We start from the raw sequence: 68,179 nt of genomic DNA, 5'->3' as shown, positions 1-68,179 counted from the left end.
AGGAGACGGCGAAGAAAGAGTGAGTCCCCCACGGCTCGGTGCCCCCCGCCCAGCTCCCCACCCCCATCCCTTCCGTCCCAGCCTGGCGCCCCCCTGCCCCGGTTTCTCACGCTCCCCCCGTCCGCAGGCCCCCGAGCCCGGTGCCGAAGGAGCTGGCCCGTGAGGGGCGCCCCCTGGAGGTGGCCAAGCGGAAACGCCGTTCCCGCAGCTCCAGCAGCTCCAGCAGCAGCTCGTCGTCGTCGTCCTCCTCGTCGTCTTCCTCGTCTTCCTCCTCCTCGTCCTCGTCCTCCTCGTCGTCCTCTTCTTCCTCCTCCTCCTCGTCCTCCTCCTCCCCCAAGCCGGGGCCCCAGCCGCAGCCCAAGGCGGCTCCCAAGAAGCCCTCGCCCGAGCAGAGGCGGTAAGTGTGGGGCCTTGGCCCGGACGCCTGGGTCCCCGTTCTCCTGGTGGGGGCGGGCTAGCGCAGACCTGTGTTGCGGGGGTGGGCAGGTGCTGCTGGTCCGGACGCCTGGGTCCCCGTTCTCCTGGTGGGGGCGGGCTAGTGCAGACCTGTGTTGCGGGGGTGGGCAGGTGCTGCTGGTCCGGACGCCTGGGTCCCCGTTCTCCTAGGGGTTGGGTATTGCGCGGATGGACACCTGGGTCCCTATTTTCCTGTGGCTTCCTCTGGGTCTGTCTAAGGGTGTCTCACCTGCTGTCCCCCCTTCCCCCCCACAGCTCCCGGAGCCCCCGGAAGCCGATCGACTCCCTGCGCGACTCGCGCTCTCTCAGCTATTCCCCGGCCGAGCGGCGCCGGCCCTCCCCCCCGGAGCCCCCCCTGGCCCAGCGGGACCGGCACAGGTAGGTGTCTGCCGGAGCCCCCCAGGGACCAGCTCGGGGGGGGGTGGGGGACTAGGAGGGAAGGGCGAGGGGTGGGGGGACTGAGGAGCAGGGGAGGGGGCAGGCTGGGAGGGTTGGGGGGGCCTGTGGGTCAGATCTGGGGGCCCCACTGACCCTCCCCTTACCCGGCGCCCCCCCCCCCCCAGTGACAAACCCTCCCAGAGGAGCCGAGGAACCAACAGCCGCTCCCCAGGTCGCAAGCGCAGGCGGGAAACGCCCAGCCCCCCCCACGCTGCCCGTCGCCGAGCGTCCCGGTACGAGGGGGCTGAGACGGGGCTGGGGGGGCCGGGAGAGGGCAGGATACCAGGGTAGATGGGCCTGTGGGGCTGCTGAGGGGGCAGGATCCCAGGGTAGATGGGCCCTATGGGGCTGATCTGGGGCAGCCAGGAGGGGGCAGGATCCTGGGGTAGATGGGCCCATGGGGCTGATCTGGGGCAGCCAGGAGGGGGCAGGATCCCAGGGTAGATGGGCCCATGGGGCTGATCTGGGGCAGCCAGGAGGAGGTAGGATCCCGGGGTAGATGGGCCCATGGGGCTGATCTGGAGCAGCCAGGAGGGGGCAGGATCCCGGGGTAGATGGGCCCATGGGGCTGATCTGGAGCAGCCAGGAGGGGGCAGGATCCCAGGGTAGATGGGCCCATGGGGCTGATCTGGGGCAGCCAGGAGGGGGCAGGATCCCAGGGTAGATGGGCCCATGGGGCTGATCTGGGGCAGCCAGGAGGAGGTAGGATCCCGGGGTAGATGGGCCCATGGGGCTGATCTGGAGCAGCCAGGAGGGGGCAGGATCCCGGGGTAGATGGGCCCATGGGGCTGATCTGGGGCAGCCAGGAGGGGGCAGGATCCTGGGGTAGATGGGCCCATGGGGCTGATCTGGAGCAGCCAGGAGGGGGCAGGATCCCGGGGTAGATGGGCCCATGGGGCTGATCTGGAGCAGCCAGGAGGGGGCAGGATCCCGGGGTAGCTGGGCCCATGGGGCTGATCTGGGGCAGCCAGGAGGGGGCAGGATCCTGGGGTAGATGGGCCCATGGGGCTGATCTGGAGCAGCCAGGAGGGGGCAGGATCCCGGGGTAGATGGGCCCATGGGGCTGATCTGGAGCAGCCAGGAGGGGGCAGGATCCCGGGGTAGATGGGCCCATGGGGCTGATCTGGGGCAGCCAGGAGGGGGCAGGATCCCGGGGTAGATGGGCCCATGGGGCTGATCTGGGGCAGCCAGGAGGAGGTAGGATCCCGGGGTAGATGGGCCCATGGGGCTGATCTGGAGCAGCCAGGAGGGGGCAGGATCCCGGGGTAGATGGGCCCATGGGGCTGATCTGGGGCAGCCAGGAGGGGGCAGGATCCCGGGGTAGATGGGCCCATGGGGCTGATCTGGAGCAGCCAGGAGGGGGCAGGATCCCGGGGTAGATGGGCCCATGGGGCTGATCTGGGGCAGCCAGGAGGGGGCAGGATCCCGGGGTAGATGGGCCCATGGGGCTGATCTGGGGCAGCCAGGAGGGGGCAGGATCCCGGGGTAGATGGGCCCATGGGGCTGATCTGGGGCAGCCAGGAGGGGGCAGGATCCCGGGGTAGATGGGCCCATGGGGCTGATCTGGGGCAGCCAGGAGGGGGCAGGATCCCGGGGTAGATGGGCCCATGGGGCTGATCTGGGGCAGCCAGGAGGGGGCAGGATCCCGAGGTAGTTGGGCCCATGGGGCTGATCTGGGGCAGCCAGGAGGGGGCAGGATCCCGGGGTAGATGGGCCCATGGGGCTGATCTGGGGCAGCCAGGAGAGGGCAGGATCCCGGGGTAGATGGGCCCATGGGGCTGATCTGGGGCAGCCAGGAGGGGGCAGGATCCCGAGGTAGTTGGGCCCATGGGGCTGATCTGGGGCAGCCAGGAGGGGGCAGGATCCCGGGGTAGATGGGCCCATGGGGCTGATCTGGGGCAGCCAGGAGGAGGTAGGATCCCGGGGTAGATGGGCCCATGGGGCTGATCTGGGGCAGCCAGGAGGGGGCAGGATCCTGGGGTAGATGGGCCCATGGGGCTGATCTGGAGCAGCCAGGAGGGGGCAGGATCCCGGGGTAGATGGGCCCATGGGGCTGATCTGGGAGTGGGTGGGGTACTGGCGTACGTGGGCCGAGGGGCGGGGGGTGCAGGACAGGGTGGGATACCGGGATACGTGGGCCTGTGGGGCTGATCTGGGGGGTGGATGGGGGTAAATGGGCTCATGAGGCTGATCTGGAGGGGCAGGGAGGAGGCGGGATACTGGCATAGATGGGCCCGTGGGGTTGAGCCATTGGGGTCTGCGTTCCCCCCTTTCTCCACCAGGGGGCAGACTTCTCCCTGTAGCCCCGTAACCCCTCCCCCTCTTCTCTTCTTCCCAGGTCGCCGTAGCCCGCGGGGCTCCGCCCAGCCTCCAGCAGCAGCGCCCCCTAGCAGGGGCTCCGGCAGCAGCCTCCTCCGTTTCCATTGGCTCCTCCCCCTCCCCCATTGGCCGGCGGCTACGTCCCGCCCCCTCGGCTGCCGGGGCCCCGCCCCCTTGTGACTCGACTCTCGTTTTTTCCCATGTGAGCGTTTCAGTTTTTTCTCTTCTGTGAGTTTTACCGATAAAAAAACCCGACAAAACTTCTGTGTTTTGAGACAAGTGGGGGGGTGGGGGGGAGTTGGGTTGATTTAGACAAAAAATGGTTCAAGAGGAAAACACAAAAAAAGGGGGTGGGGTGGGGGTGGGATTTTGGGGTGGGGTGCGGAAAAAGCCGGCTTGATTTAGTGTTTCTCAGTCGGGGGGCAGGGAGCTGGCGAGACCCGCGTGGCATTTCTGAGGTGCATCGCCCCTCTTTGGAGCACCCCCAATTTTCAGGGGGTGAATCCCCCCAAATCTCGGGTTTAGCTCACCCTCTCTGGCCGCCCCCCCCCAAATTTTAGGGGGTAGATTCCTCCCCTTTCACTGGCAGCAGCGCCAGGAGCTCTCATTGCTCACACCCCAAATGTCCAGGCCCATATCCCCCTGCCCAGCCCCCCCAATTACTCTGAGGGGGTGAGGAAGTGATTTGCGTTCTCCCTGCCATTAAAATGTGGGGGGGGGGGCGCCTCTTTGGGCTCACTGGGGGTTCCAGCTATCGATATTTGTTAGCAGCAGCACCCCGAGTTCAAGGGCATAATCTGCCCTCTCAGGAGCCACCCCCAAAATGAGACTCTGATTTAGGGGAGCGTATGTGCTTTCAGTTAAATTTGGGGCACCTCTTCTCATGCGTGGAGGGGGCGGAGTTGGGGTTCACTGGACCCCCCAATAAAGGGACTCTTGGGCGGGGCTGTTTGGGGGCACTGTCAGCAGAGCCCAGACCATGGCGGTTTTGGAGCGGGAGTGGCCGGGCCGCGGGCCCCACGGTTTGTGGGGGGCGAGCCGGCTGAGAAACCCTAAATCGAAGGGCAGATTTGGGGGTGGGGTGGGGGCGGGGCAGAGAATTTTCTTCACGTTTCTTAAAAGCGTTGGATTTTTTTTTTTAATCTGTACAGCAAGGAGACTTTTCTGTGAAATAAACGACGAAAAGCAGAGCCTGCGCCCCCTCCCTTTCCGCGGGTGCCTGCGTCGTTCGGGGGGGGGCGGCGGGGCCCCCCAAACCTCCCCCCACCCCCAGCGGCGGGCAGGGACGGGGGGAGGAACGAGCCGAGGAGGGATCCCTGCGTAACACGGGCCTGGGGGGGGCTTGGGGCCCGGGGGGGGTCACTCCAGTGAACCCCTTTATGGAGGGACAGGCAGGGTCCAGGGGGCTCCGGAACCTGCTGCTGCCGTATCGGCAACGGCCACAAGAGGGCAGCACTGCCCTTGGCAGCGGGACCGGGATGTACCAAGTCCAGCCCTGTCTCCCCACGTTTTGGTACAGCCTGGAAAGTCTCATTTCATTTACCCCCCCCCCCCCCAGCTCTGCTGGTGCCCCTCACTCCCGACCCGCAGCCCCTGCCAGCCCAGCCCTGCCCCCCCCCCAGCTCTGCTGGTGCCCCTCACTCCCGACCCGCAGCACCTGCCAGCCCAGCCCTGCCCCCCCCCCAGCTCTGCTGGTGCCCCTCACTCCCGACCCGCAGCCCCTGCCAGCCCCTCCCTGCCCCCCCCCAGCTCTGCTGGTGCCCCTCACTCCCGACCCGCAGCCCCTGCCAGCCCAGCCCTGCCCCCCCCCCAGCTCTGCCAGTGCCCCTCACTCCCGACCCGCAGCCCCTACCAACCCAGCCCTGCCTCCCCCAGCCCAGCCGGTGCCCCTCACTCCTGACCCGCAGCCCCTGCCGGCCGAGCCCTGCCCCCCCCAGCTCTGCCGGTGCCCCTCTCGCCCGACCCGCAGCCCCTGCCTGCCCAGCCCTGCCCCCCCCCCCAGCTCTGCCGGTGCCCCTCACTCCCGACCCGCAGCCCCTACCAACCCAGCCCTGCCCCCCCCAGCCCAGCCGGTGCCCCACACTCCCGACCCGCAGCCCCTGCCGGCCCAGCCCAGCCCCCCCCAGCTCTGCCGGTGCTCCTCACTCCCGACCCGCAGCCCCTGCCGGCCCAGCCCTGCCCCCCCCCCCAGCTCTGCCGGTGCCCCTCACTCCCGACCCGCAGCCCCAGCCAGCCCAGCCCTGGGCTCCCTTTCCTCACAGGGCTCTGCCGGTGCCCCTCGATGCTCTACTTCTCCTGTGTGGGGTAGGAGGGTGGTTGCAATGGTTTGTGCGCTGTGGGGCAAGGCTCAGCAGGGGGCGCTCTCCCCTGGCGGCCAGGGCTGGCCCCATGCCCCAGTGTGGCGCTGGGGGGTGCTGTGGGGCAGGGCTCGGTAGGGGGCGCTCTCCCCTGGCGGCCAGGGCTGGCCCCATGCCCCAGTGCGGCGCTGGGGGGTGCTGTGGGGCAGGGCTCGGTAGGGGGCGCTCTCCCCTGGCAGCCAGGGCTGGCCCCATGCCCCAGTGCGGCCCTGGGGGGCGCTGTGGGGCAGGGAGCCGAGTGAAGCTGAGCTGCAGCATTTCCTCCGAAGCTGTCCCTGAGCCCCGGAGTCTGGGTCCAGCCCCAAACCAGGGGCTTCTGTTCTGCCTCCCTCGCTCGCCCTCAGCCCCAGAGTGGATTTTACCTCCCACTTTGTGTTGCCAACTTCTCTGCGGCATCGCTGTGCAGCTGTTCCCCTGCTGCCCCACCCCAGAGCTGGCTGCATCCCAGCTGCAGGTGAGTCGTCCCTGTGCGGCGTTATAGGTGGCTGTTCCCTAGCCGCTCTGCCCCAGAGGCGGCTGCCTCTCAGTGCCAGGTGAGCCATCCTACTGCAGTGTTACATGCGGCTGTTTGCCAGCTGCCCCGCCCCAGAGGTGGCTGCATCTCCGTGCCAGACGAATGAATGAGGAGGCAGGTGATGAGTTTTTGGCTTTTAATGCAGCAGTTTATTTGAATACAGATGCCGGCTGAGGTACAGTCCCTAGATCCCTCCTCCCCGGCTTTGTGCGGATAACAACCTTCTATAGCTGGTTTGCCCCAGCAAAGATTTGAAACCCGCCCCCTGTCTCCCAGGCCGGGGTCCGAGCAGACCCTGGGTGCCCTCGAGTTGGGGGTCCTGATATCGTCATTTGTCCTGCTCCTGAATCTGCTGGAGTCTCAGGGGGCTTTGCATCCCCAAGTCCCGGACTCCTGGGTCCCTCCATTCTGACACCCCGGCGTCCCTTGGCTCCTTGCTCTTCTCCGATGCCTGGGTCCTGCCCCCAGCATCTTCTGTGACCCCAGGTGCCTGTGTCCTCTTCCCGCCACCAGCCCCGGACTCCTCCGTCCCCTTCCACCAACGCTCCCCACGTTTCTCCTCCCAGACCCCCGGGGTCTTGGATTACTGCTCCTACCCCGCTCCTCTCAGCTCCGGGCCGGACTCCTGGGTTCCCTGGGGCCCCGGCAGCGCGGCGGTCTCTCGTCCCGTTGCTCACAGTACACTCATCCATAAAGTAGGAAACACTACACAGGACACGGCGGTTTAGTAGTGCTTTCTACTTTATGGAGGAGTGCACTGTCCGTATCGGTGCCAGTCCTCGGGCGGCGTCCCTCGGCGGGCACTGCCTGTGCCAGGCTCCGGCTGCCCCGTCCCCTCCCCTGCCCTTCCCTCAGCTCCCGCTGCCTGCGGTCCCCGGCTGGGTAAACGAACAGGGAGCCACAAGCAGAGGGGGCCGGTTCAGGGGCCCTGTGTCGGATTGTCAGAACTCAGGCATCCGGGCACCCAGCTGCCCGCTCTGATCCGCTCCCCTCCCAGAGCTGGGAGAGAACCCAGGAGTCCTGGCTCCCAGCCCCCCGCCCTGCTCTAACCCACCAGACCTGATTCTCCTACCAGAGCCAGGAGAGAACCCAGGTGTTCGAGCTCCCAGCCCCCCCGCTTTAGCCACCAGACCCTCTTCCCCCTCCCCCGAGCTGGGGAGAGAACCCAGGAGTCCTGGCTCCCAGCCCCCCCTCCCCTGCTCTAAGCACTGGACCCCACTCCCCTCCCAGAGCTGTAGTTCGGTATAATTAGCAACAAAATGATGACTCGTGTGGTGATGGTTATGAGCTAACGATCACTTATGAATTGAGACTGATTTGACAGCAAACAGTTGCAGTGATCAGTGAATTAGTAATTCTCTAATGACGCGATTAAAATAAAGCTCGGGCTCTGCTTCCGCAGCCGCACCCCATTGCCAATTATCAAACGACTCCTCGTGATCTCTAAGGGGATCTGCTGCTCGTTAGCTGGCGCGGAAAGATTGACGTGCCCAGACCTCAGGGTCTTGATTGAATTACTCATTAGAAAATGGTGATTAATTACTACCTACTATGCTTATTAAGAGACTAATAATTACGCAGTTCTGACCAATTACTAATGTTAGTTTCTAGCTGCAAAAAGGATTTTCTGGACTGCAAACGAATCGTTGTGAAGGGGCTGATTAGTGGAAAGCCCTGACAGCAAACGAGAAGCGGCGCCGTAGCGTTTCCTAGGCCGTGGCCGATCCTGGCAAAGGGAATCGCTCAGTTCCTAAGTGGGCAGCCGGCTGCTTGCTCCTTCCAGGGCCACCGGCTGCGGGAGACGGACGGAGCCGAGAATGGAGCGTCACCGGGGCAGGAAACGGCATTTTAGCCCAGGAAACTAACTCAGGAGGATGGGCGCAGTGAGCAGCGGTTTGATAGTTGGCAAATAAGGCAAGAAATAATTAGTAACCACCAGCCCCCACTCCCCTCCCAGAGCTGGGAGAGAACCCAGGAGTCCGGGCTCCCAGCCCCCCCTGCTCTAACCACTAGACCTCACACCCCTCCCGGCCTGGGGGAGAGAACCCAGGAGTCCGGGCTCCCAGCCCCCCCCGCTCTAACCCACCAGCCCCCCCCGCTCTAACCCACCAGCCCCCAGTCCCCTCCCAGAGCCAGGAGAGAACCCAGGAGTCCGGGCTCCCAGCCCCCCCCGCTCTAACCCACCAGCCCCCAGTCCCCTCCCAGAGCCAGGAGAGAACCCAGGAGTCCGGGCTCCCAGCCTGGAGCAAAGGCCACCTTCTTACCTGTGCCCTGTATCCAGCTCACAGGTGTGGGGGCGAGCGAGGTGCTTCCTGATGTTAGAAGCTGGTGGGGGGAGACCCCCAGCTCCTTGTTTGCTTGGCTGGGAGGAGAGGGGCTCTGAGCCTGTACCCAGTTACTGCCCCCTGCAGCGAGTGGGGCGTGACCCCCAAGAGGAAGAGGCAGGTGGAGGGGGGAAGCAGCACGGGGGACCCGAGAGGCAGGTGCTCTGGCACTCGGCATCCCTGTGCCCCAGAATCGGGGCCCAGGAAGGATCTCGCCCTCCCCCGCGCCCCCCCGCCGGGGTGGAAGAGGGATCAGGCGCCATTTTGCTGTTGCATAAACCGCTGCGCGGGTTTGAAACTTCCCCTCCTGGGGGGGCACAGCAGGCACCAGACAGCACAGCGACCCCACCCCCCAGCTCCAGAACTGGGGACACTGAGGCACAGAGAGAGAGAACCCAGGAGTCCTGGCTCCCAGCCCCCCCTGCTCTAACCACTAGACCCCACTCCCCTCCCAGAGCCGGGGAGAGAACCCAGGAGTCCTGGCTCCCAGCCCCCCCCTGCTCTAACCACTAGACACCACTCCCCTCCCAGAGCTGGGGAGAGAACCCAGGAGTCCTGGCTCCCAGCCCCCCCTGCTCTAACCACTAGACCCCACTCCCCTCCCAGAGCCGGGGAGAGAACCCAGGAGTCCTGGCTCCCAGCCCCCCCTGCTCTAACCACTAGACCCCACTCCCCTCCCAGAGCCAGGGAGAGAACCCAGGAGTCCTGCGTTGCCGTAGTGTGAGAAACTCACCTGTGTCCGTGGCGGGGGTGTGGGGTGTGGGGGCTCCAGTCAGCAACCTGCAGAGGAGAGAGAGCGAGGAGCCGGCGCTGGGGCTTTTTATGGTTGACCTGAGGCCCTCCCACTATGCGCCCCTCCCCCGGCCCACACTAGTCATGTGATCAGCCGCCCTTCCCCCCCCCCCCCCCGAAACCACAGGAAGTGGGGGGCCCTGGCTCGAAGTGGGGCCTGACAGCGGAAATTCTAGCCCCCTCCCAGCTCCGTGCATAGCTTCAGCCCCTGGCCGCACGGGGTTAACGGTCCCAGGCCTGCATGGTGGCAGGAAGGGGATCTCGGCCCAGGAAGGGGAACAATCCCCCCCAGCCCCCGTCTCCTCCAGGCCCGTTAAAGGCCGGGGGTGAGAGTTGGCTTCGGTAGCTCTGCTGGTGCCCCTCACTCCCGACCCGCAGCCCCTGCTAACCCCGCCCTGCCCCCCCCCCCCAGCTCTGCCGGTGCCCCTCACTCCTGACCCGCAGCCCCTGCCAGTCCAGCCCTGCCCCCGCTCCCAGCTTTGCCGGTGCCCCTCACTCCCGACCTGCAGCCCCTGCCAGCCCTGCCCCCCCCAGCTCTGCCGGTGCCCCTCACTCCTGACCCGCAGCCCCTGCCAGTCCAGCCCTGCCCCCCAAGCTCTGCCGGTGCCCCTCACTCCCGACCCGCAGCCCCCTGCCAGCCCAGCCCTGCCCCCCCCAGCTCTGCCGGTGCCCCTCACTCCTGACCCGCAGCCCCAGCCAGCCCAGCCCTGCCCCCCCCAAGCTCTGCCGGTGCCCCTCACTCCTGACCCGCAGCCCCTGCCAGCCCAGCCCTGCCCCCCCCAGCTCTGCCGGTGCCCCTCACTCCCGACCTGCAGCCCCTGCCAGTCCAGCCAGGAGTGGGGTCTGGTGGGTGAGAGCAGGGGGAGCTGAGAGCCAGGACTCCTGGGTTCTCTCCCCAGGGGCAGAGGGGGTCAGGGGATTGAGGGCTGTCCTGGGACATGGGGGGAGGGGGTTTGCTGTGGCCAGTCTCCTTTGTGGCCCCCATCATGTGCTAAGAGCTGGGACTGTGGGGCGCTCGGCAAAGGGGGGCCACACAGTGACTCCCCCACCCCCCATAGGCAGCCAAGTACCCTGACGGCCCCCCCGCCCCCAACACCCGGCCTGGCCCAGCTCAGGCCTCTGGGTGAGCACAGTGGAGCTGGGGTGGGGGACAGTAGAAAAGGCACCTGCCCCCCCCCACTAGCTCCCAGTCCCCCCATCCCCCTCAACCCCTCCTGGCTCCCTGCCCCCCACCTGCCACCAGGCCCTGCCGTTCCCTCCCCCGCACACTCGGCTAACGCCGTGACCTTAATTTTAGTGGTTAGGGCGCATCTGGTGCAAGTGTGAATGGAAAATTCATAACGTTTTGTGGAAGGGCGGGGGCAGGGGCTGCGGGTCGGGAGTGAGGGGCACCGGCAGAGCTGGGGGGGGGCAGGGCTGGGCTGGCAGGGGCTGCAGGTCAGGAGTGAGGGGCACCGGCAGAGCTGGGGGGGGGCAGGGCTGAGCTGGCAGGGGCTGTGGGTCGGGAGTGAGGGGCACCAGCAGAGCTGGGGGGGGGCAGGGCTGGGCTAGCAGGGGCTGCGGGTCGGGAGTGAGGGGCACCAGCAGAGCTGTGGGGGGCAGGGCTGGGCTGGCAGGGGTTGCAGGTCAGGAGTGAGGGGCACCGGCAGAGCTGGGGGGGTGGGTGGAGCCCCACAGGTGTAGGTGGGTGGCTTCCCTTCCCCCACCAGCCTGACCCCCAGGCCCTGCTTCCTCCTTCTGTCTCTGGGGGTGGGAGGTGCCGGGTTGCTGGAGCTGGGGGAACTGAACCATGGCTGAGGGAGGGGGTTGGCATGGGGGGGTCCTCTGCCCCAGAGCTGGCTGCATCTCAGTGCTGGGGGGTAGCTTGTGTGAGCTCAGCCTAGAGAGTCAGGGTGGGGGCGGGGGGGTGGTTAACCCTGGGGTTGGGCCGTGTGATCTGAGGCGCACATGAGACAGGAAGTTGTGTCAGGGGCTTTGGGACAGGAAGTGGCTCCCACCCTGAAAGTCGGACGGCTTCCCGGAGATAAAGGGCTTTTCAGCCGGTGGAGGAGGGTGGGGCAGATTTGGGGGGCCCCCGGCAGTGGGATGAACCCAGGTGTCCTGGCTCCCAGCGACCCCTGCTCTGACCCACCAGCCCCCACTCCCTTCCCAGAGCTGGGGAGAGAACCCAGGTGTCCCGGCCCCCAGCCCCCCTGCTCTGACCCACCGGCCCCCACTCCCCTCCCTGAACTGGGGAGAGAACCCAGGAGTCCTGGCTCCCAGCCCCCCCCTGCTCTAACCACTACACCCCACTCCCCTCCCAGAGCTGGGCTAGAACCCAGGAGTCCTGAGCCCCAGGATGTGTCCTGCAGGGGTCCCTGAGCAGTGGGATGGGGCTTATGCCCTTATATGGGTACAAGTGGCCCCTGGGGGGAGGAGCCCCCCCCCCCTCCCCGAGAGGCGCCAGGATGTGGCTGAGCTGCGACTTCTGCTATTTTCAGGGCCCTGGTTTGCAGGCACCCGAGGGGGGGGGGCTGCAGGGGATGGGTGGGGGAGGGGATGGAGGGGCTCTGGGGGAGAGGATTGGGATGGTGGGGAGGGGGCCATGGTGTGGGGGTGTTTGTCCCCCAGTGTCTGGGTTTGGGCACATGGTGCCCTGGGATCCACCGGTTCAATGAGCCCCAACCCCCCCCCACCCCGAGACACTGGCTGGTGCATGAGCCACCCCCAGCCACCCCCCTGCCCCCCACAACAGGCAACATCCCGACCGTGCCCCCCCATCCCAATCACAGCCCCCCCAGAGGACACAACCCCTCCCCCGCCCCCCGCTCTGGACTTTTCCATGACGCCGCCTATTCGAGACCGCGCCCAATGGACCCGCCCCCCCGCCTGCCCCAAACCACAGAGCAGTGCCGAGAAGGCCGGAAACTCAGCCCTGCAAATATAGAAACAGCCCCAGCCCCCCCGACCTCTCCCGGTGCCCCTCACTCCCGACGCGCAGCCCCTGCTAGCCCAGCCCTGCCGGTGCCCCTCACTCCCGACCTGCAGCCTCTGCCCCCCCCAGCCCTGCCGGTGCCCCTCACTCCCGACCCGCAGCCCCTGCTAGCCCAGCTCTGCCGGTGCCCCTCACTCCCGACCTGCAGCCCCTGACAGCCCAGCCCTGCCCCCCCCAGCTCTGCCGGTGCCCCTCACTCCCGACCTGCAGCCCCTGCTAGCCCTGCCCCCCCAGCTCTGCTGGTGCCCCTCACTCCCGACCCGCAGCCCCTGCCAGCCCAGACCTGCCCCCCCCAGCTCTGCCGGTGCCCCTCACTCCCGACCTGCAGCCCCTGACAGCCCAGCCCTGCCGGTGCCCCTCACTCCCGACCCGCAGCCCCTGCTAGCCCAGACCTGCCCCCGCGAGCTCTGCCGGTGCCCCTCACTCCCGACCCGCAGCCCCTGCCAGCCCGGCCCTGCCCCCCCCCAGCTCTGTCGGTGCCCCTCACTCCCGACCCGCAGCCCCTGCCAGCCCAGCCCTGCCGGTGCCCCTCACTCCCGACCCGCAGCCCCTGCTAGCCCAGCTCTGCCGGTGCCCCTCACTCCCGACCTGCAGCCCCTGACAGCCCAGCCCTGCCCCCCCCAGCTCTGCCGGTGCCCCTCACTCCCGACCTGCAGCCCCTGCTAGCCCTGCCCCCCCAGCTCTGCTGGTGCCCCTCACTCCCGACCCGCAGCCCCTGCCAGCCCAGACCTGCCCCCCCAGCTCTGCCGGTGCCCCAGACTCCCGACCTGCAGCCCCTGACAGCCCAGCCCTGCCGGTGCCCCTCACTCCCGACCCGCAGCCCCTGCCAGCCCAGACCTGCCCCCCCCAGCTCTGCCGGTGCCCCTCACTCCCGACCTGCAGCCCCTGACAGCCCAGCTCTGCCGGTGCCCCTCACTCCCGACCCGCAGCCCCTGCTAGCCCAGACCTGCCCCCTGTAGCTCTGCCGGTGCCCCTCACTCCCGACCCGCAGCCCCTGCCAGCCCAGCCCTGCCGGTGCCCCTCACTCCCGACGCGCAGCCCCTGCCAGCCCAGCCCTGCCGGTGCCCCTCATTCCTGACGCGCAGCCCCCTGCTCTCTGTGGTGTTGGAGCCCAGGGTCCGAGACCTTCGCCGGGTTTCAGCCTCTGGGTCCCAACCCAAGCGGGAACGTCTCTCCCGGCGTTTTTAGCCCAGGGGTTTGATCCTGAGTGTGTAGGGCTGGACTCTGAGCCGCGCTGCCCCCGGGGGGCTTTGCCGTATGGACGTGCCGGAAAGGTTGGGCTGAACCTGACCCTGTCGCCATGCCTGGGCCGTCTCCCCCGTGCCAGCCTCTCGACGGGCAGGACCCAGTTCGGGACTGGTGTCCCCCCCGGAATTGAAATTAGCAGGGGTGTTCGAATGCACCAGGGGGTGACGGCCGAGGGGTGAGGGCGAAGGGAGGCTTACGGCACCATCGTAAAAAGTGAAAAAACGGCTCCCAACCATTTTATTCAATTTCACTCGTGTTTTAAAATCGTCACGGAAACGGGCTCTTCCGGCCTTCTCTGAAGCCAGGCAGGTCCATCCCTCTTGGGTTCTTCTTGTCATTTGGCACAGCTCTGTTCAGGGACTTCTCGACCGCGGGACGCTCCTCTTCGGTGGCGTCTCATGCGTCCGGTACATCCCGTCCTTCCGGATCTGCTCCCGGCCAGGCAGAAGGCGGCGCCGTTCAGAACACACAACTCTGTTCAGTGAGGAAAAAGGTGCTGACCTGTAGCTGTTGTGACTGGGAGTCGCAGGAGATGAATCTCGGCTTCTCTCCTCCCAGGAAACAGAGCCCAGAAATTGGCCAAACCACTCGTGATGATGAAGAAGAAGCTGAAGTCAAATCTTCATTCACTCATCGTATGACGTTCCACTGCGTGTTCAAATTCTCTGTCCTGTCCTGAGCACGTGGCAACACAGCGCTGGTAGCGCCTCAATCCACTCAACTGTCGGTGGTTTACAGGACAGGGATCTGTAAACCCTACGCAGAGGTTGATAGAATCCCAAAGTGGCTGTTGTAGATTTGTAAGAATCAACTCTGTGTTCCTGACTTTTCCACCCCTTCTTGTCCTCTTCACCTAAGGATTCAGTAAAAGTCTCTTCATTAGTCAACTTCCGGACTGAAGTCTGTGCTTCTCCCAGTACGTTTTCAGTGGATCTCTCTCTGATTGACCTGAGGGCAGCTTCCATTGCTGGACGAAGATCTCCTACTGTTGTAGCAGGTGCCTGGAGGGCCTTGTGTAATGACCCAAGTGGTTTCCACAGAAGATTTACAAGAGGGAGGATGGCAATAGTCTTCTCTGAACGTAGTAGCGAAAGTCATCCACCAGCCTCACTCCTTAGATCCATCCCATCTTGGCAGATACTTTCCAAAGCCAGTAATAACGGCTGGAGTAATTTTAAGACAACAGCCAAGGGATCGCTCATGAGAAAGCCCCGGGGTTTTCCCAGGTTGAACTAATTTGAACTTCAGTCCCAGTGTATTGTCTATATTTTCCAAGACGTTCAGTCTTTTTGGACTCTTGCTGAAAAAAAGAACATAATGGAGACATTAAATGTGTAGCTTTTTAAATGCCTTTTGAAGAGTCAGCAGCTCGTACCAGCGCTGGTTGGAGTAGATGGCCTCTGCAGTGTGTATAGGAGAGATTAGGGTTACACTTTTCTCTGAGTCCTGTGGCACCTTATAGACTAACAGACGTATTGGAGAATGAGCTTTCGTGGGTGAATCCCCACTTCGTCGGATGCATGTATAAGGTGCCACAGGACTCTTTGCTGCTTTTACAGATCCAGACTAACACGGCTCCCCCCCCCCTGATACTTTTCTCTGAGCAAAGCTTGTGTCCACCATGTCTACCAGAGAAGTTTGCAGCTCCATCAAATGCACCAGCAGCCGTCTGTTTGGGGCCCAATTGACAAGCATTTAACTCTTGTACGATGTGGGTTGTCACAGATGCAACCGATGCAGCTTCTATAACGTGAACATCTAGAAATGCATCTACTGACCCACCATGGACAGCAAGCTAACGTACACAAGGACTTAATGCTTGATGTGCATTTGCACTGGTGCAGTCATGGGCCATTCTGGACGTTTTCTGAATGTGGTGCAAGGGGTTTCTACTGCTGAGCCTTTCGCCAGCTTCTCACCACTCAGCTGAGTGTCGTGCAGAAAGCTAGTGAGCCTTTGCCAGGCTTGGTAAGAACCAGTGTCCAACAAGGGCCGATGCCCTTAACGTCGGCCTCCAGTTTGCAGTGGGGGGGGGGATCGCAGCCATGGTTGTCTGCACACACTGTGCTGGGGCTCCCGCAGTCTTAGCCTCATGAAGCACTTCTAAAATGGGCTTTGACAGTGACTGGCTCACGAGGCTTTCTGCAGCGCGCCGTGGTCCCGAGGTTTGGTGTTTTGCAGCCTTTTCAGGTAGATGGTCAGCACTGGCTTTGCTGCTCGGTCTGGCAAACCCAGCGCCTCCACTTTTACTATATTAATCCACGGTACGCCCACATGGTGAGCACTGCGTGCAGGGCTGGTCACCCCAGCTCAGAAAAGATCGATTGGAGTTGAAACAGGTTCAGAGAAGGGCACCAACAATGATTAGGGGCCTGGAACAGCTTCCATATGAGGAGAGATTAAAAAGACGGGGACTGTTCAGCTTGGAAAAGAGGCGACTAAGGGGGGATGTGATAGCGGTTTATAAAATCCTGACTGGAGTGGAGAAAGTGAAGCAGGAAGTGTTATTTACCCCGTCTCATAACACAAGAACTAGGGGTCACCCAATGAAATTAACAGGCAGCAGGTTTAAAACAAACCAAAGGAAGTGTTTCTTCACACAGCGCACTGTTAACCTGTGGAACTCCTTGCCGGGGGATGTTGTGAAGGCCAGGACTATAACAGGGTTCAAAAGGGAGCTGGATAAATTCATGGAGGGCAGGTCCATCAATGGCTATTAGCCAGGCTGGGCAGAGATGGTGTCTCTAGCCTCTGTTTGCCAGAAGCTGGGATTGGGTGACAGGGGATGGATCACTGGCTGATTCCCTGTTCTGTTCATTCCCTCTGGGGCACCTGGCATTGGCCACTGTCGGAAGACAGGATACTGGGCTAGATGGACCTTTGGTCTGATCCTCTATGGCTGTTTTTATGCTCTTATGTAAAAATGAATTACAATAATTAAACTGTTTAGTACAGAAACGTCCCCGGATGATGATCTCTCGCGATGGCGCCGAGGTGAGATAACGGCCTTGGCAAATGGTGCATTTGAAAAATCTTTGGCCTACGAGCGAACGTAAATGTATAAACGTTTCCCAGGCACAAATCTCGCCTCCTGGAGCAAAGTCCCTAAACCACAGTCCAACCAACAAATATTCCTTTAGCCCCGTGCCCCTCCCGCCTCCCTCCCTCGCCCCCCAGGCAGCGGCGAGCTCAGCAGCGACCCAGAGGTACATTCGCGTGAGTTCAGCTCCCCACCCTGGCGGGTGAGGGGGGACAGGGCACCTCGCTCTGGCCGCTGTTTGTCCTGCCTCCGTTCGCGCCGTCCCCGATGGCTGCGCCCTCACCTGCCACCTGCGAGTCGGGCTCCTGAGGTCCCAGCAGCTCCGGGATGTCAGCTCTCAGGGGGGGAACCTCGCTGCTGGGGCAGACTGGACCGTCTCGCCGCAGGGCCCATCCCTCTGTCTCGCCACTAGCCCCTGCTTAGCGAGCGCAGGTCGGGGGGGGTGACCAGGGCTCTGAATGGCCGAGTCTAGCGGCGCCGGGGGGCTCTGACCTCCCGGGCCCAGAGGCGCCGGGGCTCTGAACGGCCGAGTCTAGCGGCGCCGGGGGGCTCTGACCTCCCGGGCCCAGAGGCGCCGGGGCTCTGAACGGCCGAGTCTAGCGGCGCCGGGGGGCTCTGACCTCCCGGGCCCAGAGGCGCCGGGGCTCTTGTTGCCGGCACAAAGGCCTGAGGCGACAGCAACAGGGGTTCGTTGCCCGGTGTGCCTCGCTCCAATAGACACACCAAGGTGGAGAAGCAAACAAAGGTTTATTTGAGATCTCAAAGCAGGATGCTCGGAGACACACAAGTCTCAAATCAAGCACACTCCATACAAGCAGCTCTCTCTCTTTATACATGATTTCAGCTAAGCATCTCTATTACCCCCACTGCCCAGCCCCCCCTTCCCCCCCATCTTCTTCCCTCCCTTCTAGTTCCCATACAGCAGATACATTATAAAGTAGCAATTACACTAAACAGGTTAAATCATACATGGCAGAAAATACATAATCTCGTTAGTGCCTACTTTTGAACCTTTATCTTGTCTCACTGTTTGAATTATTACTCTACCTCCTAAACCAGGTGCAAGCAGGGGCCCCCCTTATCTCCCGGTGGTACCAGGGTTGAACTAGCTGTTATACATTCTGTTCTTCCCATCTGGCCCGTGGGGTTAATTACAGTTTAAACATGGCAGCGGTTTGGGCAAGCAAGCTTACTTTTGTTCACTCAGGCCTGATACAGGGATGCTTTGTTAGCACTGTTGTTTTCCATCCTTCTGTTAATGCCCGGTGTCACCAACACTCTGAATGGCCGAGTCTAGCGGCGCTGGGGGGCTCTGACCTCCCGGGCCCAGAGGCGCCGGGGCTCTGAATGGCCGAGTCTAGCGGCGCCGGGGGGCTCTGACCTCCCGGGCCCAGAGGCGCTGGGGCTCTGAATGGCCGAGTCTAGCGGTGCCGGGGGGGGGCTCTGACCTCCCGGGCCCAGAGGAGCCGGGGCTCTGAATGGCCGAGTCTAGTGGTGCCGGGGGGCTCTGACCTCCTGGACCCAGAGGCGCCGGGGCTCTGAATGGCCGAGTCCAGCGGTGCCGGGGGGCTCTGACCTCCTGGACCCAGAGGCGCCGGGGTGCTGAACTGGCACAGATTAAGCCCTGAGGGTGACACCCCCTCAATCAGGACAGGCCACGCACAGGTCTGCTGCCCTTTCCTCAGCCGATACAGCTAACAACACTGCAGTCCCCCTGCATTCAAAATTTTTATTAAAGCTCCTGTTAAAATGCGCCCAGCCCCAGAGCGTGTCTGTGCAGCCGGGTATAACGCTCAACTGATGCAAAATTACTCATTAAAAGGCATAAAATGCACATAGTGCGTCATCCGCTTTAGCCCACGCGTCGGCGAATAAACGGACCCGTGCGGTTCAGCTACTAGCGGCCAAGTATTCGGGTGCATCACTCACAAACTAGCAAGAGGGGCTGGTGGCCGGCAGGGCTTGTCGGTCGGTCACGGGGAACCGAGCTTAGGTTGTGCCTCAGCCAACACAATCCCCCAGAGCCGTAGTGCAGTGACTGTGTGACACCCGCCAACGCGGCTCAGTTGGGAACCCAGCGCGCTACCGAGGCCGTGCAGGGGCGTTGGTGCAAACGCAGCCGGGGCCTGACGCCTCTCCCGGCGCCTCGCTCGCTGTTGGGGCGAGCTCAGCCAGCCCCCCTTACACAGCGTCACCGCGCCGACGGGGTCATAAACCCCAGCGGCGGGTGGGCGGGAGCCAGGTTGTGGGTCGCACGTTTCAAACCTCGTGGCCCCTTTTCAGGTGCGAGTGTTTGAGCACGTGCTTGTTTCACTGGCCATTCGAACTGCCGACGACAAACCTGGCAACTAGACCACTGGGGAGGGGGTGATGGGGCGTTCGGGGGGGACCCCAGGGCCGGGAGGTGCAGGAGCCGGGAGGGGGCTAGCCGGAGACCGGAGCGGCCTTTTGCAGAGCACCTGGAGCCCCCAGCTGGGCTCAGTATGGCGGGGGCTTGGCTAGGCCGGCCCCCTGGGTTCACCTTCACGCCCCCCCGTCCATGCGAACCCAAGGCCGGCCAGCACCGGGTGGCTTCTCAGTCGTTCCCTGGTGAGACGAAATGGGCCGTTCCTGTCACGTTGTATGTGGCCGCTGCCTGCCTCAGTTTCCCTCTGGTCTTTGCGGTGCCCAGAGGGGGCCTGCTGCTCCTGCCTGGCACTGCAGTGCGTCCCATGGGGCTGCTGGGCCGTGACGGAGCTGGGTGTGAATCCCCCCCCACTCCCAGCTCGCCAGAGGGTCCAGAGTGACAAGGAGGGGGTGGGGGTGGGGGGGGGGTGGAGGGATTTTCCTGGCCTGGTTGCTGTCGGTGGACGCGATGCTCCCCTGGCCGAGGGACTCAGGCCGTGCCGGAGCAACATCCTCTGCGCTATTCAGCCCGGGCCCGGCTGGGGGCTCCTATCGCAGCCTCGTCAGCCCCCCGCCCCCCGGAGGGTCAGTGGGGTGTCAGGAGCCAGGAAATCGGTGTGTATTGAGTGCATGATTTGGGGGGGGGCTAGAAAGACAAGGACCCCCCCCAACTGCTCCAGAGACAGCGACAGGCTGGCAACCCCATAGGCAGAGCGGGTGGGGGTGGTGCTTTTGGGGGTCTGAGCTTTGTGCTGGGGGTGGGGGGCAGATTCTCTGCCTTACAGAGAGATGGGGGCTGCTGTTTGCCGTGTGGCTAAAATACCCCCCCCCCCCGCCGGGCCTGTTCCGGCTTGAGCCAGGGAGGGCTGAGACCCGGCCGGGATGTGGGGGGGTGTTGGAGTCTGAGCCGAGGAGGTTTTCCACACCATGGATTGGGGGGGGGGGGGCGGCTGGAGTGCTTGATTTCCCCATGTGACCCCCCCCTTGTAACCCACCCGTGACCACATGGCCCCACACTGACCCATTGGGCGCCTGCCCCCTCCCCACCCCATTGGCCCAGCTGTTCCCAAACTGACATTTGCCTCTGGTGACCTGCTGCCTTCCTGACCCCACGGTGACCCTGCTGTGACCTCTCGCGACCCCACGGTGACCCTGTTACCCCATGTGACCTCGCTCGACCCCCTCTGGACCATATTCTAGGCCCCGGGGGTCACTCCCTGGCTCAGAGCCAGGCAGGTCCCATCACTGCTCCCAGCCCTGGCTGCAGACAGGGGGGGGGGGGGGCTGCTATCACAGGGTTAAGAGCAGGGGTGGGTTATAGGGGAGCTGTGGGGCACCCCGGTCTGAGTGGTGGGAATGGGGGACCCTGTTATAGGGGAGCTATGGGGCACCCCTGTATGAGTGGTGGGAATGGGGCACCCGGTGCTATTGGGGAGCTGCAGGGCACCCCGGTCTGAGTGATGGGAATGGGGGACCCAGTGCTATAGGGGAGCTGGGGGGCACCCCTGTATGAGTGGTGGGAATGGGGGACCCTGTTATAGGGGAGCTGGGGGGCACCCCGGTCTGAGTGGCGGGAATGGGGCACCCGCTGCTATAGGGGAGCCCTGGGGCACCCCAGTATCACTGATGGGCTGGGGGGCACGTCACAGACACCATGACCGGCACTAGGCCCCCCAGCTTTGGAAGAATCCCATAGTGGAGCCCCTCTCTCCAACGTGCCAGACCCCCAGGGGTTCCCTCTTCCTCTGGGGTCGACTCCACGTGTCCTCCAGCAGCCCCCACTCCCCCCGCCCCCCAGGTCCTTTGGTCTCAGGGCTGGGCCCAGCTTCCCCGTCCTCGGCGACTTCCCACCGCGCTGGCTCGGGTCCCGTTCTGTCGCCCCGGGAGCCGGGTTTGAGCCTGGTTCCTTCGCAGTGTAGACGCAGCCCTGCCGGCCGGCTGCTGCGGGAGCCCAGGAAACGTAGCCCCCAAGGCCACGGGCTGACCTGCGGGGGTGCCGGCTAGCCGGGGCCAGAGCAGCCCTGCTTTGGGGGGCGGCTGAGTGGGCTCCGACCCCCGGCTGCAGTGTAGACATTGGAGAGGTTACTGCAAGTGCTGCTAGCCCCAGGGTTATGCTGCAGTGTGGACAGACCCTCCCAGCTGGCCTGTGGGCAAAAGTCATCCCCCCCGCTGGGGAAACCGAGGCACAGGCAGGCTTCATAAAGTGCGACAACACATTCCCCGGCCAGGGTTTGAACTGTGCGAGCCGGGGGGGCGTCAGGGGCCCCCCAGAGAAGGGGAAAGCAGCTGAGACGCCACTGCTGGTAACGGATACACCTGGGCAGCGCATGGTGCAGCCATGGTGGGTTCTCGTAACCGAGAGACACCGAATCGCAGCCCACCGGCGGGGCAGGGAGGGCTCTGTCCCGGGGGTTGGGTTCAGGGCCTTCCAATGTGGGGGAGCCCCCTGCATCCCTGAGCCACCAGCGCCGCAGAGACACGGCTGGGTGAGGACCAGGTGGGCATGGTGACCAACCTACCCCAACCCCCCAAATGCTCAAGGGGTGGCTCGGGGCAATGGGTGCCCCAAGCTGGCTGACCCTGGGGGGAGGTGGGTCCCCTGCCCCTTTTGCTCCCTGGCAGACGAGGGGAGGAGGTCGTGGCAGGGCCCCAAGTCACTGGCTAAGACACCTGGGGTTTCTCTGGCTGAGGGCAAACATAGGGAGCTTCCCCCACTGGGGAAACCGAGGCACGCAGGAGTCATAAAAATGACAAAATTCCTGTCGTCACAAGTCCCCTTTGGTACAAGGGTTTCCTGTGGCACCTCGATACCAGAGCTGGGAAGGGGGGCTCTATGTTACAGGGGAGCCCTGGGGCACCTTGATACCAGAGATGGGAACAGGGGGCTCTATGTTACAGGGGTGTCCTGGGGCACCCCGATACCAGCGATGGGAACGGGGGGCTCTATGTTACAGGGGAGCCCTGGGGCACCCCAATATCAGAGATGGGAACGGGGGCCCCTCTGTTATATGAGAGCCCTGGGGCACCCCAATGTTGGCAATGAGAAGGGGGGTGACCTGCTGGTAATAAAGAGGAACTGGGGGAGACAGCACGATCAGAGGGGGTGCTGTGGGGTACTGGGTGGAAGAGATGGGGGGCTGGTACGGTCAGAGAGGTGGGACACCTTTGCTGGTTTTTCAGGTTCAAGGGAGGCAGCCCCAGGACCTCCCAATATGACAAAGGTTTGGGGAGCCCCAGAGGATTATGGGGGATCCCCGGAGAACCCCCCTGCCTTGGTGTCAGACCCCAGACCCAGGTAACACAAAACCAGCCAAACCTTTATTGTCTCCAAACTGAAGAGAAGGTGGATTTCGGGGGGGCTGGTGGAGGGGGTTTGATCCCAGGCGGGGAGGCGAGGGCTGTGTGTTGGGGGGCCGAGGGAGACATCCTGTGGGGGTTGGGTGGGTCTCTGTGCCCTCCCCCCGATCTCACTGCACGGCCTGTTCGTTTGCGCTGCTGCTGGAGTCTTGGGGTTTCATGACGTCGGGGAGCTCCGGGGGGCTGGAGAAGGAGTCGATGCGGAGAGCCTCGAAGGAGTCATCTGGAGGAGGAGAGACGGTCAGAGAGGCAGGATCAGCCCCCCAGGATCCCCACGGCCTCTTCCCCCCAAGCACTCACCCCCGGCTCGGAAAGCCAGGCCCACTGTGGCCGGGGCCTGGGGCCGCGCCGTCTGGCTGGTGAAGCCGCAGTCTCCCAGGGTCTTGCTGTCGTCTAGCAGCTGGTCATCCTGGGACGGAGAGAAGGGAGAGCGGAGCGGCGCCGCATGAGCCGCAAAGATGCAGCTGCCTCTGGGGCGGAGCAGCTGGGGAACCGCCGCATATAACACGGCACAGGACTGACGGCCAAGGGGAGAGCGCCCCCTGCTGAGCCCCCTGCCTGTTCCCCGCAGCACATGACCCCTGCCCAGCCCCTGGCCCACAGCCTCCCCTGCCCAGCTTCCTGCCCAGCCCCAACCAGTCCCCTACCCAGCCCCCTGCCCCATGGTGCCCCCTGCCCAGCCCCCAGGCCCATACGCGCCCCGTGCCCAGCCCCCCACCAGCCCCCCCACCCCATGGTGCCCCCTGCCCAGCCCCCCACCCGTCGCCTGCCCCATGGTGCCCCCTGCCCAGCCCCCAGGCCCATGGTGCCCCCTGCCCAGCCCCCAGGCCCATGGTGCCCCCTGCCCACCCCCCAGGTCCATACGCGCCCCGTGCCCAGCCTCCACCAGCCCCCCCGCCCCATGGTGCCCCCTGCCCAGCCCCCCCGCCCCGCCCCGCACCTTGTAGAGCCGCTGCTCCTCGGGGGGCCGCTTGAGGATGCCCTCCACGATGCGCTTCAGCTCGTACACGGTGCTGGACTCCTTGGCGTCGGTGAAGATGGTTGTCTTGTGGCGCCGGATCATCAGGAACACGTCCTGGGGGGGGGGGGGGCAGGCGGACACGCGGCGCAGCGCCGGGCCCTGCCTGCCCCCCCCGGGGCGTGCCTCAGTTTCCCCCCCCGGCTGAGCGCCGGGCCCCGCGCGCCCCCCCCCGGGGCGAGCCTCAGTTTCCCCCCCGGCTCAGCGCCGGGCCCCACCTGCCCCCCCCCGGGGCGTGCCTCAGTTTCCCCCCGGCCCAGCGCCAGGCCCCGCCTGCCCCCCCCCGGGGCCTGCCTCAGTTTCCCCCCCGGCTCAGCGCCGGGCCCCACCTGCCCCCCCCCGGGGCGTGCCTCAGTTTCCCCCCGGCCCAGCGCCAGGCCCCGCCTGCCCCCCCCCGGGGCCTGCCTCAGTTTCCCCCCCCGGCTCAGCGCGGGGGCGGCTCCCGGGCGGGGCCCCGGCAGTGGGGGAGGGGCGGTCCCGGGGGGGGAGGGGGGGTCGGTCTCTCTCGCTCGCTCACCATCCCGGCCGCTCCCCGCTCGCCCAGACGCAGCCGCAGCCCCCGGCTCCGCCACCGTCCCAGCCTGCACCGCGCGACCCGCGACGCACGGCGCGCGACCCCGCGCTGGCCGCCATCTTGGGAGAGGCCGGGTCAGCGGAGCGGCAGGACCAATGGGGAGGGTGGAACGGCCCAGCGGGCCGCCATGCTTGGAAGGTCAATTCGTAAAAAGGCGGACGCGAGCGGCCATGTTGGGATGGTCAGTTCCGCGTCCGGCCGCCATAGCGGGGAGGGGCGACATGTTGAGAAGGTCGCGTGCCAATTCGCCATCTTGGAAAGGTCAACGTTCAGGGAAGGGAGGGGAAACACTTGCCCGCAGCCATTTTGAGAAGGTCCAATGACCTTTTGCGGACCCTGCCCTGCCGCCATGTTGGGAAGGTCAATTGAGTGGGGTGAGCCCGGACGCCTGGGTTCTATGCCCCAGCCCAGGTCGCTGCACGGACCCCCTCCCCAGACTGAGATCTGTGAGGCAGCCCCAAGCCCCTGCCCCAACGTTTAGCCAAGACACCCGAGCGGATCCCGGCCAACCTGCCGGGTGTGACTTTCCCGGTGGCGAACTTCCCTCTGAACAGTGCCGCTGCCTCCGACACCTTTCCTGCCACCCCTGTCCCCACTGGGCTTCCGCAGCCGACCGGCTGGCCTCGAACCTCCTCGCTGGCCTCGAATCTTCCGGCACCCACCAAGCCCTGGCCCGTCCCCCGCCTTCATATGGCAGCGAGAGCCCCCTGTGTCTGCATGTGGAGATCGGCCCATGTGGGCGCGGCGCCATGACAGACGTGTAGGCTGCAGCTGTTGGAGAGAAGACAAAACGGACCCGTTGGGATAATCCACGCAGTGCAACACAAGGGGGCGTTGTGATGCCGACAGACCCTGGGGGGTATCGAACCTGGGCCCTCGGGAGCTAAATGCATGAGCCTCTCCTGCAGGAGCTAAAAACCACATGGCTCTTAGCTAAGGCTGCAGAGCAAACTCCTCTCTTTCTCTCAGGGGTCTCGGTGCCACTAGATGGGCCAGCCCAGAACACCCCACCCGGGAGGTGTGTAGGTTACAGCTGCACGTCTGAATTCCCAGTCGGGACCCAGGAGGGAGTGGGACATGGGGGGCACGTAGGGGCAGATCCCAGAGCAGGCGGCGATGCTTCGATTGGCTAATCTGCCCTGCCCCTTGACAATAAACGGACCCCAGCGCACAGGCACGGGCTGACTTTTATTTTTCTCCGTGGGTGCTCCACCCACATTCCGCCCCAAAGCCCCGCCTCCGCTCCGCCCCTTCCCTGAGGCCCCGCCCTCACTCTGCCTCTTCCCACCCCTGCTCCGCCCCCTTCCCAAGGTCCCCCTCCCGCCAGCCCCTCGCCACCCCCCAGCACCTCCCACCAGCTGCGGCGAGTGGGTGCTGGGCACCCCCTATTTTTTTCCATGGGTGCTCGAGCCCTGAAGCACTCGTGGCGTCGGTGCCTAGGCTCCAGCTCCGAGTCCCTTCCAAGTGTCACCTGTGGTGTCCAGCCCCTGAGCCTCCGTTCCCAAAGCACCAGCAGACCCCAGTTGCCCAGTAAAAGGAAATTGATTCCAGAAAGAACAGAGCTTCAACTGGAAACAGGTGGGAGAGATGGGAACAACCGGTCACGTACAAAACAAACCAGAAACCACAAACTAGGACCTACCCCGATCAATAGTCACCTTTCCTAGCTAGCAAAGTAGCGCGTCACCCCCAAATTCACTCCTTTGCAGTGTTTGCCCTGCCCCATGGAACCAGGACACCCCCGGGTCCCCGCTCATCAAGATACGCACAGAGAGGCCTTCTCCACCTGTGGGCTGCTGGACCAGTCGCTTGTCTCCGTTCACAGACGGGGTCAGCCCCTCGCTGCCCTGTCGTTCCGTTTCACCTCCATGCGGTTCCGAAGGTTTGCCGTTGTCTTGGAGGGTTTCCATTGACTTCTTCTGGGCTGGGACAAGGGTAGAGAACTGAACCGTGAATCCCATCACCCCCGTTACTGGTGATCGCTGCTACCTGAATGGGCCACCACTGAGCCGTCTGATTCCCTGGTGACAATCTTGCACTCTAAGACCGCCAGGGCTCACATTTCACTGTTCGTTAAATATTCCTTAAATATGACCCGTCCACACATCTCGCAGTGATTCGGAGTTTCTATCATAGAATCTCAGGGCTGGAAGGGACCTCAGGAGGTATCTAGTCCCACCCCCTGCTCAAAGCAGGACCAATCCCCAACTAAATCATCCCAGCCAGGGCTTTGTCAAGCTGGACCTTAAAAACCTCTAAGGAAGGAGATTCCACCACCTCCCTACGTAACGCAGTAAGTCACAAGCTTTCGGTAGAGACCTCATGTGCAGCTCGGCTGCTGGTTTTCTAACTCTGAAAATACGTATTATAGATTCTTACTCTTTGTACCCGCTTTCCTTCCTAATACTGATACGTGTCTTTATTGCAAAGTCGTCTGGTTAGTGTGGAAAGAGCAACTTCACGCCGTGTTTCACCAGGGCAAGCTAACGCCCCACGTTTACTACGGTTGTGCTTCATACTGGTTTTTAACAGCCTGGTATTAAATAGGCTGTACGAGGGTTGTGCACTCGGGGAATAATACTAGTAACATTTGTGCTTGTTCTGAAACCAAAGGCCCACATCCACATGGGGGAAAACAGAATAACCACGTGCCAGCATCGCTGTACCCTGGAGCGCCGTGTAAATTGCTGACACTTGTTTCCAAATGTGCCTTTTTAAAATGGGTTTCTTAAAAAAGTGAGGTTGGATGCTTAAGTTGTTTGTGATTTAGGGGCATAAGCACTGAACTTTTTCTTTTCTCTGAGAAAATGTACGCGTGACCTCGGGCGGGTGGGGGAGGCGAAGGGCTGTGTGGTTTTTTTAAAAGTATTTTGTCGCAAACTGTTTCAGGTTTGGATGCTTACGTATACGGGGTGCCAGATGTGGGCCGTGTAGGTTTTGAAATGATTATAAAAGTTGCTTTTCCTGTTTAAAATATTTAGGAACACGCACGGGTGGGTTTTCTGCAGCGCTTTGTTGCAATTGCCAACTGCTTTTGAGGGCTTAAAATACTAGGAGATTTTTTTATCACTCTGTGCAAATGTATGTTTAAAAACGGGACAAAAAATTGGTTTTGATGCTTAAATTGCTTGTGATTTAAGGGCACAGGAAATGTGTCTTCCCCCTTCCCCACCCAGGAAAATGTACGTGTGATCTCAGGAAAGGAAGGGAGATAAAAGTGTGTTTTTAAAAGGTATTTTGATGCAAACTGTTTGGTTTTGGATGCTTAAAATACTGTTTTTTTTTTTACTCTGTGCAAAACTTGGGGGCGGGGGAATTGTTTGTGTAACGCAGTGACTTTTAAACAGCCCCAACGCAACAACTCCCACCCCCCAGATTAGCACTTGATTTTTCACTTTCACACAACCGTTTCCTGTGTCTTGTAATCATGTTGACTCCCCACAGTCCGGTCAAAACAAGAGAAATCCTTAGACCCGAGTGCAAAGAAGCCAAAAGAAAAACGAACGAGAGGAGCGAGACTCTCCAGGATCAACCGTCGACAGACGGTTGAAACCTAGTAAATATGTTTTGATGATTTGTTTGGTTGCTTAACTGGTTTTGTTGTTAAACGAATACCTAGGTGTGGGTAGGTTTCGGTGAGAGGCAGAGATTAGAGATTATAGAGTTAAGGGGTTTGTGAACATTGTTTATTTGATGCTAAATTGGGGCATCTTTTTGCTAATCAATCCTGTGTAACTCTCCCGACCTGCCGCAGTCAGAGCTAGGAGACGTGGCCAGCAGAACCACCAAACAACCAGGCATCTGCCCAGCCCGTTAACAACACAGCCAGCAGATGAGCGCAGACAAAGCATCAGGCCAACCCAAACCTTGGCTCCGGCCAGCCAAAACAAACGACTCCAAAATCAGCACGGCAGCCACACCTTCAGCTCCGCTGCGGTTCACACCACACCGAGCCCTGAGAAAGCTGTGAGCGAAAACACGAAAGCGGGTTGTGCTTTAGGGCGGCGAATAGAAAAACCCCAGGGCTGCAAACACAGACAGCGCCAGCGTGGCTACGGGCTGCAGAAACATGGTAGCAACAATTCCTCTCGTCAGGTCTGCTCTCGTTAATACCAGCAGTAAGGAGTCTGGAGACTGGAAGCAAACATTGACGATGGATGTTCGGTCCCTGAGTACCGACCCTTTGAGTGACTTGGAAAGCAGGGTGGATAAAAATCAGTGATTGGTTCTTTTATTTAAATTGGATTTTTTTTATAAAATGTTTTTCGAGGAAAACACCCATCTAAAGATAGTTTTAATTAAGATACATTATAGCTCAAAGATCTCGCCTCGTGGAATAGGGATTAAAAATTCTAATTCGATAGTAGGAGACAATATCTTCATGTCATGTTTAAGAAAAGTTTTGTAAATGAGTTCCACTAGTTCATAGACCCAATCTCATGGGGCTCCAGGGGCTGCTGTAGAGATTATTGAGGTTAATCTTTCTATCTACCCACCGGGACTCACTGCTCGGTCTAGAAGATACCCGGGGCAGCTCCAGGCACCAGCGCAGCAAGCTCCGGAGTGGCCGCCCCAAGCACCTGCTTGATAAGCTGGTGCCTGGAGCCGGCCCTGCTGAAAGACACTTGACTGCTGTGCTTGGGGCCGCCGCTGAAGATACCAGCCGAGATGCTTAGTTTTGCAGTTCTCAAACTGTGGATTTGTGTCTCCAGAGGTAACATGGTTGTTAACAGCAAAATGTTTTCAGTGCAAAAATGTTTTAAAATAAATAAATAATTTACAGAGGTGAGAAATAACAGACCACAACGCTATTGTCCCTCTGCAAATGTGTGTACACAGAGTCAATCCCTCACCTCTCTCGAAAAGTGCAAAGTTTCAAAAAGCTGAATGAATAGAAGATAGTTGGGAGCGGAATAGATCTGGACAAGGAGAAGAAGTCTGGAGGTAATCGTGAGAAGCGAGGGACATTTGCTTTTTTGTTAAAATATTATGTTTGCTGCTGAAGAAAAAAATCCAGAACACTTAACGTTGTTGTTTTAGTTAAATAAAACAATGTAAATGTCTGTCTGGTGATGTTCTCCTCATGCGGCAAGAAAATCCTCCAAATATTAATGATTGGAGATAGTTGAACTGGAGATAGTTCACCTCTCAGTGACTTCATAAATATCTGCTTCAATTACCTTTGGTAAATGAAATGATCAAACAATCATTAATTTTCTGATACAGCTGTAAAACTCATCTGAAAAGTTTTCCAAATAAATCACGGTTTAGAAATGTATCGTGTGTACCTTCTACACATGAAACCTGCATCTAGCTCCGAGTTGTGAAGAATATGTATTACGGTTCTAACAACCAACGAGAACACACTTTTATGTAGAAAACCATGATTAAATCGAGTCTTCCTGACTAGTGACGTAGGTCAATTTGATTGAAATCAAATCCACCCGTTGGAAAGACCAATAAATGTACAAAGTCGATGCTGGTGGCGGTCGAAGATTGGGGTTTTCTAACAGGAGACGGTAGCACTGCCCACACGGGCCTAGGCATGGGGCTCACAGCCGTGCGGATAACAGGGTTTGAAAACACGAGGGTCTGCGCAGGGTTGCAGAGGGGGTGCTCAGCAGCGACAGGTGGAATGAGCGTTTGGATCTGCAGGGTTTGGGGGACAAACAGCCGCCTGCCAAAACTATGGACTAGAATCACTGCAAAACCCCAAAACTGTAGAAAAGGCTGAAGGGGCGGGGAGGAGAAAACACAACGGTATGACTGAGAATGAGGGGTGGGATCACGGAGAGGCTGATTCCGAGCAGCCCACGTAGCGGGGTTCCCATCTGCTCGCGAGAGACCCCGGCCCTGATGCTCAAACAGCGGCTGATGCAGAAGAGCCCCCCTCAGCGATGGGGTTTCTCCCCAGAACTTTCCAATGCAGCTGGTTCTCATAGACTGTAAGGCCAGAAGGAACCATCCGGGTCATTGAGCCTGACCTCTCGCACGTTGGAGGCGGGGCTAGTGGAACGACAACGTTACAATCGATTGTTCGGTTTTCAGTTCAAACCAGAGCACCCCACGGCCTACGCAATGGAGGCCTTCGTGTTTTTTCCATTTCAACCTGTCACTTTGGTGCTTCATGATTTGGTTTTTCAATTGAAATGGACGTTGGAGAACCATAGCAAACACCCCCCCAAAAAACGCCCCCCGCTTTGAAATGCTGGAGAGGGGGGAGTTTGTTCTTCCAGCGTGGTTTATAAATACGGGAGAGGCGTGCGACCCCGGGCAACGTGTTGGTGTTAGAACGGTGCTGACTTTGGAAACAATGTGATTTTTCAACCGTTTAGCGACTTTGCGAGGCTAGAAAGCCTGACCCAGAGTGTGCCATGAACTCCCGAGGGGTTATTACACCTGATGATTTAATTGGTGTTGGTCCTGCTTCGAGCAGGGGGTTGGACTAGATACCTCCTGAGGTCCCTTCCAGCCCAGATATTCTATGATTCTATGACCCACAGGTGTATCAACTCCTGAGCTTCTGTTTGATTTACTACCAATCTGAGCTCCCCGCCCCCCTTTTGGGCGGTGAATGCCCCTTAGTCCTAATTACTGACAATGTTTCCAACCCCCGGCAGGGCCTAATATCTTCAACCCTGCTGGAAAGCGAAGGAAGAGTCACCCCTAACCCTGGTCTTATAGCGCCGCTGAAGGAGATAGAGGCGCCTTCGGCGGGTCGATGGGGCCGGGTCAGCGCTGCTGCGCTCAAGCGGGTGTGTCAACGTCCGGGCTTTACACAAAACGCGAGAGCTCCTTGCTTGTCCTTTAAACTCACCTCGCTGGTTTTATTCCCCCGGTTTCTCCTGCAGGCATTTCAGGCTGGGAATCCGTCTCTTTTCGTACATAGCCAGGATCAGGCAAGCTATTGTATTGCACCGACATACGGCCCTTGAAAACCAACCACCCTGCCCCATCAAACCCTTCCTCTTATCCAAGGCCCCCGGGATGGAAACACGGATGGTCCCAGAGATATTGTTAGTCGCAGGTGCCAAGTTTTCTTAGGTTTGTCCCGGCACCATCCTCTGACTTCATCCTTTCGAATTTCTTACCAATCCTCTTTTTCCTAAGCAGGGCTCGGTGAGGATCGGGCAGGCAGTGTGACGCCCTAAGCCGGGAACCTTCGATTCGCTAATTCTCTTTAAACCACCATCCGGGGCGCTAGCGCTTGGCACAGCATTTACCGAGGGGGCACCGGGGGCTACATTTTGGTGGGTTAAGCACAGAGATTGCGTTTGTGTGGGGAACCTACGGCTTCTTCCCAGGCCCAGCTCAGCACCCAGGCCGGCGCTGGCGGTTTCTGTCCTCTGAAGTCCACACAGTCACGATGCTGCTGGCCCGGCGCGTCTCTAACGCGGCCCTCACAATCTTCCGTAAGCTTCTGGGCCGAGGGCCGTCCTGCCGTCCGCACGGCTGTCGTCCTCGACCCGCTCCGCGTCCTCTTCAGCAATTTGTCTTGGCGTTGAGCAAAACCACGCTGGGCCTGATTCATCTTCGCTCGCTGAGGCACGGCTGGCAGTGGCCTCCGGGCAGGGCCGGCTTCAGGATGCATCTGTACCTTACGTCCGGACTCAATACACATGAGGCGGTAAAAACCCCTCAGCACCGGTGCACCTAATGCATTTCCCTGATGCATTAACCTTGTTGGGGGCGGCAAAACGAAGTCCCCAGCACCACATAAACTAACCTTATTGGGGGTGGCGAAACAGTTCCCCAGCACCGCTCTGCATCTGATCTTGCTGCACAGTCAATAAGTTCAATGGTGTGAGCCCAAGAGCCAAGCATGCAGAGACAGACATGCCCTAGATCTGCTCGAGATAGCTTGCTAAGAATAGTAGTGTTGATTTCATGACACAGACTAGCCACCCAAGTACCAGCCCGCTGTACCCCATAGTCAGGTGGCTAGCTCATAACACCACCCACGCCACATCATCCTCACTGCTATTGTTAGACCTAGTGTGTGTCTATCTGCCAGAGTTGGGAGGCACGCACCCAGCTGCAGTGTAAATATTCCCCATGTCAATTATTCCAAAGAAGATAAATTGCATGGAATTCAGTGTACTATGCAGATTTTTCAAACAGCCGAAAAGCTTAAGTCCTAACTGCCCTGTGTGGCTATCATAGAGTTTCACTGACTTTGCATCTTACTGATTATTGCACCATATTGCTTACTGATTTTTGCCTTACCACACCTGTTCTTGTTCAAATCAATGTAATGCACAGATTCACTGACTTTTAAACTGTACAGCTAAGAAGGCCATGTGCATGCCCCATGAAGCCTATTTTTCAAATAGTAAAGTGCTAATGTTGTTGAAATAGACTGTACGTGTGCAAAGTACAATTTTCAAATCTTCATAACTGTGATAAATTCAAACCAAATGTCATGACAATTTTGAAAGGCGCTTCTCCCAAAAGGCAATTTTCCTGCCAGCTTTTAGCTTCCTATTCCTGCCTACTTCAGTGCCAGACCTGATTTTTCTTAAAAATAAAATCACAGTCATTTTAATAATGGGAGAAATGTTATTTTCCCCTCTCATTCTTAAAAATGGCGGAACTGTTTTTGCTCAAAATTTCAAGGGAAAAAAAATCATCCCCAAGAAGAGGCCAATTTTGGTAAATTTCAGGCCAAAAAGTAACAGTTTTGTAAAGTTCTGAGCAGTTGAAAACAGAGCAATAGAATGTAAATGCTTAGACACCTTTACCCACATCTGCTAGCTAGAACTCCAGTTTCAGATAGATTAAATGGATTAGGCCAGGGGTAGGCAACCTATGGCATGTGTGCCAAAGGCGGCACGTGAGCTGATTTTCAGTGGCACTCTCACTGCCCGGGTCCTGGCCACCGGTCTGGGGAGCTCTGCATTTTAATTTAATTTTAAATGAAGTTTCTTAAACATTTTAATTTTTTTATTTACTTTACATACAACAATAGTTTAGGTTTCAGAGTAGCAGTCGTGTTAGTCTGTATCCGCAAAAAGAACAAAAAGTACTTGTGGCACCTTAGAGACTAACAAATTTATTTCAGCATAAACTTTCATGGGCTACAACTCACTTCTTCGGATGCATAGAATAGAACACACAGGAGAGCTTTATATATACAGAGAACATGAAAAGGTGGAAGTATGCATACCAACAGGAAGAGTCTAATCAATTGAGATGAGCTATCGTCAGCAGGAGAAAAAAAAACTTTTGAAGTGATAATTGAGATGACCCATAGGAGGTGTGAGGAGAACTTAACATAGGGAAATAGATTCAATTGGTGTAATGACCCAACCATTCCCAGTCTCTGTTTAAACCTAAGTTAATTGTATCTAATTTGCATATTAATTTGAGTTCAGCAGTCTCTCTTTGGAGTCTGTTTTTGAAGTTTTTTGTTGCAAAATTGCCACCTTCAAGTCTGTCACTGCCACCACCACCACGCAGCACAGAGACTGGGTCAGGCCGGGCTCTGCAGCTGCGCTGCCCCAGAAGCTCGCAGCCCAGATGCCCAGAGCTTTGCGCTAGCGGCAGAGCGAGTGAGTTGAGGCTGCGGGGAAGGGGCTGGCGTTAGCCTCCCAGGCCAGGAGCTCGGGGGCCGGGCAAGACAGTCCCACAGGCCATAGTTTGCCCACCCCTGAGTTAGCATATAAAGTGTAGACACTTTACTTTGACAGAATGGGCAAGAAAAATATGGGCCCAGCCAAAGCATAGAAGCAATTTGATGTAACCTCTCTTCAAGCAGGCCATTTTAACGCTTCCCTTTTACATACTATCTTCAGGGGCTTTATGTAAACTCCCCCTCAGTAATGATTAACCTGGGAAAAGCGTAGGATAGAAAAAGCAGATGTAGATCATTCAAATAGACTGTTGCCAAGTCTGTTGGCATCTATAGGAAACCAAGAAAGTCAGCAACTCCAGTGCCGGCAATGACTCTGATCATAAAAAAAAATCCCATTTTTAGACTCGCTCATGAGATTTTGGCTACCTAATAACTGGACCTGGGAGAAGCACACCTACTGATTTTTGGGTCTGTTTTCTATTCTTAAACGTGGAGCAAATTCATATCCCACCTGTCAAAAAACACAGAGAGCGAGATACATATTTTTCTGTGGTGGTTTCTTTTCATAATTTTTAGTGTCTTTTTTCTTCATGTTCATCCCTGTGTATTTATTCAAGGCACCCATTTTTGTTTTGGGGAGGATGTTTTCTCCATTCTACTAGACACTGTTATGTTTATTGTCCTGCCACCATCATGAAAACTGTTTCACAAAGCTAGAGGCTTTATAAAATGTCAAAAAACTGTTGGGCTGTCCAGTCCATAAATACCTTTTAGAAAATAACAGATCTTCCAACTAGGTCTAAATAATTATCTTCTCTATTTCCCCTACTCCTACTGTTCATCTAACAATTATGGCACCACAACAAAATTCATGGCATATTTCCCACATCATTTCTCTTTCTTATCCTCTCTTTTGGTCTGTGTCAAGCTTGCCTGTACTTTTCCTTTTATGGGCAGCTTCATCTCCATGTTAGACCAAAACTGTGCTAGATAACCAGTAAGGGCCATCAACTAAACCCTCTTAATCCTAATTTCCCTTGAGGGGCTTTCCCACCTTGGGGACCTTTTTGGGTAAAAGACAAGCTCTTCTTGCCCTATATTCGTCTGACCTTCTGACAACATGGCAACCCTTCAGCATAACTCCTTTCACAAAAGAACAATTTCATATCTAGTGGGGTGATTGTTTTCAATTACTTAACTGTGTATTCACGCTGGTGATGATCAAATGCACAGATAAATGCAGCATGTATGCAACTGACATTTGCAAAATAATACAATGCGAAACTGTCTTCTATGTCGACATTTTATGACTTTCAAAAAAAACCCTAAATATGCAAGTCAGAATGCATCAATTCTCCGCGTGTATAAATCTGTGTGGTATAAATCTGCTCCTTGAACATCTGTCAGATACTTCTTTGTATAATGTATGAGAACATGTAAGTGTGAAATTCATATCTATCTATCTCTATATATCGATATATATAGAGAGATAGATAGATCAAAATGGAGAGAAAGAGGGAGATCATCTCTCAGAGCTCATCCAGAGCTCTGTGATAATAATAGAGAGCCCCTGAGGCAGCCAGCCCTGATTACAGAATGGGCCCCACCTGAGAGAAATTAGGTGATTTCAGGTTAACTACTGAGTGGGCCCAGCTGAGGAAGGGCTGGAGGAAACAGAATGCAGGGAGTCAAAAGGTGCCTGCAGGGTGTTGAGTGAGCACCCAGGGGAGAGACTGGGAGACCTAGAAGGGAAGGAAAGAGGCGAGGAAGGAAATGGCCCAGGGAAAATGGTAACATGGGTAGAGGATTTGATTGAGCTGTGCAGTACAGAGCCCTGGGCTGGAACCTGAAAGTGAGGTTGGGACTGGATTCCCCCCCCAGCCCCGAGGAAGCGGTGTACAAAGGTAGCTGAGCCCAGAGAGGGGGCTGCAGTCTGAATGTGACCTCGCTGAAGAAGGAGCTGTGGAGAGGCTGGAAGGTTGCACTTGCTTTTGACCTTATTCCATTGGTCCTTTGGAAGAAATTTCATACCAAATGAAATCCAAGATTGCCTACCTGGAACTTCTTTTTTTGGATGGGATAAGTACTGCTGGTAAGTCATATAAATATCTGTGCTGCTAAGATTTGAATTTACTTAGCTCCTGGCCTAGCCCAAATTTGATTGTGTTTTTTATGTATTTTGTTTGTTTGTTTGTTTGTTCTTATTTTAGATTGTGCTACCTTGGAACAATAAATAAAGTCCAAAATAGAAGAGGCCCAGTCTGTGCATTAAGGGCAGGCTTGCTCTCTCCTTTATTTTCACTGAGCAGTACTTTCATTCCAGAAGTCATCCCCCTGACTTCAGTGGGAAACTTTTACTAATAAGACACTAGAAGTGTGTGCTGTAGCAGCAGTGATCCCTTGTTGCCACATTGTCAAGAGCTCAGTTCCCATTTGGGTGCTTTAGTGAAGTGGACAGACTTTCAAAAGTGCTCCACACCTGCCAGCTCCCACCATTCTAGCCTCCTGAAAATCTGATGCTAAATGTTTGTCAGTACCCTCTTTAAATTCAGAAGGAATGTGGGCTCTTTTCTGGTCGAGTAGTTCTGAGACATTGTAGCTCAGGATAATAGAACAGACTTGATTCTGCAATTGAGCTAATTCAAATGATTGTGGTCCCTTGCTGAACTACATTTCCCAGGATTATTTCAACCTAAGATGAGAACTCTTCCTGTTCCCAGGTATGAATTGCAAGCCCTGCAAAGTCTTGATAGAGCATCTTAAACAGCATAGTGTAGAGCCCATCCAACCAGGTATGCATGGATGTCTAAATGACTCAGTTTCATTAGCCCCGATTTAGCTTCTCCGTCCAAAAACTGTGTAACTTAAATTATCCTGTAATTCTATGTTTTCTTAAATACTCCTTTTTCATCAGCTCACTACCTGTCAGCTTCTTATTTCTGTTAAAATAGTTTTGAATTTGAGTGTGGCTCGCTGACCCTGGAAGGAACAGGCTAAAGACTGTGCCCTGGCTGGAGGGGTGAGTTATCTGCAAGAAACCACCCCAGCCCCAGAGTGAGTGTTGACAAGGACACTGTGAGGCTATGCCTGGCCATGAGGAAGTGCATAGTGGTGAGTAAAGCCTGTTACAAGGCTTTTTCTTACATTCCTTTAACTGCAGCATGTCTACACTTTTGTAGTTTTCCTTGTCCACTCTTACCTCCTGGCAAGCACTGTATCCCAGCCCAGGTGTACAACCAGCTGATGATAGCACCTTTGGCGAACAGTAAATGACATACTGTTCTTGGCTACTTTTATATTGTGTGACTCCATGTGCTGCTAGACCCCTATCTGCAGAAGGGATTCTTTCAGCAGCAAAGTAACTTGAAGTGATTTACTTTGTCCATATTGGATACAAAGTTAAGGAGGTGGGGAGCCTCACTCCAGGTTGCACTTGCTTTTGAAATTTTTATTTCCTTATTCCATAGGTCCTTTGGAAGAAATTTCATACCAAATGAAATCCAAGATTGCCTACCTGGAACTTCTTTTTTTGGATGGGATAAGTACTGCTGGTAAGTCATATAAATATCTGTGCTGCTAAGATTTGAATTTACTTAGCTCCTGGCCTAGCCCAAATTTGATTGTGTGTTTTTTATGTATTTTGTTTGTTTGTTTGTTCTTATTTTAGATTGTGCTGCCTTGGAACAATAAATAAAGTCCAAAATAGAAGAGGCCCAGTCTGTGCATTAAGGGCAGGCTTGCTCTCTCCTTTATTTTCACTGAGCAGTACTTTCATTCCAGAAGTCATCCCCCTGACTTCAGTGGGAAACTTTTACTAATAAGACACTAGAAGTGTGTGCTGTAGCAGCAGTGATCCCTTGTTGCCACATTGTCAAGAGCTCAGTTCCCATTTGGGTGCTTTAGTGAAGCGGACAGACTTTCAAAAGTGCTCCACACCTGCCAGCTCCCACCATTCTAGCCTCCTGAAAATCTGATGCTAAATGTTTGTCAGTACCCTCTTTAAAGTCAGAAGGAATGTGGGCTCCTTTCTGGTCGAGTAGTTCTGAGACATTGTAGCTCAGGATAATAGAACAGACTTGTTTCTGCAATTGAGCTAATTCAAATGATTGTGGTCCCTTGGTGAACTACATTTCCCAGGATTATTTCAACCTAAGATGTGAACTCTTCCTGTTCCCAGGTATGAATTGCAAGCCCTGGAAAGTCTTGATAGAGCATCTTAAACAGCATAGTGTAGAGCCCATCCAACCAGGTATGCATGGATGTCTAAATGACTCAGTTTCATTAGCCCCGATTTAGCTTCTCCGTCCAAAAACTGTGTAACTTAAATTATCCTGTAATTCTATGTTTTCTTAAATACTCCTTTTTCATCAGCTCACTACCTGTCAGCTTTTTATTTCTGTTAAAATAGTTTTGAATTTGAGTGTGGCTCGCTGACCCTGGAAGGAACAGGCTAAAGACTGTGCCCTGGCTGGAGGGGTGAGTTATCTGCAAGAAACCACCCCAGCCCCAGAGTGAGTGTTGACAAGGACACTGTGAGGCTATGCCTGGCCATGAGGAAGCGCATAGTGGTGAGTAAAGCCTGTTACAAGGCTTTTTCTTACATTCCTTTAACTGCCGCATGTCTAAAACAACTACACTTTTGTAGTTTTCCTTGTCCACTCTCTCTTTTCCTACAGCTCATGGCAAGCACTGTATCCCAACCCAGGTGTACAACCAGCTGATGATAGCACCTCTGGGGCGTCCCGCCGATGGCCGCGGAGCGGCCAGCGGGGGGACGCGTCCCGCCGATGGCCGCGGAGCGGCCAGCGGGGGGACGCGTCCCGCCGATGGCCGCGGAGCGGCCAGCGGGGGGACGCGTCCCGCCGATGGCCGCGGAGCGGCCAGCGGGGGGACGCGTCCCGCCGATGGCCGCGGAGCGGCCAGCGGGGGGACGCGTCCCGCCGATGGCCGCGGAGCGGCCAGCGGGGGGACGCGTCCCGCCGATGGCCGCGGAGCGGCCAGCGGGGGGACGCGTCCCGCCGATGGCCGCGGAGCGGCCAGCGGGGGGACGCGTCCCGCCGATGGCCGCGGAGCGGCCAGCGGGGGGACGCGTCCCGCCGATGGCCGCGGAGCGGCCAGCGGGGGGACGCGTCCCGCCGATGGCCGCGGAGCGGCCAGCGGGGGGACGCGTCCCGCCGATGGCCGCGGAGCGGCCAGCGGGGGGACGCGTCCCGCCGATGGCCGCGGAGCGGCCAGCGGGGGGACGCGTCCCGCCGATGGCCGCGGAGCGGCCAGCGGGGGGACGCGTCCCGCCGATGGCCGCGGAGCGGCCAGCGGGGGACGCGTCCCGCCGATGGCCGCGGAGCGGCCAGCGGGGGGACGCGTCCCGCCGATGGCCGCGGAGCGGCCAGCGGGGGGACGCGTCCCGCCGATGGCCGCGGAGCGGCCAGCGGGGGGACGCGTCCCGCCGATGGCCGCGGAGCGGCCAGCGGGGGGACGCGTCCCGCCGATGGCCGCGGAGCGGCCAGCGGGGGGACGCGTCCCGCCGATGGCCGCGGAGCGGCCAGCGGGGGGACGCGTCCCGCCGATGGCCGCGGAGCGGCCAGCGGGGGGACGCGTCCCGCCGATGGCCGCGGAGCGGCCAGCGGGGGGACGCGTCCCGCCGATGGCCGCGGAGCGGCCAGCGGGGGGACGCGTCCCGCCGATGGCCGCGGAGCGGCCAGCGGGGGGACGCGTCCCGCCGATGGCCGCGGAGCGGCCAGCGGGGGGACGCGTCCCGCCGATGGCCGCGGAGCGGCCAGCGGGGGGACGCGTCCCGCCGATGGCCGCGGAGCGGCCAGCGGGGGGACGCGTCCCGCCGATGGCCGCGGAGCGGCCAGCGGGGGGACGCGTCCCGCCGATGGCCGCGGAGCGGCCAGCGGGGGGACGCGTCCCGCCGATGGCCGCGGAGCGGCCAGCGGGGGGACGCGTCCCGCCGATGGCCGCGGAGCGGCCAGCGGGGGGACGCGTCCCGCCGATGGCCGCGGAGCGGCCAGCGGGGGGACGCGTCCCGCCGATGGCCGCGGAGCGGCCAGCGGGGGGACGCGTCCCGCCGATGGCCGCGGAGCGGCCAGCGGGGGGACGCGTCCCGCCGATGGCCGCGGAGCGGCCAGCGGGGGGACGCGTCCCGCCGATGGCCGCGGAGCGGCCAGCGGGGGGACGCGTCCCGCCGATGGCCGCGGAGCGGCCAGCGGGGGGACGCGTCCCGCCGATGGCCGCGGAGCGGCCAGCGGGGGACGCGTCCCGCCGATGGCCGCGGAGCGGCCAGCGGGGGGACGCGTCCCGCCGATGGCCGCGGAGCGGCCAGCGGGGGGACGCGTCCCGCCGATGGCCGCGGAGCGGCCAGCGGGGGGACGCGTCCCGCCGATGGCCGCGGAGCGGCCAGCGGGGGGACGCGTCCCGCCGATGGCCGCGGAGCGGCCAGCGGGGGGACGCGTCCCGCCGATTGCCGCGGAGCGGCCAGCGGGGGGACGCGTCCCGCCTCTTTCATAATGATGTGGGTTGGGGGAGGTAGTTCCCTTTTATGGACACCCAGTCAGCCAGTTAGTTATAAAATCCTTCTTAGCTCTTCTCTATTTGCTTTACTTCTGAAGGGTTAAATAGTCTCACTGCATTTCATAGGTAAAAGGAAGTGAGTGCGCATGGGGCTTGAACTTTCTAAAACTGAGGAAACGTCTCCCTTTTTCTGTCTTTCTGTCTGTCCTCCGAACTGGAGAGACGAACAGGTTAGATACCATTGGCTCGCTGACCCAGCCATTGGCTCGCTGACCCAGCCATACCCCAGACCAGAATCCATGACTGTGGTTGTAGACCCAGTTCCTGGGACCCAGCCAGAACCCATGCAAGGATCAGATCCGGCAGAGCAGTCAGCATCACAGCCTGCGCTTACAACCCCACCAGAGTCAGGAGCCAGCACCAAGGAGCTCCATGAAGCCTGCACCTGCAGCAGCAGCTAAACCGGTGCAAGGTCAACTGGAGCCTGAAATACCACCTAGCGCACCAGCGTAGAGCAGTTCACAGTCAATGGAGACACCCACATCATCTGCATCGCTTCGTGTGACCCAGCCAAAGTTCACAACATAACGAGGAACTAACGTCTTATGGAGCAGTTCCAGGTAGAGCAGGAAGCGGATGAGAGCCTCAAGGGAGCTTGGATGGCAGCCCAGAGTAACCTACTCACCTCTCATCTCTTCTAATAGGTCCAGGTGTGTTGTAGAAGGAGGACTCTTACACAAGGAGACCCTTTCTGGTGGGCACAGGGAGGACTGGCTTCCTCAGAGACAGTAGTTCCAACTAAGTATAGGGAAAAACTCTGGAGCTTAGCCCACGATCACCCTAGTGGCCATGCTGGGGTGAACAGGACCAAAGACCATTTGGGGAAGTCATTCTGACTGGGAGGGAATCAGCAAGGACATTTCTACCTATCTCTGGTGTCGTGAGGTGTGCCAGAGAGTGGTAAAGCCCAAGACTAGGTCAAGGCCCCTCTTCAGCCACTCCCCATGATTGAGGTTCCATTTCAGCATGTAGCTGTAGATATTCTGGGTCCTTTCTCTAAGAAGACATCCAGAGGAAAGCTGTACATACTGACTTTCATGGCCACAATGCCAGGGCTGGTGTCGGCTGTGGCCGCAAGGCCAGGGCCGGCGCCTGAACCATCTGAACTAAGGAGTCTGCTACAACTTTGACTTAAGGGTCACGTGGCTTTCAGCTCATACAGTCAAGGCTCTTACACTAAGATTCAAATGTCCAAGGTTCAATCCTGCCCACTGAAAACTAGGGCCTGTCAGCGTTACAAGTGGGGGCTCATCTGAGATGTCAACTGGGAAGTTTTTGAAGCTCAGAATGTCCTTCAACATGTCCTCTCCCAGAAGTACACCCATAGGTGTTTTACCTCTTCCAGGGGCCGTGTAGATCGGGGTGGCCAACCTGTGGCTCTAGACCCATGTGCGGCTCTTCAGAAGTTAATATGCGGCTCCTTGTATAGGCACCGACTCCAGGGCTGGAGCTACAGGCGCCAACTTTCCAATATCCAGGGGGGTGCTCACTGCTCAACCCCTGGCTCTGCCACAGGCCCTGCTCCCACTTCACCTCTTCCTGTCCCATCCCCTGAGCCTGCCGTGCCCTCGATCCTCCCCCCTCTCACCCAGAGCCTCCTGCACGCCACAAAACAGCTGATCGGGAGATGAGGGGAAGGAGGGGGAGACGCTGATCGACAGGGCTGCCGGTGGGTGGGAGACACTGGGAGCAGGGTGGGGGAGCTGAGGGGAGGCTGCTGAGTATAACTGTGGCTCTTTGGCAATGTATATTGGTACATTCTGGCTCCTTCTCAGGCTCACGTTGTCCATCTTGGTGTAGATTATAACATGCAAACACTTTGCCCAGGATTCTAACACCCTAGTGCTATTTACTTCAACACACAGAAAATACACAGATTGGAACCAAAATTGTAAACTCTACATGCAATTCCCTGTCTGTTTCCTCAACACACCAAACCAGTCTATGGGCCTGGATTAGGGTCACTTGGTGTCATCCAACATCCTTCTGTTGCAATGCATCACTTATATGCACAAAAACCCAGCCTTCTCCCCCGGCTCAGATAACCTTACCTTGGCCAGTTTATCCCCTGCCTTCCTCTGCCCCAACTGTCCTGTGGCTCTTCCCCCAGTGATTTCTTTTAGAACCTTTTGTTCTCTGTCAACCTTCAGGAACTTTCCACTCCTAACCCCCATTCTCCTTAACATCAACTTGGCCAAACTGCTTCCCTACTTAGCATAAGTATGTTTCCCATTGTCCTCAGCCTAGTGGGTACCTGCTGTAGGTCCTGTCCATCAGGATGGATACGCATAGAAAGAGGTTTCCTATGATTAGGAAATTTCATGACGACAACTTCATAATATCAACTAGAATTCACAAGTCTTACAGACAGACCCCCCCCCCACCCGACATGCACACAAACAAATAAAGACACACAAATCAGGCTTCTGTACACTCAAGTCAGCAATTCTATCCCTCAGTTTTCTGACCAACTGGTGTCACCCCTCCACACCCTCCAGATCAGGCTTGTGTGCTCCTTGCCACCAACAACCAATTTGGTGTACAGAATGTATTAAACTTTCAGAATTAACATGAACAATGCCTACAAATTACCTAAAGCCAACATTTAAAATGATAGTAATAAACCTGCTGGTGGCATCAGATCTAGTGAGGATCTACCTCTCCACCAACTTCTAGTGGTGGATAGTAATTCTGAAAATACTACTTGGCACTGAAAGGACAGGGGCAGGGAATCTAACAGGACCAGAACTGAGACAGATGCAAGGCCATGCAAGTTCATAATTATACAGCCCGAAAATAACACTAAGGTTTAATAATGCTTAAAGATACTCATATTTTGGATTTCTAATGCTGAAAGATGTTATTCTTTATTCTTTGGCACCAAGAAATGCATTTTTCCACAGTATTTGCTCAATTCTTAACCATCATCCTGTGACGTGTGTTAAAATGACCGTTTGACATGTAGCAACTCACAATAGCTCCACTCTACATGAATTTCTGCTTATGTGACCTTGATGTATATTAGAGTTAGGTGTCACTAGCATTGCAGCTCTTGCCGCTGGCGGGCATGTTTCATTGTGGCTGAGTTATTGCATATCAAAGTTGTGGAGTGGGTCATCTTGACTCTACCTTGCAAATTGAAAAAAAAAATTCACTCAAATATTTATTTTTGCAGTAAATTAAAGATTTGACATATTAATAAATTCTCAGAAGTGTAGAGAAATGAATTATAATTCATATTCCTTCCGTACGCGCACAGGAATTGAAATGATGACATCTTCCTTATTTTATTTGTATTTTTTTCATTTTTTCCTTTCTTTTTTTCATTTTATTTTTTTCCTCGAATTTGGAACTCCATTTAACTTGGCGTCCTAGGTGACCGCCTAGTTCACCTATATGAACGGGCCACCCCTACACACTCACTCACTCTCTCTCTCTCTCTCTCTCTTTCATTCCTTCCTGTGATGGGGTGTTTACCCCACTGTTGCCTGGAAAGGGTTGATGCAGACTGGCTGAATGAGGGAGCCCACCTGAGGAGGAACAAGCTGGACTGGGACTATAAAGACACGAGATTGGAAGCAAAAGGACTGGTAGGAAACTCTGTAGTTCCAGCCTTGGAGAAGGGAGGTCTGGTTGGGCTAGCAAACCTGGAGTCAGGAGAAGCTAGGGCTCAGGAAAAGGCAGGAAGGTTCTAGAAGAGACCAGACCTTGACTGTTGACTAGTGGGTCCCTAAGCTGGAACCTGGAGGAGGGTGGACCCAGGTTTCCCTGCCAGCCACTGAGAGAGTGGCATGATGAAGCAGTGAATGGGAAGACTGCCTAGGGCTGCTGGTAAAGACAGACTTTCCCACCCCAGGAGGTCTGCTCTGGGGTCTTCCGTGGCCCCGCTCCCCTGACCAAAGCGCCGGCTGGAGCACGGCAAGCCCTGCGGCCCCGGATGGAGCTCCGACCGGAGCACGGCAAGCCCTACCCTGCAGCCCTGCTACCCCAGGGCTCTGGGGGCTATTTAAATGGCCACTGCTGCCCCCCCTGCCTGCAGCCAGCTCTGCACCCTATGCCCACAGCCAACCCCTGCCAAACCCCCAGCCCTGTCTCCAGCCAAACCCTGCCACACCCCCCTGCAGCCCTGTCCAAAGCCAGCCAGCCCCACACACACCTCTGCCTGCACTGCACGCCCTGCCCGCACCCAGCCCCGCACCCCCCTGCCCTGTCTCCAGCCAACCCCTGCTGCACCCCCCTGCCTGAAGCCAGCCAGTCCCGCACTCCCCTGTCTCCAGCCAGCCCTGCACCCCTTGCCCTGCCTGCAGCCAGACCCTCCCTCCAGTCAGCCCCATGTCCACTGCTGCCCTGCAGTTCCCAGGGCAGTAACCCTGCACACCTGCCTCAGTGAGGGGGGCAGGGAGCAGCTGGGACTCACATATGTGCACACCCCCAGGGAGTGGTGGGGACCCACCCATGTGAACCGGCCGTCATGAATAACCCATCAACAGCACATATGATGCAATGTACATAATATAGCATTGTATTATTTATATAGCTCTGGAAAGCAAATAGCACATGGAAGAAATTAGAGGCTTTTTTTTTTTTTTACACTTTTTTTTAGTCATCCCTCCCAGGGCCCCGCCGAAAATGTTCGAATTGGGCCCCGCACTTCCTAAAGCCGGCCCTGCCAAGAGAGACAGACGTCCTCAGGGACAGTCCTCCTCCGACACCCCAATAGAGATTTCAAAAGGTCTCTTACCTCCCTTGGGGCACCATGGGGTTCGAAGGGGAACGATCCGTAGCCGCCGTCTGTGGCTCCGTGGGCGTTGCCATCCCGGACGAGCCCCCACATTGTCGGAGAATAACAGAGTTCTCACTGTTTGGTTGGGTGCAGCAAAGTCAGATACTTTACTCTGTTTAGCAGCTACAGCAGGGAGAAAATGCACTGGGACATAGGGTCTCCCCCTCCTAGACAGGTCTCTCCCCAGGTAAACAATTCCAGCAGCATTTATACTTTTGTTACAGACAATAATAAGCAACAGCTGCATTTTGTTTATACATAGGTCATCCCGATACTAACTTTTTCTCCGACAATTTGGGAATTGTGCCTGTGCCTAAGAGGGCCCCACGCCTTAGCTGCCTTTTTAAATTTTTTTTACATACCTAGTGGCGGTCCGGGTCCTCGGCAGCACTTTGGCGGCGGGGGGTCCTTCACTCGCTCCAGGTCTTCACGGCATTTCGGCGGCGGTGAGGGGGGTCCTTTAATGTGGCAGATTTGAAGGGAAGTTAAAATGTCAATGAGAAGTTTTCCTGAAAAGTGTCTGATTCCTGGGGGGGAATAAAATTCGAGTTTGTGGCCCAAACTTTTCAGTTTTCAGCTTTTCTATGAAAAGTTGAAATTTTTTTACAGGAGAAAATTTCTGCATTTTTCTGAGTATCTTTTACTGTGTTTTTTTGTATGGAAAAACAGGGTATTAGACCCAACAGATTTTCGGTCCACAGAAAGTGTGTGATTTGAGAGGGGGACTTTTGGATTTATTTTTAAAAAAACAAAATCTTGAGACGTTTCTGGCTTCTTCTTTTCTTGGCTTTTGGCAACAAGTTGAAAGTGTGTATTGGAAAAAGACATCTGTTTTCTGGGCCAGAATCTTCACATGTGGGTAACGGTCACTGATCACAGCTGGGTGCGAGATTTTGTTCATCAAAGTGGAAGTGAAAGAGCGTTACTGTAGAAGAAACTGAGGTCACGGGGAGCGGTCACCTTGTGCCAGGTGCTGCACAGACCCTGGCTGAGTGACCGCAGTCTAAACAGACAGAGGAAAGTTTTTGCCGGGCCTGGGAAGTTCTTACATTCAGCTCAGCAGCGCTGCTCGGTTGGGATGTTGGTCTCTTGGGGTGTAACATGGTCACCTCTGAACACTGCGTCTGATCTATCCCCTTCTCTAGAAAGGTGTGAGGTCTGGTGGGTTAGAGCACCGGGGGCTGGGTGCCAGGACTCCTGGGTTCTCTGCTCACCCTATGTCAGTGCTGTCACCCTCCCGTGTGTCGCCAGTCCAGGATCTCAGGCTGAAATGTTTGGGGGAGGGGGTGCCCCGTGGGTACAGTGACAGGTCAGCATCCGTTTACTGGGCTGTCTTTTTTGCAGAGGGGCCCTCATCTCAGACCAGTGGGTTGCGTCAGCAGCTCATTGCTTTGAAAGGTGAGTCACTTGTGGTGGGGAGAGACAAGTGACCAGGCATGGGGAGGGGTGGCTCAGTGGTTGGAGCATTGGCCTGCTAAACCCAGGGTTGTGAGCTCAATCCTTGAGGGGGCCATTTGGGGCAAAAATCTGTCTGGGGATCAGCCCTGCTTTGAGCAGCGGGTTGGACTAGATACCTCCCAAGGTCCCTTCCAGCCCTGAGATTCTAGGCGGATGTCCTGCTTGGATCCATGCTGTGTTATGTGCAGCTGCTCCACCCCAGAGAGGTGGCTGTATCTCAGCACCAGGCAAGCCATCCCTGTGTGGCATTGCTGGGCAGTTTTTCCTCCGCTGTCCTGCCCCAGAGGTGGCAGCATTTCACAGCCACGCAAGCCCTGTGTGTTACTGTGGGTGGTTCTTTTTCTGCTGCTCCACCCCAGACCCTACTGCATTTTTGCCCATGTTTGCAATCCATCTTCCCCCACTAATTGTTGTTTTCTTTCTTCTTCCCAGCTCTGGTCCTCAGCCTGCCTAGCCTGTGAACCCTGGGTGGTAGGTGGGGGGTCCGATCCCCCATGCACCAGATCATTGTCTATCCTGATTACAATAGGTGCAGCCATTCAGCCGACGTCACTCTAGTGCAGCCGACGAAGCCAGTGCCATTCAATCCACCCCATCTGCTTGCAGGGCCCCCCGATCCTCACCTACAAACAACCCATGCTGGGTGACCAGCTGGGGAGAGTGTTACTCAGGTAGTAAGACCATCCCCCCGGGGGAGGTGCAATCGCTCCGTGTCTAAAGCCCCGTGCTCCTGGAGTCCTGGGATTCCTGCTGCACCTTGAAATAAACCCAGCCTGGCTCGCTAAAATTTGTGGCCGTCACAAAGCTTGGTGGGACGGCAAAGAAGGAGGAGGCCAGGTGAGTGGGTCGCTTCACAACCCTGGGCCCATTCAGACAGCCATGCAAACTGCAAGGACACAAGGGACACGGGCCGGACCCACCGAATGGGAGACTGGACCCTGGAAAGCAGGGACCCTGGAGAGGACTTCGGGGGCCTAGTGGAAGCAAGTTAACATGAGCTCCTGCTGTGACTCAAAGGGCCAATGCGATCCTGGGGTGGATACATTGGGAAGAAGGGGTAGGAACAGCGGAGCAATTTTACAAATACGGAAACATTGCAAACCACGTTGTGAAAAAGAGGCTGGAAAACTGCAGAGGGGCGCAGAACAAAGCCCCCCAAATTAACCACGGACGGGCGGGAGGGGATACCAGAGAGAGAGAGAGATTTAAAGGGCTCGATTCCTGGAAAAGGGGTCTGAGACGGTCCTCCAGAAACATGCAGCTTCCTCAAAACCAGCACTGGCCGTGACCCAGGACAGGTTTCACCCCGTCTGACCTGGCAATATTTTGGGAAAACAAGGTTCAAAAAGGCGGAAACGTCCTCGTTGGGACCTTTTCGCACCGGAACGTTTTTGTTTGGGTTTTTTGGGTTTTTTTGAGTCCAACCGAGTTTGAGCTTTGAAAGTCCCGTTCATTTCAACCAAGAAACAACAACTCGAAAGCGAAACGAAACATTCTGCCATGGAGCCGGGCAGCAATTTTTGCCGGTTTGCCATCGTTTTCGAGGCTTTGACTTGGGGGCTTGATTTGGGATGGGGAAACCGTTGGACATCTCAAAAACCTCTCCCGGGAGCGGCCTAACGGATTGGTGACGTGTTTCAGAGGGGACGTCTCAAGCTCTGGTTCCAAAGGAACTATTGTGGGTTTGTTCTCTGGCTGGGATTATACGGGCGGGCACGGCAAAGGATCCCAATAGGATCTTCTGGCCTTGGGAATCCCGGACTCTCTGGAAGCACTTTCATACGCAGCTCTGTCCTGCTCAGGTGTTAGCTGGTAACTCATAACCCATCAATCGCTCCAGGACTGGCTACCGGCGTCGTCAGTGGTGCAGGATGTGGGGCACCAGCTGAACTGGGGTAAGTGACGCGGCTCTTGGGGCCAGGAGCAACCTGAGCGTGGTGTGATTTTTGGTGGAAATGACCCTTCACCACGAAGTCCACTTTGCCTGGAGGGCCAGAGAGACTGGAGAGTCTAGGACTGTCCGTGACGTGACTTTTCTAGGGGTCCAGGAGTTCCCATTTGTTCCTGTGTGACGAAGTGGGAGTGTTCTCCGAATACTGTGTGGGTGCCTCAGTTTCCCTATGGCTTTCTTAGGTATCTAGGTGGGGGGATCAGGGGCTGTGGTTGTTGCAGAGCCCTAGAGGGCAGGTGTGATGGTGTCTGCACAGGGAATGGCCGACGCCCTGTCTCCTGGGCCGCTCCCCTGCCAGGTGCCAGCTGAAGATGTTGGAGAACAAAGCGATCAGGTGCCTCCTGGCCCGGGAACGAGACAAAGGCAGAGGTGGGGCTGGAGAGTCTCAGTCTGGAGCTGGCTGGGGAAACGGGGGGAGCCCCAGGGCTGGGGTCTGAGCTCCCTGCCCCCCAAGATGGACCTGACTGAGGGGTCCCATTGCCGGTACCCACAAGCTCTGGTTTGACTCTGTTCCTGTCGTCTAATAAACCACCTGTGTCACTGGCTGGCTGAGAGTCCCGGGGAATGGCAGGGAGTGTGGGGTGTGGGGCCCTGACTCCCCCACACGCCGTGACATCCCGGCGCGGTGAAATATAATCACAGGCTGCCTGAGGTTGGCACTCACGGCCGTGAGCCGCTCCAGGCGCCGTGGCACAAACTCCCCAGGAGACGGGTGAATTCCCCATCGCCTCCGGCCTGAAGGAGCTCTGACCTGCGCTGCCCCCTGGTGGCGGTCAGGGAGGCTACAGGTTAGCTCAGGCGGGAGAGTTTTGTGTCACGGGTTCGGGTCCCGCAGCTCTAGGGAGCTGTGGCATAGGCTTTGCCTTGGGGTGTGTGTGTGTGTGGGGGGCGTCGGTGTGGGGTGGCCAGCCGGGAAGGGGAACGGATGCCGGTGTGGGGGTGGGTGGATGTGGGAGGGAAGGGGGTGGGGATTGAAGTATGTGGGGGGATGAGGAATGGGTGGGACAGAGGGGGATGGGCAGGCATGAGGGTAGATCCAGAAACCTGGTTCTCCGCCCCCTCTCTGCCGTCCCCCCACCCCAGACTCCGCAAGAGATTCAGGCCCAGCCTGCAACGTGCACTCTGCACCATCCACCCTCACCCGGAGACTGGCAGGGACCCTGTCAAACCCGAAATGGTCCGTGCGCCTCCTGGATCGGCCTTACACCCCCAACACCCATCTGCCAGGGCAGCAGCACAGCTCTCTCTCACCGTCCGCGTTCCCAGCACGGACCATGTGTCACGGAGTGTGGGGGAGTCTGGCCCTGCACCCCTCTTCCTGGGCTCACAGTGACTCTCAGCCAGCGAGTAAAACAGAAGGTTTATTGAACAACAGGAACACAGGATACAGCCCAGCTTGGGTTCAGAGCCAGGACCCCTCAATCTGGCCTTTCTGGGGGGTTCAGGGTGCTTGGATCCCAGCCTAGGATCCCCTGAAACCCACCTCCCAGCTCCCAACCGAAGACTGATTCCACTTCCCCCCTCCCTTTGTCTAGCTACAGCCAGAGGTGAGACCTCCCCTCCCCCAGGCCAGGCTCATGTTACAGCTGCAGACCTGTCTCTGCCTACCAAGCACACAGACAGTCCCTGCTCTCACCTATCAACCACACAGACAGTCCCTATTCCATCACACCTCTCCCCCCTCCGAGACTGAACTGAGCGGGGTCACTCTGCCCAGTGACCTGGGCAAGTTCAGGGCCTCCTCTCCGGGACAGCGCATCCGCTATCAGGTTGGCGCTTCCCTTCACGTGGACCACGTCCATGTCATAGTCCTGCAGGAGCAGGCTCCACCTCAGGAGCTTGGCGTTGGCTCCTTTCATCTGGTGCAGCCAGGTCAGGGGAGAGTGGTCGGTGTACACGGTGAAGTGGCGCCCAAAGAGATATGGCTCCAGTTTCTTCAGGGCCCACACCATGGCCAGGCATTCCTTCTCGATGGCCGCGTAGTTCTGCTCCCGGGGTAGCAACTTCTTGCTCAGGTACACGATGGGGTGTCTCTCCCCCTTTTCATCCTCCTGCATCAACACCGCCCCCAGGCCCATGTCGGAGGCGTCGGTAAACACCATAAAGGGCTTGTCAAAGTTTGGGTTTGCCAGAACTGGGCCTTTGAGCAGAGCCTCCTTCAGTGCCTGGAGAGCCTCCTGGCACTGCTCGGTCCAGACCACCTTGTCTGGCTTCCCCTTCTTGCACAGCTCAGTGATGGGGGCAGCTATGGCACTAAAGTGGGGCACGAACCTCCGATAGTACCCCGCCATCCCAATAAAGGCCTGGACCTGCTTTTTGGTCTGGGGAGCGGGCCAGTCTCTGATCGCCTCCACCTTGGCTGGTTCCGGCTTTAGGCAGCCGCTCCCCACCCGATGGCCCAGGTAAGATACTTCAGCCATCCCCACCTTGCACTTCTCAGCCTTTACGGTTAACCCCGCCTCCCGGAGTCGGTCCAGCACTTGTCTAACCTGGAGCACGTGGTCCTCCCAGGTCTGGCTGAAGACGCAGATGTCATCAATATACGCCACAGCAAAACTCTCCATCCCCCTCAGTAGCTGATCCACCAGGCGCTGGAAGGTGGCCGGCGCTCCCTTGAGGCCAAAGGGCAGGGTCAGAAACTCATAGAGGCCCAGGGGAGTGATGAAGGCCGATTTCAGCCTGGCATCTGCGTCCAGCGGCACTTGCCAGTAGCCCTTTGTAAGATCCATGGTGGTGAGGTACCGAGCACCTCCTAGCTTGTCTAGGAGCTCATCAGGCCTTGGCATGGGGTAGGCATCAGATACGGTGATGGCATTAAGCTTTCGATAGTCCACGCAGAACCGGATCGACCCGTCCTTCTTGGGGACCAGCACCACTGGGGAGGCCCAGGGGCTGGCGGACGGCTGGATCACCCCTAAAGCCAGCATGTCCCTGACCTCCCTTTCCAGGTCCTGGGCAGTCTTCCCGGTAACCCGAAAAGGGGAGCATCGTATCGGGGTGTGTGCCCCAGTCTCCACCCGGTGGACAGTCAAATTAGTGCGCCCAGGCTGGGTCGGTACAGTTGCAGCACCCCTCTGATCTCAGCATGCTGAGCCGGGGTCAGCTGATCTGAGAGGGGAATCGCCTCCAGGGGGAAACCAGCCTTTGTCCCTGGGAATAGATCCACTAGAGGGTCATCCCCCGGCTCCTCCCAGTGGCCACACACGGCCAACACCATATTCCCCCGGTCATAATATGGCTTCATCATATTCACATGGTACACCCGGCGGTGGTGCGCCCGGTTAGACAGCTCCACCACATAGTTTACCTCATTTAGCTGCTTGACAACCTTGAAGGGCCCTTCCCAGGCAGCCTGGAGTTTGTTTTTCCTCACGGGGATGAGAACCATCACTTGGTCCCCGGTGGCGAAGGCGCGGGCCCGCGCTGTGCGGTCGTACCAGACCTTCTGCTTCCTCTGGGCTCGGGCCAGATTCTCCCTGGCCAGGCCCATGAGCTCGGCAAGTCTTTCCCAGAAGGTCAGGACATACTCCACCACCGACTCTCCATCGGGAACAGCCTTCCCCTCCCATTCGTCTCTCAGCAGGTCCAGGGGCCCCCTTACCCGCCTTCCATATAACAGTTCGAAAGGCGAAAACCCAGTAGACTCCTGGGGTACCTCCCTGTACGCAAACAGCAGGTGAGGTAAGTACTTGTCCCAGTCCTGTGGGTGCTGGTGCATGAATGTTTTTAGCATCATCTTTAGCGTCCCGTTGAACCTCTCCACCAGCCCGTTGGTCTGGGGGTGGTACGCTGAGGCCCAGCTGGGTCGGACCCCACATTTCTCCCACAGGGACTGGAGCAGGTCCGACATGAAGTTGGACCCCTGGTCCGTTAAGACTTCCTGGGGAAACCCCACCCGGCTGAAAATAGTCATCAGCGCATCCGCCACGGTGGCTGCTTCGGTAGAGGACAAGGCCACCGCCTCGGGGTATCGAGTGGCGAAATCTACCACCACCAAGATGTATTTCTTTCCTGACCGGGTCGCCTTGCTGAGAGGCCCCACCATGTCCATGGCCACCTTCTGGAAAGGCTCTTCTATGATGGGCAAAGGCCTCAGAGCTGCTTTCCCCTTGTCCCGGGCCTTCCCCACCCGCTGGCAGGGGTCACAGGATTGGCAGTACTGCCGGACATGGGTAAAGACCCCAGGCCAGTAAAAGTTCTGTAGCAGCCTCTGCCTGGTGCGCCGGATTCCCTGGTGCCCTGCGAGGGGGATGTCATGGGCCAGGTACAGCAGCTTGTGACGAAACTTCTGAGGAACCACCAGCTGCCTTCTAATCCCCCATGACTCCACCTCCCCGGGGGGAGCCCATTCCCGGTACAGGAACCCCTTCTCCCACAGGAACCTCTCCTTGCAACCTCTCCTCATGGTCTGCGCTGCATTGAGGTCAGCCCGGTCCCTGGGCTTCTGCAAGGAGGGATCCTTCTGCACCTCGGCCTGGAACTCGGCAGCTGGGGCAGGGATGGGGATCTGCTCTCTCTCACCGGCTGGGTCTGAGGCCGCAGCCTCTCTGGGTCGTGTCTCTGGGCATTCCCTCCCCACCAGGCACTCGGGCAGAGTACTTTCCCCGTTGTCAGGGTGCAGAGCCCTGCGCCGACTCTGACTACGGGTCACAATCAGGGTACCCCGGGTATTGCCGGGCCAGGTCTCGAGGTCCCCCCCCATTAGCACCTCTGTGGGCAAATGGGAGTGCACTCCCACATCCTTGGGGCCCTCCTTGACCCCCCACTTCAGGTGCACCCTCGCCACGGGCACCTTGAATGGGGTCCCGCTCACGCCCATCAGGGTCAGGTAGGTATCAGGCACCATCCGATTTAGGCCCACCACCTCGGGCCGGGCCAGCGTCACCTCTGCGCCTGTGTCCCAGTACCCAGTGACCTTCTTCCCATCCACCTCCAGGGGAACCAGGCACTGTTTCCGGAGGGGCAGCCCCACGGCCACCCTGTAGCAGCCCCTTGGGACCGGAGCATCCAGCCCCCCAGAGGCGCTGACCGGGGGCCCTCCTCCCTCCTCCCCAGGTGGGACGCTGCCAGCCCCCCTCTCTTGGGCATGTTGCCCCTCCTCCGATTGGGTCTGTACCCAGTCAACCCTCGGCGGGTTGGGTCTGCTCGGTCTGTCTCTGAGCTTGGGGCACTGGGCCCGTATGTGGCCTTGTTGGCCACAGTGAAAGCAGCCCATGTCTCGTGGGTCCCCTCGAGGGGGTCGGGTGGATCTGACGCTGGACGTTCCCCTTTGGTGGGGGCTCTCCATAGGGCCCCGCTGGGACGTCCCGTGGTGACTCTCTCTCTGCGTTGAGGCAGACCTGCCCCCTCGAGACTCCTCCCTGCCATCCCCTGCCCGACTGTCCACATATTGGTCGGCCAGCTGGCCGGCATGCTGCGGGTTCTCCGGCTTCTGGTCCATCAACCATCGCTTCAGGTCGGATGGGCACTGCGCATACAGGTGCTCCAGTACGAATAGGTCAAGCAGGTCCTCTCTGGTTTGGGCCCCGGCTGTCCACTTGCGGGCATACCCCTGCGCCCGGTTGACCAGTTGCAGGTAGGTGCCCTCCCGGGTCTTACGTTGACTCCGGAACCTCTTCCGGTACATCTCCGGGGTCAGCCCAAACTCGCGGAGCAGGGCCTCTTTGAACAGGTTGTAGTCCCGCGCCTCCGCCCCTCTCATTCGGCTGTACACCTCCACGGCGGTGGAGTCCAGTAAGGGGGTGAGGCGCCGGATCCTGTCTGCAGGGTCAACCTGGTGCAGCTCGCAGGCATTCTCAAAGGCCGTCAGGAAGGTGTCTATGTCCTCCCCCTCCTTACGCGGGGCCAGGAAGTTCGTATCGAAGCTCTTTGTAGGCTTGGGCCCCCCCTCACTCACCGCAGCCGGGGCCTCCCTGTTGTTCAGTTGGGCCATGGCCAGCTCATGTCTGCGCTGCTCCTCCTTCTCTCTCGCCTCGTATTCGCGTTGCTTCTCCTTCTCCTCCAGCTCACGCTGGCTTTGTCTTTCCTCATATGCCCTCAGCTCCTTACGCTCCTCCATCTCCATCTCCATCCGTTTGATCTCTCTCTCCAAGTCCAGCCGCCTGAGTTCCACGGAGGCCGAGCGTCGCCGGGACGATCCCCTGCCAGCCGGGGGGGTCACGGTGCCCTCGGTAGCTGGGCTCCTCCTCCCCCTCCCCCTAGGCCTAGGGGTGGGGGGTCTCGAGGAGCCCTCAGCAGCCGGCTGGCCACTCCCAGCGAGTCCAGACATTGGGGCCTGCGCTGCATCTGCCGGGCTGCTTCCCTCAGAGACCGGGTCCGGTTCATTGACTCGATCTCTCTCCTCCAGCCGGGCAATCAGCTGGGCCTTGGTGAGCTTCCCATAGTGCAGCCCCCTCTGCTTGCACAGCTCCACCAGGTCACACTTGCGCTGCTGGGCATACATCTTCCTGCTGGCCGCTCGCAGGCCGGGGTGCTCGCCGCTCCCCACAGGTTCCAGGGGGACCCCTAGTGTGCCAGTCCTTGAGGTCACCCCCTCTCTGCCAGGGTCGAGCTGCAGACTCCTCCGCCCCTGGGATCGCTCGCTGTGATCCCCCGGGGGACCCTGTTACTGCAAAGTCCTTCTCTCTGGCCACACTCGCCCAGGGGTGAATCGCCCCTTCGTTTTACTGCTCCCCAGTCACTTACTGCAGGAAGCGCCGTCCGCGGGGTGCAGTCGATCCCACCGCTGGCACCAGTTGTCACGGAGTGTGGGGGAGTCCGGCCCTGCACCCCTCTTCCTGGGCTCACAGTGACTCTCAGCCAGCGAGTAAAACAGAAGGTTTATTGAACAACAGGAACACAGGATACAGCCCAGCTTGGGTTCAGAGCCAGGACCCCTCAATCTGGCCTTTCTGGGGGGTTCAGGGTGCTTGGATCCCAGCCTAGGATCCCCTGAAACCCACCTCCCAGCTCCCAACCGAAGACTGATTCCACTTCCCCCCTCCCTTTGTCTAGCTACAGCCAGAGGTGAGACCTCCCCTCCCCCAGGCCAGGCTCATGTTACAGCTGCAAACCTGTCTCTGCCTACCAAGCACACAGACAGTCCCTGCTCTCACCTATCAACCACACAGACAGTCCCTATTCCATCACACCATGTCACCCGTGAGCTGCTCCGGCCCCAAGGAGGAATTTGCTACCAGTTTGTCACAGCGGTTGCTGCAGATCTCTGGATCCACCCCCCGCCCCTTTTTTTAGTTGATATTCCGGCTCCTTCTTTCCACTGGGGGGAGAATTTGCTGCTACAAGTCCAGTCTGTGCTTTGGTGCCAGCCTGTTTATTTACAAGTTCTTTGTCCCCAAAGCAAACTACAGTAGGGAGAAATCCCCAGGCCTGCCTCTCCAGCCAGTCCTGTGCCACAGGGAGCCCTGTCTCTTATGCAAGCAGGGTAAGAGAGAAGGGCCTCTGAATGAGTGAGAACTGGTTAAAAGATAAGAAACAAAGGGTAGATATAAATGGTCAGTTTTCAGAATGGAGAGAGGTAGATACCGGGGTTCCCCAGTGGTCTGTACTGGGCACAGTCCTATTCAACAATTTCTTAAATGAGCTGGAAAAAGGGGTAAACAGTGAGGTGGCAAAATTTGCAGATGACATAAAATTACTCAAGATAGTTAAGTCCCAGGCAGAATGTGAAGAGCTACGAAAGGATCTCTCGAAACTGGGTGACAAAATGGCAGATGAAATTCGGTGTTGATAAATGCAAACAAATGGACGCTGGAAAACATGATCCCAAACAAAATGATGGGGTCTAAATTAGCTGTTCCCACTCAAGAAAGAGACCTTGGAGTCACTGTGGAGAGTTCTCTGAAAACATCCACTTGATGTGTAGCGGGAGTGAAAAAAGCCAACAGAATGCTGGGTACCATTAAGAAAGGGACAGAGAATTATGCTGCATCTTGTCCAAGATACGTCTTGTGAGGTGTTGGTGGAAAAGTGCTGAGTTGCTGAACAGGATTATCCTCTTTGTGGGCATGTATCGTTTTTGTGTCTAAAGTTATGACTATTTACAGAAGTAAAGAAATGGAAACTCTTTGTCCAGTTATCTGGAAGGAAAGGGGTGTTGTTCCTTTAAGTTATGACTATTGACTATGGATCCGTATTTCAAATGGGGTTAGACCAGGGTGACGCCCACCAGGCAAGATGTTTCCAGTCTAGACAGCTGGTTGGGAAGGGCCTGTCCCAGCTAACGGGCGATTAGGGGTACAATAGGTCTATCCCCCACCTGGGGAGCCTTCCTGAGAGCGCTCCAGACAGCCTGCGAGTAATGGCTGCTGTGACCCTACAGGGGCATGTGACCAGGTCACATGACACCGACCTCCATATTGATACCTGCATTTTCCCACACACTGGGCTGGGAACTGTTTTTGGAAGAGAGGATTCCCGCCATACGTTAAAGCTATATGGGGGTGGGGTGTGTGACATCATCGAGTTGCCTCACCCCCCACACCAGGACACTCCCGGAAACACCTGAGGAACAAAGACCGAACTGGGGGAAGTGCTGGTCCCAGTGTTGTACTTAAGGTACCGCACAGGATCTTTTCAGGGGGAATAAGTCAAAACGCCACATTTATTAGTAATACAGGTATCAATTAACACTGTATCCTGTGCATCTGATCTATACTACACTCCTGCACTCACACACACACACACACACTCCGTCTTGTTGTTGTTACCAACTAGCTGCTCCCCCTAACTGCACTGGGCAGGTGAGTTAGCTGGGGGAGGGGTGGAGCCGGGCTTCTGCCGATCCGGATCGATGCTCCATGTGGACAAGACGAGACCCGGGCCCCTCTGCAAGACACCTCAGCTTCATAGCCGCTTCCCTCTCATGCAAATCTCCCAGCTTCAAAATCTGTGTCTGTGTCTATTGGGCCTTTGTGCTGCTTTCTTCTGGGGGTGTCCCGATACTGCACGGGGTGTTTGTTTCCAAGGGAAGGTGCTTGTGTCTAACCCCCGAGGCCGTCAGTGTGTCTGATCTTTAACGAGCCCACCTGACGGGTTTTCCTGTCCTTGGGGCCGGCTCCCATCCCCTCGCCAAGGGGTGCAGCCGGCTGGAGGAGCTGCCTTCCCGCCTTCCTCAGTCCCACCTCGTTCAGTCCACAGGGCCATTGATTAAGGGAGTGTGTGTGTGTGTGGGGGGGCAGATCTTATTCTATTCCCAGCAAAAAGACATTTTTCTTCTACTTTAACTATCCTTAGGGACTATAACATTATCCCAAGGGCTTAACACGATGTTTTCTCCAAGTTTCTCTACCCAGGGATCTAATACAAAGTTGTATGAAAATAGCTTAATACAGGGTTATACAAAATAGCTTTAAGACAGGGATTTAGCTACACCAGGCTAGAAGGATTTCTAGCCAAACCTGGTAAACGACTCGTCTCATCAGCATTAATTTGGGCATACGTAACACTGACCAGTCCACAATGCGGACGTGTAACCGGTGAAGGAAACACCCTGCTCCAGTAGCTCTGGAGGAACAGTCCTGCCTCTCAGTTTCCCTAGCAAACAGGGTGAAGTAAGACACCCTCCCCCCCCCGGGTCATCCAGTTCCCCACTTTGTTACACCCCACTCACAGGCTGGGGGAGTGGAATTCGAGCATCTGGGAGGGTTCTCAGAAGCTCCATCTCCAGGTCCTTCTCCCCATATCAGAAAACACTGTCTCCATCTCTCTGGTCCATGGCCAACCTCCAGTGCCCACTGCTCTGTGACCGGAGTTTCGCTTAGGGTGATCTCCGTCATGCGGGGCATATAAACAGCCCTGTTATCCCACAATCAGAATAGCCACAATTTCATTTCCCACGCACCCAAACCGTCAATGCATTTTAACCAAAATGACCAAACCATTCGCTCTGGAACGCTGGGGGTAACCAAGATGCAAGAGGCACAAGACAGCAAAGGATAACGAACCCCCCGGCCCGCCTCACGGTGGCGGAGAGTCACAATTCCCCACAGAGACCCCAGTATCCTTTCCCTCACGCAGAATGGACATGCAGAAGGTGCCTATCTCAAAGCACTAAACTTGGGAATTAAAAATGTCAGTCACAGGTTTTTTGATACGCCCTGAAGTTTTTCAGAGATTTATTTGCAAAACCTTTGTACTAAGGGTGAGTCAGCTGTCCTGCTGACTACAACAGTCAATATTATGGAATACGTGATGCAGCTCTGCTCTGTTTTACATTTTCTTAATCAGTATTTCTAAGCTGATTTTATATTTAAATGTTCTCTTAAGCCTTCATAAGGTAATCATTCCAGATTACTACATATTTAACTCACTGAAACAAAGACATTCTTTTAAATGAATCAGTCACAGAGGTTTAGTGTGTTCATAACAATGTTCATTGCTTTTAGAAAAAGGGAACACTAATTTACTGTGTGTGATCTCCATAACAACAGACGTGTTTATGAAATTTCACCAACTTTAAAAAATATGTTTCTAAAGATTGTAGTTATAACAAAGGGACTGATTTTGCTGGAGGGTTCTCTTAAAACTAGTTCATCAGATAGTCAGAAGTAAAGAAAGGGAAACTCTTTGTCCAGCTATCTGGAAGGAAAGGGGGTGTTGTTCCTTTAAGAGCTCTCTTCAATGTGTGTGTGTGGCGGGAGAGAGGGTGAAGGGAGAAAGGGATGGACAGAAAGGACAGGAAGACTTTGGAAGCAAGTTTTTTTTTACTATAGTAATTAAAATGTGTATTTTAGCTAAGGGTGGGTCTTTTGAAGGATTTCTTTTAAAAACGGTATGTCTGAAGATCCAAGCATTTAAGGCTAAAGATGATTGTGCATCTAAAAATCGATGCAGGGATTTTTTAGAGATGTGATTTTACAATCTTCAGCAACTCACTCATGAAACATTTTTAAAGCAAATTTTAAACAAAGGTCCTGTGGACGGGCGTGTTCTGAGGAAACTGATAAGAACAGATCCAACTTTAGATAATGTTTTCACCCCTACAATCATGCACAACTGGTTTTGTCAGTACATTCAGAAACTGACAGTGTATCCCGGGGGTTGCACAGGCCTGTGAAATGGCTCATCACCCCTTGACTCGCTCTTTAACAGTTTCAGGGTTGTGCTAACAGGGCTGGCAGGCTGGAGGCTTTTTCACTTTTCATTTTCACTGCCTCCCTGGCAGGCAGCTGTGGGAGCCTACAGGAAGGGTCAGAACAGGGATAGGAAAGTCAGATGGGTGGACACTAAAACCCAGTGGTGCCCCAAATTTTCAGGTGCCCTACGAAGGACGGCCCTGAATGCCAGGGAGCCTGAACTCCTGTGTGCCGAAATCACCAGCAGTTTTAGGAGCATGACATTTACCCGGCAACCTGCTCTTGTCAGTGTCTCTGGTACGGGCCTGTTCCCGTCGCCTGCCCAGTCTGTCATCTCTCAATCCCCACCTTTCTTCAGCTGGGCTGAGGTGTCACTGGAATCATGCCAGGGCTTCATGGCAGTGCAAAGGGTGGGGTGTGAATAGCTGGGGGGGGATCCTCTTGAAATTAGCACAGTCACTGAGGCCCCACCCGGAAACTTAGGAGAATCCTAAAAATCTTCCCTGAGTGTGATTAGCAGAAACACTTCCCCTCAGCCAGGTGCTGAGCCCCGGTCTGAAACAAGGGCTAAGGGGAAAAGGACGCAGCATGTCCATACTCTGTATGTATAACCTGTAAGGGAAACAGCCTCATTAGATCTAGAGGAACAGTCCTGCCCCTCAGTTTCCCTAGCAAACAGTGTGAAGTAAGACATCCCCCACCCCAGGCTCTTCCAGCACCTCACTTTGTTACACCCCACTCACAGGTTGGGAGAGTTGAATTCCAGCAGCTGGAAACATTCGTAGGAGATCGATCTCTGGGTCCTTCTCCCCGTATCAGAAAACACCATCCTCATCTCTCTGGTCTGTGCTCAACCTCCACTGCCCACTGCTCTGCGACTGAAATATCGCTTAGGGTGATCTCCCTCTCTCAGGGCATATAAACAGCCCCGTTGCGCTTTCATCCCATAATAAGAATAGCCACAATTTCATTTCCCACGCACCCAAAACTTCAACAAATTTTACCCCAAAGACCAGAACATTGACTCTCGAATGCTGGGGGTAAGCAAGATGCAAATGAGGCCTGGTCCCTGCCAGCCCTTCCTCCGCTGATGGTAGCAGAGACCTCCGTCCTCACTGAGCTGCAGCCCTGCGCTGGGTGAAAGTCTGAAGACAGATCAATGTAGATTTGGCTTGACTGAAACCTTTCAGGCCTTGGTGTCGAATTCGTTCGATCGAGGGGGGAAAACATCCTCCCAAAGCTGGAAATGGTTTGATTGTTTTCAGATTCAACTTTTCGCCAAAAGAAAAGTTTCATTGGACCAGAAACAATTTTTTCCCCTGGAGTTTTTGGGCTTTTTTTGGGGGGGGAAATGTTTTTTTCAGATCAACCCCAAATGATAATTCCCCCCCCCCCCCAGTTTTTCGGAAGGACCAGAGACCAGACGACCAAGTGACGTGCGGACAGTTCTGCCGCAGGGCAGAGGGCTACACCAGTGCGTCAGGGCTGCCTTTGATTGAACTAATGTCTAACCTGCCTCTCCCTGGCTGCAGTTTCTCATCCTGCCCTCGGTGGCTAAGGAAAACAATTGCTCACCCTGCTCTTTGTAACAGTCTTTTACGTACTTGGCGACCGTTCCCATGTGCCACCCTCGGGCGGCTCGTCCCAGACAAACCAAACCCAGGTTTTTCCAGGCTCTGCTCGTGGGCTGTTTTCTAGACCTTCAATCGGAGTCGGGTACGGGCCCGGGTACTTGCTCGTGACCCGGGCACGATGCTGCGGATACCTGTGTCCACACCGCTGCTGTGGTTGTGCCGCCTCAGCGCTGGCGTCGCAGGGCCCGGTCTAGCCCAGGACACCCGCCAGGAGCCGCGTTTCTGTGGGGTTTTCCCCCAGTGCGGGCTGGGGGAGAGGTCGACCCCACTGTGGCATAGACACCGACTCTGTGGGGGCTCTGGGGCTGGAGCATCCACAGGGAAAAATGGGTGCTAAGCTCCCCTAACCCCCCACCCTTCCTCCTCCTCTGCCTCCACCTCCTCCCCTAAGCGCGCTGCCCCCCGACCTCCCAGCTGTTTAGCGGCGTGCTGGGGGGGACTGTGGCACCCTCAGGGGAGGAGGTGGGGCCGGGGTGGGGATTTTGGGAAGGAAGGGGGCGGAGACTCTCTGGAAGGGGTTGGAATGGGGGCGGGGCAGGGGTGGCGTCAGGGCGGGGCCAGGGGCAGAGGTGGGGTCATGCACCCACCGGCGCGAGGAGAAGTCGGCGCCTGTGCCCCATGGTACTATCCAGCGCCCCGTTCCTGGTCTGCCAGGGCTGGTCAGCCCCCAGTGCTCAGCGAGCCGCGGTGTCCAGGGAAGCAGGCGTCCCGCTCCCTCGGGTTTCACCTCATTTCCACCCTCTCCTGAACCCTGGGGCTCAGCCGGGCAGCCCCCCCGTTGGCAGACTTTCCTGGGCTCCTTGGGCTTTGCCGTCGCTCAGGTGTGCTGTCGCTGCAGTGGCCCATGTGCCTAGGGCGATAGGGGGCTGGTTAATGGATGCTGAGGGGTTGAGGGGCCCTTCCTTGATCCCAATCTCTCAGCACTGAGATGCAGCTGCCTCTGGGGAGGGGCAGCTGGGCAACCTTCTAGGGTGACTCTGGGCTAGGACCTGACTCCTGGCCTGGGCTGTGAGCTGCAGGGGGGGAGGGGCTGGTGGTGGGCAGCCCAATCTGGGAGGGAGCCACGTGGGCTCTGTGGGTGGGGGCAAAAGCACCTCTGACTCCCCAACCCCAGCCCCTGGCACCACCATCAGCAGCGCCAGCCCCTCTGTCATCAGCCCCGTCCTACTCTTCAGCACTGTGCCCGGGACCTGCCGCCTCCCCCTGCCATCAGGGCATCCCCGCCCAGCTCCCTCCGCTGTGCCCGGCTGCTTGCGGGACGTAAGAGATGCAGAAGGGAGAGGGGTGGCGATCAACCGGCGACTGCCCATGTGCCTGAGTCTGCAGAGAGCCTGAGCCCATTGCTCAGAGAGGAGGGAGCTATTCTGAATATGCCTCTAAGGGGCAGGACTGGGGCATCCAGCTGGGCCTGGCTCGCTGGGAGGTGGGCAGTCTCCGTGGGGGGGTGGTTTCCAGGTAGCCCCTTCTACAGCCCCACAGCGCCCCCTGCACGTGATTCTGAAGGGGGGGTGCTGCGTCCCCAGCACTAGTGATCAAACACCGGAAGGGACCGGGGGGTGGAGTGAAAACGTTGCAGTGGGAGACGAAGCCGCTGAGAAATGTGGGGCTGGAAGGGACTTGGAGGGGGCAGCAAGTCCTGCCTCCGGCACTGGGGCAGCACCAAGGAAACCTAGGCCGGCCCTGACCGGTGTGTGATGGGGATCCCGCAACCTCCCTGGAAGCCTGGTCCCGAGCGGAGCGACCCTGAGAGTGCGAGAAGTTTTTCCTAATTCCCAGCCCCTTGCTGCAAGCTAAGCTCCTTCCTTCTGGTCCCCCCGTCGCCGGCCACGAAGCACAACCGCTCCCCGGCCTCTTTAGAGGGACCCTTGTTCTCCCCTCCCAGCTCAGCCGTCTCCTCCCCAGGCTGAACGCAGCCAGGGCCTGCAGCCGCCCCTCGCCGGCAGCACAACGGGTTTGTCCTGGACCTGGGAGAAGGGAATGTGCATAAAAGAGATTTATGTCTACACTGAGCCCTGCTAGGCCCCGCCTGCAACCCACCAGACCCCACTCCCCTCCCGGAACTGGGGAGAGAACCCAGGAGTCCTGGCCCCCCTGTTCTAACCACTAGACCCCACTCCCCTCCCAGAGCCAGGGAGAGAACCCAGGAGTCTTGGCTGCCAGCCACACCCACAAGGCCCCACCCACTCCCCTCCAGGAACTGGGGAGAGAGCCCAGGAGTCCTGGCCCCCCTGTTCTAACCACAAGACCCCACTCCCCTCCCAGAGCTGGGGAGAGAACCCAGGAGTCCTGGCTCCCAGCCCCCCCTGCTCTAACCCACTAGACCCCACTCCCCTCCCAGAGCCGGGAGAGAACCCAGGAGTCCTGGCTGCCAGCCCCACCCACAAGGCCCCACCCACTCCCCTCCCGGAACTGGGGAGAGAACCCAGGAATCCCGGCTCCCAATGCCCCGCCTCCTCTAACCACTAGACCTCACTTCCTTTCCCAATCCAGGAAGAGAAGCCAGGAGTCCTGGCTCCCAGCCCCAAACACAAGACCCCCCCCCACTTCCCTCTCAGAGCCAGGGAGAGAAGCCAGGAGTCCTGGCTCCCAGCTCCAACCACTAGACCCCACTCCCCTCCCAGAGCCAGAGAGAGAACCCAGGAGTCCTAGCTGCCAGCCCCACCCACAAAGCCCCACCCGCTCCCCTCCCGGAACTGGGGAGAGAACCCAGGAATCCCGGCTCCAACCACTAGACCCCACTCCCCTCCCAGAGCCAGGGAGAGAACCCAGGAGTCCTGGCTCCCAGCCCCCCCCTGCTCTAACCCACCAGCCCCCACTCCCCTCCCGGAACTGGGGAGAGAACCCAGGAATCCCGGCTCCCAATGCCCCGCCTCCTCTAACCACTAGACCTCACTTCCTTTCCCAATCCAGGGAGAGAAGCCAGGAGTCCTGGCTCCCAGCCCCAAACACAAGACCCCCCCCACTTCCCTCTCAGAGCCAGGGAGAGAACCCAGGAGTCCTGGCTCCCAGCTCCAACCACTAGACCCCACTCCCCTCCCAGAGCCAGAGAGAGAACCCAGGAGTCCTGGCTGCCAGCCCCACCCACAAAGCCCCACCCGCTCCCCTCCCGGAACTGGGGAGAGAACCCAGGAATCCCGGCTCCAACCACTAGACCCCACTCCCCTCCCAGAGCCAGGGAGAGAACCCAGGAGTCCTGGCTCCCAGCCCCCCTGCTCTACCCACCAGACCCCACTCCCCTCCCAGAGCCAGGAGAGAACCCAGGAGTCCTGGCTCCCCTCCCAGCCCCCGCCTCCCAGTGGCTATTAATATCCTCCCCTCTGGCTACACCCCTCCCCCGCCCTGGTAGCCAATCTCCTGGGGTGTCAGAGCCGGGCTGCTGGGCAGGAGGAAATAGAAACCACCTGACTTTTTACTTTCGTTTCCCCAGGGGAAAATCTTGGACACTGGCAGAGGAGCTGTGCGGCAGGTAACGGGGGGCAACTACCACCCCCGGGGGGCAGAATCGCCCCCTCCGGTCTGTCCCCCCCGCCCCCACAACCCACCTGAGATCGGAATTGCTGGTTTCGAACCAGTGGCACCTGGGAGGCACCTAAGGTAAATCCCAGCCACTCCCCGGACTCCGGCTGGGCCCCGGCCCCGGCCCCACCAGCGCAGCCCCGCGGATCCCCGCGCAGCGAGCCGCGCCCGGCCGCCAATCCCCAGCTCTGCTTTAAAAATCCCGAGAGGCTGAAAATCCCGCTGCGCCCGGGGCACTTGCGCCCCGGAGGGGGAGGGGGGCGCAGAGCGCAGCGGGCTCTCCGCAGGTGTGACGGCTGCAGACGTGGGATTTCCTCCTTCAACAGAGACGGAAATTAGGAGTGTTTAGTGCCAGGGAGCCAGGACTCCTGGGTTTTCTCCCCGGCTCTGGGCGGAGAGTGGGGGTCTAATGGGTTAGAGCAGGGGGGGCTGGGAGCCAGGACTCCTGGGTTCTCCCCAGCTCTGGGAGGGGAGTGGGGGCTGGTGGTTAGAGCAGGGGGTCTGGGAGCCCGGACTCCTGGGTTCTCCCCAGCTCTGGGAGGGGAGTGGGGGCTGGTGGTTAGAGCAGGGGGTCTGGGAGCCCGGACTCCTGGGTTCTCTCCCAGCTCTGGAAGAGGTGGGGGCTAGAACGGTGAGGGAGGGAAGCTGAGAGCTGGGACCCCTGGGCTCTGGGTGCAGTGGGTCTGTGGCATGAGGCGCTGGCCACAGAGGGTTTGCTCATTTCTTGGGGTGCTAGTGGGGATGGGGGGTGTCCCCAGTACACAAGGACAGCACTGGGGAACTCAGAGCTCAAGAAGTGGGATTAGGACATGGAGTGTCCCAGCCCTGCTTTGTGCCTCAGTTTCCCCCTCTGCCAGCCCCCCCCCCCCCGTTTGAGCAGGGTGGGTGCGAGGGGGCTACTCCCTGGGTGTCCTGATGTCTCAGTTCTCCAGCAGAGTTTGGCTTTAGCCCCAGCCCAGGAGGAGGGGAGATCGGTGAACCGGAGCCCGGCCTGTCACCTGCTGCATTATGGGAAATGCAAATAATAAAGGGTAAGTGCTCCAGTCCCATCCAATTCAGGTGGAACCTACTCCAGAGCTGGGGCTAGAGCCCACGAATCCTGGCTCCCAGCCCCTCCCCGACTCCCCTCCCCTCCCCAAGCTGGGATGGAACCCAGGAGTCCTGGCTCCCAGCCCCTCTGGCCTATCCCCTACACCCCAATCTCCTGCCTCCCCAAGCTGGGATGGAACCCAGGAGTCCTGGCACACAGGCCCCCTGCTGTGTGTCTCCAGGCCAATCCCACCCCCCTCCTCGAAGCCACCTCCACAGGGGATGGTGAAGCAACTCCAGGAGGACATCACCTGCTCCATCTGCCTGGACATCTTGGAGGACCCCGTCTCCATCGAGTGCGGCCACAACTTCTGCCGGGGCTGCCTCGCAGCTCACTGGAGCGGGGTCTCGGCCTGGGGGTCCCAGTGCCCCGAGTGCCGGGCTCCCTGCTCCAGGGACAGGATGATCCCAGACACACGCGTCAAAAGCCTGGTGTTGAAAATCAGAGACCTGCCATGCGAAGAGACGCCGACAGGGACAGCGAGCCCTGAGGTGGGTGCAGCCATGGCTGGTCCGGAGATGCAGCCACCTCTGGGGCGGGGCAGCTGGCAGGGCCACCCAGAGGGAGGGCAAGTGGGGCAATTTGCCCCGGGCTCTGCAGGGGCCCCCATGAGAATGGCCAAGGTTCCCGCCCTGGCCCCAGCCTGACCCCGCCTCCGCCCCTCTCCCGTACCCTCAGCGCATCCAGGAGCGTCCCTGGACAGCTGCAGCGTGGCTCCGGCGGGGCCTGAGCCCCTCCCCGCTCAGAGTCGCGTGGTGAGGGGGCAGGGCTGCGAGCTCCTCGCCGAGCGGAGGGAGCTCGGGTCCCACTGGAGCTCTCAGCCCCGCCCCCTCCCCACGCGGCTCTGAGCAGGGAGGGGCTCAGGCCCCCCGGAGCCACGCTGCAGCTGTCCAGGGACGCTCCTGGATGCGCTGAGCTGAGGCTCCGGGTGAGGGGGGAGCTGGGGGTAAGGGGCTGGGGGAGGTTGGATAAGGGGCAGGGAGTCCCGGGGACAGGGAGGGGGCAGAGGTTGGGGGGGCGGTCAGGGGACAGGGAATGGGGGGGTTGGATTGTGGGCGTTCTGGGGGTCTGTCAGGACTCAGCGGGGGGGTGGATAGGGGTCGGGGCAGTCAGGGGACAGGGAGCAGGGGTGGAGTCGTGGAGTGGTGGCTGGGGGAGGGGTTTCTGGGGGGCAGGAAGTGGTGGGGGTCGGATAGGGGGCAGGGCCAGGCTGTCTGGGAGGCGCAGCCTTCCCTACCCTACAGCTCATTCAGCAGTTTGAGGCTTGCAGAAGAGCCGAGCTGTTCGCTTTTCCATTAGATAAATGCATGGAGGTTAAGTCCATTAATGGCTGTTAGCCAGGCTGGGTAAGGAATGGTGTCCCCAGCCTCTGTTCGTCAGAGGATGGAGATGGATGGCAAGAGAGAGATCACTTGATCATTGCCTGTTAGGTTCACTCCCTCTGGGGCACCTGGCATTGGCCACTGTTGGCAGACAGGACACTGGGCTGGATGGAGCTTTGGTCTGACCCAGTCTGGCCGTTCTTATGTTCTAACCTAAATGAACCCAAAGTTATGGAGACAGATATGAGCCAAGGAAGCCAGCAGAGTATCAGAAACCTGGAAAAATCTCTGCCTGGATGGGCTCAGGTGTTTGGTCACAAGCCGAAGTGGTTCAAAAGTTTTGGATTTTTTTTAAGCAGAATTTTTTTATTGTTTCTTTAAACCAGGGGTAGGCAACCTATGGCACAGGTGCCGAAGGCGGCATGCGAGCTGATTTTCAGTGGCACTCACACTGCCCGGGTCCTGGCCACTGTCTGGGGGGGCTCTGCATTTTAATTTAATTTTAAATGAAGCTTCTTAAACATTTTAAAAACCTTATTTACTTTACATACAACAATAGTTTAGTTCTATATTATCGACTTATAGAAAGAGACCTTCTAAAAATGTTAAAATGTCTGACTGGCAGGCGAACCCTTAAATCAGAGTGAATACATGATGGGTCGGCACAGCACTTCTGAAAGGCTGCCGACCCCTGCTTTAAACAATCAAACACAGCCAGCAGCAAATATTTGGCCACACACTTCTGAAACCCCAAACCATGTTCAGGGTTTGGCAGACAAATTTCAGCTTTTCAATTTAAAAAAACCCACACCATGTTTTGAAGGAAAGCAGACATTGTCCGTGATTTATTTCTGCTTTTTAAAAACCCCTAGTTTTCGATCCAAAAAGTTTTGACGGAAGATATTTGTCCAACCCTTGTAATGAGCTGTAGTGCCTTTTAGTGCTAGCTGATGCTGAGAACCAGTGATAGCTTGTAAAGAAGTTTTCTCAAAACTGGGTTTGTGCCGAGATGCGGAAGGTTTATTTTTCCCAGGGGCGTCCGTGGTGGGGGAGCAAGTGGGGCAATTTGCCCCGGGCCCTGCAGGGGCCCCCATGAGAATACAGCATTCTATAGCATTGCAATTTTTTTTATGGAAGGGCCCCTGAAATTGTGTTACCCCAGGCCCCCTGAATCCTCTGGGCGGCCCTGGCAGCTGGGGAACAGCCACATGGCTGCACCCTACAGCACAGCACCCCCAGCCCCACGCTGGGGCCCTGGGGTCAGAGGGGAGGCCGGCTAACGGGATTCCTGTGTCCCTTTAGCAACCGGTCAGGTCCCTGGGCTGATAAGGGGGGAGCTGGGCCTCAGGGCTCAGATCTGCTGATAAGAAATTAACCCCCGAGCAAACAGCCTGTGACGCCATCCAG

General features: G+C 58.0%; 3 protein-coding genes and 1 long non-coding RNA gene across 12 annotated transcripts in view; 3 read left to right on the top strand and 1 right to left on the bottom strand.

The window, feature by feature from the left end:
• The window catches only part of SRRM2 (serine/arginine repetitive matrix 2), a 17,923-nt gene extending 13,520 nt beyond the window's left edge, over positions 1-4,403 (top strand). For 4 of the 5 annotated variants that reach the window (XM_045016314.1, XM_045016313.1, XM_045016311.1 and 1 more), the window contains 5 exons: positions 1-19; positions 128-397; positions 712-834; positions 1,020-1,127; positions 3,233-4,403. The exon at positions 1-19 is cut by the window's left edge. In XM_045016314.1, coding sequence (XP_044872249.1) covers positions 1-19; positions 128-397; positions 712-834; positions 1,020-1,127; positions 3,233-3,242 — 530 coding nt within the window. In that variant the 3' untranslated portion in view covers positions 3,243-4,403. The remainder of the gene's footprint in view (positions 20-127; positions 398-711; positions 835-1,019; positions 1,128-3,232) is intronic. The other variant, XM_045016315.1, reaches the window with a different exon arrangement.
• Positions 4,404-22,143: 17,740 nt separating this feature from the next.
• On the bottom strand, positions 22,144-23,860 carry ELOB (elongin B). The gene is made up of 4 exons (XM_045016340.1): positions 23,740-23,860; positions 23,145-23,279; positions 22,505-22,613; positions 22,144-22,427 (listed from the first exon to the last, which is right to left on the bottom strand). Exons 1-4 carry the CDS (start codon positions 23,740-23,742, stop codon positions 22,315-22,317), a joined length of 360 nt encoding a protein of 119 aa, XP_044872275.1. The 5' UTR covers positions 23,743-23,860; the 3' UTR covers positions 22,144-22,314.
• An 11,251-nt stretch (positions 23,861-35,111) lies between these two features.
• Positions 35,112-43,770, top strand: LOC123370097. 3 transcript variants are annotated; one of them, XR_006579270.1, is made up of 5 exons: positions 36,442-36,481; positions 36,838-36,921; positions 37,548-37,619; positions 37,779-37,938; positions 40,104-41,377. It is a non-coding gene; the product is annotated as an uncharacterized LOC123370097 (long non-coding RNA). The 3 variants fall into 3 exon arrangements; XR_006579269.1 differs by lacking the exons at positions 36,442-36,481; positions 36,838-36,921; positions 37,548-37,619 and adding exons at positions 35,112-35,348; positions 43,440-43,770 and having other exon boundaries at positions 37,757-37,938; positions 40,104-40,593; XR_006579268.1 differs by lacking the exons at positions 36,442-36,481; positions 36,838-36,921; positions 37,548-37,619 and adding an exon at positions 35,112-35,348 and having other exon boundaries at positions 37,757-37,938.
• Positions 43,771-64,076: 20,306 nt separating this feature from the next.
• The window catches only part of LOC123369547 (RING finger protein 112-like), an 11,505-nt gene continuing 7,402 nt past the window's right edge, over positions 64,077-68,179 (top strand). The window contains exons 1-3 of one of the 3 annotated variants that reach the window (XM_045015250.1): positions 64,077-64,310; positions 65,285-65,391; positions 65,632-65,941. In XM_045015250.1, coding sequence (XP_044871185.1) covers positions 65,369-65,391; positions 65,632-65,941 — 333 coding nt within the window. In that variant the 5' untranslated portion in view covers positions 64,077-64,310; positions 65,285-65,368. Of the gene's footprint in view, positions 64,439-65,284; positions 65,392-65,631; positions 65,942-68,179 lie in introns of all 3 variants that reach the window. The other 2 variants (XM_045015251.1, XM_045015249.1) reach the window with 2 other exon arrangements.

The sequence above is a fragment of the Mauremys mutica genome, chromosome 4 (genome assembly GCF_020497125.1).
Source record: "Mauremys mutica isolate MM-2020 ecotype Southern chromosome 4, ASM2049712v1, whole genome shotgun sequence".
NCBI lineage: Eukaryota > Metazoa > Chordata > Testudines > Geoemydidae > Mauremys > Mauremys mutica.
The sequence above is the reverse complement of the archived record's forward strand: the minus strand, read 5'-3'. Positions and strand labels throughout refer to the sequence as shown.

Excerpts from the sequence above, each read along its gene's own strand:
- ELOB (XM_045016340.1), bottom strand. Across the intron at positions 22,614-23,144 it reads AGGAGCAGCGGCTCTACAAG|GATGACCAGCTGCTAGACGA; the intron begins GTGCGGGGCGGG and ends TCTCCGTCCCAG. Across the intron at positions 22,428-22,504 it reads CCTGGCTTTCCGAGCCGGGG|ATGACTCCTTCGAGGCTCTC; the intron begins GTGAGTGCTTGG and ends CTCCTCCTCCAG.